We start from the raw sequence: 72,089 nt of genomic DNA on the forward strand, positions 1-72,089 counted from the left end.
TCAGGTTCAGAGATATGTGCCCTTTTCCAAATACCAACCTGATAGTTGACCCTTCGTATATGCTGCTCCAGACATTTTCTGCATGGTGGCAAACTTCCAATGCCAACATTGTATGATGGGTTAAGTGATGCTGTGTCAGTGCATTTTTCAGATAAAATCACTAGTCTGAGTTCGTCAACACTGTTAAATCGCGTTCGTCCATACATGGCACATGTAAATTCTTCGGTTTCATCAATAAGATTTGCCGACACATCCCAAGAGTCACCCAACTTCTTAAGAACTGGTACAAACTTGGGAAGCTTTTGCATTGTCTTTATTGGTTTGACTTTCCCCATTCCTTTAAATGCACTAGTACTGTCACAACCAGTAAAGGCATGGAGGACCATCAATGCAGTGCACATTTGTTGGGTGTAACCATTAGCGAGTTCACTGATGTTTATCAGCCTCGGTTTATTACCAGTACTGGTGTCAAAGAGAATAATGATGTCTGGGAGGGTTAGGGCATAGTACAAGAGGATGAAGAAGATATCAGTGTCTGGAGATTTAATTCTAACCCATTTATAGCCTTTATCATGTGCATACTGGCAGTAGAGAATGACTCTTGTATCAGTCTCTTCCTGTGTTGAATGGAGTCCTGTGATTTCTGTCTGCTCAGTTGTATTGCCATCTTCTGACATTAAATGATATGCATTTCCTTCACAAATCAAAATGTATATGACCTGTCTTCCAATTAGCCTTTCTACAAAGGAGTGCTTACTCCATACATCCAGCAATACCTGTATGAACTGTTTCATGTTTTCATCATTAGTGAGGAACACTTTCCAATCTGCTGGGTTTTCTGTGCTGTCACCTTTGATGATGAGTTTTTCACCACAACCTCTCCTCTTTCTTTCAATAGATTTCACTGATTCAGCTTTGTATGTATCAGTGCTAAAACGACATCAACATTCTTTGGCATCATGTCAAATACTTTAGAACAAATCTGTCGAAAATTAGCGAGAATCTCCTTCATGAAATAGAAATAAGCATTCCCATCCAAGACAAAAAAAGTTGTGTCACATGGGGGTTGAGCAGAATTTTCAATGTCTTTGGTCAAAAAGTGGAAACCTATTGATTTGTCAGTTTTTGCCAAGAAACCATTAGCTGTTCCAATACTATAGGGAACAGGTGTGAGTGGGTATGTCATGAGTTCATTCATATCCAATTGAAGACCTTGATTTTGAGCCTTCAAAAGCAGCTGGAAAGCTATGTGTCCCTGTTGTCTATACTCAACTACTTTGCCTTTCTCTCTGGACAGCTTCAGCTTTTTGTTCATATCACCAATGGTCTTCAATTTTAATCTCTTCACAGGTTCAAAGAAGCCTTCCTTCTTTTCAAGACGATCTTTTATAAATGTCTCTTTCGCTTCCTTTCCAGCTATCTCTGCTCTTAGAACATCATGTGTTATATCAGATGGTGCAATTGCACCTGATGAAATGCTAAGCAGCCAGTCTTTGTCATCAACAGAGAAAGGGTTCATGAAACTATTGAAAGCATCATGGACTTTTACAACACACTTTTCACTTTGCAGTATTTCTGCAGGCCTTACATCACGGTTTCCTTTACCATTCATTGACTCTGACAACATATCTGTTATACTGAATGTTGCGTTCGCACCCACCTTTGGTAAGAATCACAGTTACCTTCTCTAACTTGGTTTTCAAATCCCCCCCCCCCCCCCCCCGTAATTTGGATTGGGAAATTTTATATTCTTGAGGCTGGATATGTAGATATGACTAAGCTTTAGTATCTTTTTTACACTTAATATGTCAGCATCAATCACCTGACATACTTTTGAAAAAGCATCAGCATGAGCTATTTCAAGGTCAATTTGCTGTTGTTTTTCTTTGTCATCTTGACTTCTCCACCTGATGGGATCGGAGAAGTATTTCGCAAGACAGCTCTTATGGTACTGAGCCTCCAATGCAAAAAAGTCATATCCTCTTATTCTGGTTAGTAGTTTTTCATCCATTTTCATTTCAGCAACTTCCATAACTTTCTTCCCACCACCAAACTGAAACTTTGAAATGCCTTCTGTAGTCCATATCCCCTTGTCTTTCACTTTTTTCCGACCTTCTTTGTTACAAAATATGCAATCAGGCTTAAATATAATACTCTCTGCTCCAAGCAATGATGAACGTGATGCATGAGATGGACCAGGTTGTTCAGCTAAGTGCTCTGTTTGTATCAGACGATTGAGGTTCATTGTAAACCTTTGGTAACAATCACAATGGTAACCATGCTCTGCTGTGAATTGTTCAGGCATGTTCATACAAACATTAACCATTCTTTGACCAGAGCCAATAGGTTGAGCCAGCCTTTTTGTGCGTATTTGTTTTAATTTATCGTCTCTGGCAACCGGATCTTTGGTTTCAGAAAAAAGAGTAAACGATTCACCACTAGAGTCAGGAAAGTGAACTACACAATTGTGTTTCCCCTTACACTTTGACTCATCCCCTTTCAACATTCTTCATTTTTTCTGATTGGATCCATTATACCCCACTACTACAATTTCCAAAATATGAAAGTCAAACAGTTGTGCTTTTTTACTATTTAGGCAATAATATAACTGGTCACAAACAGTAAGAGTGTTGTCCCTAGGTGAACTTACAAATAGTGTCAATCATTCATATTGTTTTCATTCATAAGAAATGTGTAGCTCCTAACAGTAAAAACCACAAGGAAACTGTAGTTAGTGAAAAGCTTTAAGATATAGTAATTATTTCTGTATTAAAGACTACTTTAGGCTCTGATCAAAACAGAGACCTGTATTTCTACTGATGATAACTGACTGCTAATGTCGAAATGTTTCTGTTTTAGAAGAGACCAGCGAAAGAAAAACCCTTGAAAAGCTGTAAAAAGGAAATATTCAAAGCACCAACTATTGCAATTACATACCCAAACAACGGCAGTATTCTAATACTTAGAAGTTGGAAATGGCATTTAACACCAATCCAATAAATAACACTGTCTAATGGTGAAAAAGGACTGTTAATGCAAGAATTCAATCAACCAGATAGAAAAATCCTGGAAGAAAAGTCTCAGTAAAACGCCTTCAGATAAAAACATTCAACAATTCAAACACTAGGAAAACTCTTGAAGAATGATGAAGACTGCTTTGAAAATCCAAAGTATCAGGAAAAACTGATGTTTGCTTGTTGTGTACTTTACCAATCAACAGGCCATGTGACTGTAGATGTTGCGCACGGTCACCCATAGTTAAACTAGGTGAATAGCTAATCAGGATTTCCACTACACCATAACAAAGATGAATGCAGTGTAGATGAATTTGATGTTTTCAATTCTCTAAATAACCATTTTCCAATGAAAAATTCTTGCTAGAAATATTGATAACCAACCGTTAATCAGTGATTCTTACTCTCCGACTAAATTTGTTTTAACTCAGACCACTATATATTCTTTATAGTGTTCTGAGTTTAAAAAAAATCAAATGAAGAATTTAAATGGACATGTGAAGCATTTCATGGAGAAATATTCCCAATACCTATACTTAAAGTTGATATTCACAATGATCGTACATTCTTTAGAATGATTTAGTACCATATACACGCGTACGCCAGACAAGAAAATACGCTATAGCTATCCTAACTTTAACCTTTGCAATCTTCATTAGTGTTTCAATGTCCCCTTTAACCAAATATGTTTGGCGTTTTTTCACATAATTTGCTAGATTTTCAAAGTGAAACATTTTGTTTTGTTTAAAAACATTCTAACAATCAGAAAACCATGCTACTGTATTGATCAGGTGGTGTGTACTGAGCAAATAGGACGACATCTTACCCCATACCCCGTTGACATTTTTGTCAACATTACAGGCTATTTTATCAAAGAAAAAATATTTCCTGTAAAGAAATATGTTCTAGCAATCAGAAAAAAGTATTAGTATGCCCCTAAGATGCTGAATAAAAACTATAGAGGAAGATATTTTACCCCTACCCCCTGCTTTTGATATTTCAAAATGATAGCTTATTTTGATTTAATGGGTGAGAATCATTAATAACCCTCAAATATTCAATGTTAACCTACTTTTTCTTGTTCAGCTCATTCAACTGAATAAAAAACACCCCTTATGTGTATCAGATCATGTTATTTAAAAAAAAGAATGGAAAGTTTATCTGTTATTTTGCGGGAAAATTGTTGATTTTTCAGAAATCGGCAATTTAAAGCCTCAAAAAATATTTCTTGGCATATGTATGGCAAACATTATATCATTAGAAAGGAATTTCCTAACCTTTCCAAATATATATTGGATAATAAATTCCGTACTTGCATGTGTTGTATGGAAGACAATGTGTTACCCCTAACCTCAACCTTTCGATGCCATTCCGTGACGCACATGTAATTTGAAATCGAGGCCAAACAGGTAGTGCATCCCAAAATTTTCACTATTAACATTTTGTTTCTTATTCAGTAGATTCCAATGAACAAAAAAATACCTAGGATGGAGATTTGTGGGGGGGGGGTGCACGGTAACCCCCTCTGGCCCATGGACTATTGTTATTGCCGTTGGGCTGTTATTAGTCCCACAAAACAATTCAAAGAATCATTACTTTAATATATGTCAGAGATAATCAACGTTTGAAAAAATAGACATAGCAGTATAAAAAAGTAAGACCTACATTAGTCAGCATGTTGTGTCATCAACTCCTGTGGAACTGTCTCCACTTCGAATTGCTGTTTCTTTGGCACCAGTACTCTGTTCAATTTGGTATTTGTCAAGAACGAAGTAGACGTCGATGAGAGTGACCGTTTTCTTCGTTCCCGCCTAGACGATGTAAAGTATACTTGCTTTTCAGGTCGTTTGCACCGGCAGATACTATAAGTATACATGTACTTCAGGTCTGCCTGGTAATAAATATAAATGAGACGACTAAATCATTTTACAGGGGCACACACTCGCTTTTGTTTTGGGTTGGGGGGGGGTCTGTTGCATATTAAAGGTACCTGTAGCGTACGAGTACTTATTGCTTGCTGCGCTCAAATCGGTATTTAGGCATAATACATGGTGGGTTCAATGCTGTAAAAATTAAAAAGTTGAAGAAACCCTCCTCACGCCATCAATCATACTAAATGGGAGAATGTAGTGTTGATGGTAATGAAGGCATGTGATGTAACGTGATTGATACCTTATGTTACATTATCATTCAGTAACCTTATCATTCTATGTATTTGCTTTGAGTGTACTTGGTGTTGAGGTTAGGTATAGTAGGTAGCAGGGAACTTTTACAATATACCAAAACCATGAAAACAGATAGGTTATAGCATTACTGAGGCTACAAGACTAACATCAACACGAGAATTATCAAAACTGTAAATGACACACAACATCTCCCTCTAATAAAGAAATACATTTTCAATTACGAAAAACAAATTAAACCTAGACTGTTTTTGAGCAGTAAAAGACGGCTATTCAGTAGAATCTCATTTGTATCCACTGTCATTCATAATATAACTTGTTTTAATTAATTGAACTAAAATGCTTGTTTCAGAAGTTGGGAATTAACTTTATCTTGCTGATTAAAGGCAATACAGTACGATGTTAGCAACATTTGAAATATTGTTGTTAAAAGTGACATCTAAGGGTATATATATTAGACATAGGAGACATCCTAAGTCATAAGAAGACATTGTAGGATTAAGCAATTATATATCTAATGAATTTTAAACAGAGCTAGAGACAAACAAGTGGCTACTGATATTATTGGAGATAGTTTTGTTTGGTAAATCAAGTGTTCGTTAAGTGAACAAACCGTTTTCACATTCAAATCAAGGTAGGACCCTATCTACTATATCTCTTGCTGTGGTGATAAACGATACTCTGCAAATAGAAGGTCGGCCAAGATAAAAAGGATCACATGCAATAATCTTAACCAGATCTAGTTCCAACAAGAATATAGTAGAAGACATGAAAGTGGGTAAAGTGGGGTAGCGACACAAAGGACATTGACGTTTTTGTCTGAACCTTTACTCGTGAGGTCAAGTCTGTTTCCGAAGCATATACATACATACATACATACATACATACATACATACATACATACATACATATATATATATATATATATATATATATATATATATATATATATATATGAGCGTTCCTTTGTAAAGTTAGCCTCCTTTTCGGAATTTACTAAACCCAATAAGAAATATTAACATCAATCAAGTCTGCGAGAAAGCCTGCATCTACCACGGAATTATTGCTGCATAAACAAAGTGTACTCGGTACTTATTGAAGCATACTTAATGGGGAACGGCACTTCAGGAAAAGGGGTATTTTCAAAAACTGTGGGTTTTGAAGAGTAATTTCATTATTTTACATCACATAATTGTTGCTTGACTGCAAAGAAACATCAAAATGAAATTCCTGTTCTTGTCCTTACAGTCATGAATATTCAGTTAGTATATAATGTTATGATCCACAAGGCAATGGTGTTCCACTAAAATGTCGAAGGATGTCATAGGGTGCAATCGACTCTTCCAGTTTGTCTGAAAACAATTGTAATGTCATAGTAGGTATACATTGACACTACCACAATATACAAACTAGGTTTTATGTAAGTATTTCACTGAGTAAAAAGTTTACAAACTCAGCTTGTGCTACTTTCGTCATGTACTATACTTATATATGAACCCGAATCACCATAACCTATACAATAGCATGATGATGATAAAAGAGAAATGCTTACTCTGAAGCCGTCATTCATGAAGCTATAAATAATAGGATTCATGAAACTATTGGACATCGCCAACCACAGCACACATGCATTTATCTTCCGTATTCTGTCTTGTGCCTCCAAGTCTTCCACATGGTAAACAATAGGGTTAAATTTCGCCACCAGATTGAATATATGAAGGGGTAACCAGCAAACAGCAAACATCACTACCACAACAATCAACATCTTTATAACCTGTGAAATGATATGTGAATTAGAACATTGTTAGAATATATTCCTTGTATAGGGGTAGACAATTATAGTGTAAAATGTCACCACCAGATTTAATTAGCGATGGGTAACCAGTAAATAATGAACAGTACTACCACAACAAGTAAAATATTTCCCGTGTGAAGTTAGAAAATATTCACTGAATGGGCATGCACTGTATGGTTACAGCTAAAAACAGGCAGTGTTCACCAGAAGACTATTTATGACAAGGATTTACGATCAAAGTTGATAATTTCACAAGTTTAGATTGGTGTTTGACAAATGACAGCACATTTACTGTTGGACACACCATGGTTGTTATCAAGGGGAGTCCAAAAGACTATATCAATGTAAACAATACTGTCTTAGATAACATTCACGCAGTGTTCATAAGTAAATTTAAAGTACTCAAGAACAATAACCCCCAACTTGTCAATTGATTGACTTCAATATATATGTTATGATGTCTCCTGGCAAACACTTCCTGTTTTAGCTGTATCAATGTAAATGTTATGTGCAGTCTTCTGTTGAATACTCCCTGCTTTAGCTGTAATGTATATGTCATGATGTCTTCTGGCAAACACTCCCTGTTTTAGCTGTATCAATGTAAATGTTATGTACAGTCTTCCTTTGAATACTCCCTGCTTTAGCTGTAATGTATATGTTATGATGTCTTCTGGCAAACACTCCCTGTTTTAGCTGTATCAATGTAAATGTTATGTAAAGTCTTCTGGCAAACACTCCTTCTTTTGGCTGTAAATGTTGTTATGTACTGTCTTCTGGCAAACACTCCCAGTTTTAGTGTATATGTACATGTCACGTACAGTCTTCTGGTGAAGACTCCCTGTTTTAGCTGTAAGTGGATATGTTATGTACAGTCTTCTGGTGAAGACTCCCTGTTTTAGCTGTAAATGTATATGTTATGTACAGTCTTCTGGCGAACACGCCCCTTTTAGCTGTAAATGTTTATGTTATGTACAAGGACTATTCTGGCAAACACTCCATTTTAGGTCTAAACAGTGCCGCCGTGCTGAATATATGCAAGGGAAATTAGCAAACTAGGGACATCACTGCCATCATTGTGATCTGTAAGAAGATATGTACGGTAGGACATTGTTTAAGTGATGTACAGAAGAAACCCGATTTGGAATCAGTGAAATATCAGAGTGACATATTACATATCATAGTTTTTTTATTTGTTAGTATCGCTCTGGTTGTTTTTGAACATGTCCTCTCACGAAAACGTTTTCAAACCAAACTTTAGCGGAGGTCCACCAGAAAAGGAGCACAAATTCTTGATGTGGATATTAATGACTCGGCAAAGGTTGACAGAGTCTGGCAATCACTGATGAGGAAAACATTTTCTAACATGTATTGCAAAACAACACGTTAGTATCTACGTGGGTTGAAACTTTGCTATATGTCAAATAGTAATTCATATTAAGATTTGAATACTGGACAGTTTATCGTTTTCTTAATCGTGTGTTGAGAGGACCTAGTCAAAATCGTAAAGTATGGTTTTTGGACGGAAATTACTAAATTGACTAAAACTAAATTAACGTCTGTCATATCTGAATAAATCCAATAGGGCGATATGAATTTTGTCAGACAGACAGACAGACAGACAGACAGACAGACAGACAGACAGACAGACAGAATGATTCAAAGCATTTCTAGCCATGCTTCAGATGTGCTTCAAACCAAAGCAACTAAGAAAAGGAGGATTTCACCTATAAATATCACATGGTTAAGTCTTTTAAGCGTTTAATTAATCATTTTAATCATTTATTTAGTGTGTCTAGACATTCAACACTAAACATTGGTGTGTGTGAAAAAAGTACTTTTTAGCAAAGGGTATTTATTTCCTTGAAGATGAATGTATTCAATTCGCCCTATTAGAATTTATGTTCATGTCTTAATTACTTTCAAGCTAGATTACAAGAGACAGGTGTGTTGCTGATCGATGAAAACTATCATTCACTAAGATACTGAAGGTCTGATAAGCAAATACCTAATCAGAAAGAAATTCGTATTGCTTCAAGTAAATAATATTCACCATTGTGCTTTCTCCATTATATTAAATAATTCACTCCGTTTTATAAACGTGTATTGTAAGATTAAAAACAGAAACCTGAATGTTACCAAAAACTATTAGTACAGCCCTCACCTATCAGACTTATATGTGATTACCTTCTAGGAAATTGTTAAGAAGTGAGAACATTTGATTTCAATTAAAGATCAAAGGTCATCAGTCATATATCAAACCACACCACATCAATTTTGACGTAATTAGGATACAGACCTATATCATGTAGATGAAACGCCGTGAATATACAAATATTCCATCGACAAATACACACATTGTGTCTACTCAGATCAAGGGCATGAGGCAACAATTCTGGTGTCTATCAACAATTGAATAACATGAATAAAGACAATATCAAAAAGTTCCGTCAAGTTTATAATTACTTCATTATCTTGAATCAATAATTATAATATCTAATTAAAATACACTGAAAAATACATACAGTAACTTGAAACGCGCTGAAATATAAATAGAATACGGCGGACTGGGACGTAACATGCGTAAAATGCATGTCTAGTCTAACGTGTGTGGAGTGTACCGATTGTGTAGCGCCCCCAACGGTCATATAAATTATCTGTCTTGTCGCGAGCTCGCGATCGCGAGCTCGAATGATTCGAATCTTTGCAACCGTCCATAAAAGTACTGGATTTTGAAAATTCCATATGCACGAGCTCGACATTTGCTCAATTTGCTCAATTGCTAAAAAAGGAAGGGTAGGACACTCCGGTGTTCTTTTTCGTCGTAACATTGAAACCACATCGCCCTCGTTCACGGACGCTTTCTGTTTCGGGCAAACTTACACGTTACTCAGTCAAATGATGTTGTTACGTTTTCTCTTTCATTCAAAGGTATATTTTGAAGAGACACAGATATGACGAGTAATGTTTAATGATTATTTTAACGTAATTTTATGAAAATAATATAGACCGGAATCGACTGTGTGTTCGAGCCTACCGTAACTCTACGGCATCAAATATTGATTTAAACCAAGATATTATCAATTGTGTTTTTGTTTATATCCCTCGCAAAAGACGCACCGTTTCGGAGCTTCAGTTCATATAATATGCTGTTTCGGCAATCTGTTTTACTGTCCCGCAAACGCCACAATGTACTGAAACAGAGGAGGCTGGAAGGGGTCTCACGTGACACCCATGTGACAGTTTCGCGATAGCGCATACGCTGATGACCTCGGTGAGTACCTCATTCTTTTATCCGTTTTATTCCCATTTGCGTCATTAGTCTTTCGTTCAGACGATCACTATTTTTTAAAATGACCATTACAAGTGTTATGCAACATGGAAATCGTGTTTTCAGTATGATTAGTGTATCTAAAACGAACACAAACTTTGGTACTCGACAAGTCAATGTTATCGATATCTACATTTCCGGGGTTTTCACCTCGGTCGTCTTAGCACAAAATTATGTTTCTATGTATGCTTTTGTCACTTTTCTATTAATTACCGTCATGAATTTCATGGTTCTGCAGGGATCTTCCCAATACCCCAATTTATAATGTGCGTAAATTGTCACTACTTTTTGTTGAATTTCGATGTTTTCAAGATGGCGACCCATTGTGCGTGCATACTGTATAACACGCAAAGTGGCTTGGCCATTGACGGCTGTCCTACACTTGCTGGCCGGACGTGTTTATTGACACTCTCGTGTCGTGCATTGATCGTTACACGTAACACTAATCCAATTGTCAGCATTTCCTCTTGTATCCTTAAAATTTTGTCCTTTTCACTCTTATCAAGACATTTTTCTGTTTATTTTCAGATTCGTCGCTATCGCTAGTCGATTTGCTGTGCCAAATCTGGACTTTCTTCTGTTCTTCATGTTACATTTTGTCTCGTATTAAACCATCTCTGTGTTGACTTCTATAAATTTGTCTTGCGTGAGAAAAAGACCTGAATGTAATTTAACGTAAACCCCTTTCCTACCCCCTGATGATAGCTAAGAAATAATTTAGCTTACATCTTACAAACTAATTGTTAAAAAAATTGATGTACAACAACGTCATGTATTACAAATTTGTATGATAAACAATTGAGACCTCCAAGGCCTATTTTATGTCAAAGCTTTAATATCTTCAGAAAGCACTCGCATTACGGATCCACATAGTGAATATTTTCCTCTTCACATGGCTTTCATGCCAGTCACTCAAAATATCAAATCTCGCCATTCCAGCTCAAAATTACATATATTACATCTACCTTGCTAGTTATATAATATTTCGCAATGCTTATATGATCAAAAATACTAGTACTCATCATACGTTACCACAATTTGCGTAGCCTGAGCACATTTTGCTACATGTATGTTGCCAGACGAGCAAAACCATGTCGGATTAAAATATGCGAAACTGAGAGACTCGCACAATGTGTGGCAATATATAACTTTATAATACAAAGGCCGAACTCTTGTTGTAGTTGTATTTATTTATTTATTTATTTATTTATTTATTTATTTATTTTATTTTTTTGAGCAAATGTTTGTATTTTGGAAGGTAGACATCTAACGTTTTAGTCAGCTTCTGAGCTAGACTGAATAAAGTTGAGGAGCTGTACTTGGGACACTGCACTCAAAAATACGACCTGTTTACCCGAGTCGCCTTCATTCTGGTGTCACTATTACACACGATTGCAGGGTGATATCGAATTTGCAAGTTACATGTTACTTGAAAATATCTCAAACATGTGCGAAATCATATACCCTTTCGTGTAGGGTCAATGATGAAATTGGGTGTGCACGGTGATTTAAATTACTACTAGTAGTAGTGGAGCAAGTTGTGAGAAACTCGCCTGGTTGCATTGTCACGTCACATCACTTGTCAATGGAGGTCACCTTCGATTCCGGGGCGGATCACCCACTTTCTACCGCAAATCTTGAGTAGACCTTGTCTATTTCTAACTATAGCAATTTAAAAGTACACAAGAATCCATCTCTTTTGCAAAATTTTGTAAATTTTGGGCGAAACTACAAACGGGCGAAAAACCGGACCGAAATTTACGACCTCGGCGGGGTCAAGTATTCTTCACGAAAAATCACAGTATTCCTATCAATAATTCCAAAATCGATTCTACTAGCACGGAGGGAGAAATATCAGTCGAAATGTTCGCTTTTATAGTATCCAATATGATGAATTATTGTGAAAGTTACGGCGAGTTGATGCCCCAAACTACGCGTACGGCTGGTGACCACTGAGCCAGCCACCATTGTAAACGTACGTTCACAAGCGTACACAATGGAGGCTCACTGCGTAATGAGCTTTCGCAGTTATTTTTACCCATCATGCTCTGCACCCCTTCCAGCCTCCTCTGGTACTGAAACATGCGAAATATATACCTCACCACAAGAGGGCAGCAGGTGGTATCGAGCTTCGAGCGAAAATTCATGGGTCACATGTTCGAATTGAAGCATCCTGGTTGGTTAATTCGATGCCTTGTCCTACCCCTCTGTATTACAAGTTTAAGCAAGGAATGCGTTTGAGCTCGAGCTCGAGCACGGCAAGCAGCGCGTCACGCATCGAAGCGTCAGCTGTCGCGAGCGAACTAAGCGTCGATTTTGCATGCACCATGATCATGTTCCATTAAATCATTACAGACAAAATCTATCCATATAGTTTCTTTTCCTTTATTCTTTTTTGGAGTCTTCCATATTTATATAAACTTTTTCTGCGATTTTTAAAAATGTTTCATTTTTTAAAAGACCGGAAAGTGTACAAATACATACCCAAAATAACAAATATGTGTAGACGTGTATAATGAGTTTATTAAAATAAACTACAAATAAAGAAGTAAGTATGTAAATGTGACTCATAGCTAACTTGGGCCTTTTATTACCTGGATATCATTATAATTTTTGGGTTTCACCAGAATTGTTGCCTCATGCCCCTGCTCAGATAAACGGCGACATTTATCGTGAATAGAGACGGCAAGGGTGGTTTTATTCATCATAGGTATTACGGTCCATTAGGTTTCAGAAACCCACATTGAAGTGATAAAACTGTTGTGACAGCATTGGAAGTGTTGATCACGATTTATTCCCTTGTGTGAAATCAATAACGTATACTCTGCTATCAAGTTAAGATTAATAACTGACGTTTCATTCCCTGTTTTTGACCTCAGAAAACAGGACGGATTATGTCTGGAAATGCACGACATTCATTGAAAGTTAACGAATGTCAAATACATAATGGCACAGCTGCTAAAGGACTGGTTTTATAATCTAAAGTTTGATTACGTAAAAATACTGACATAAGGCGCTGATTCACTGACATAATGTTGGTGTCAATGCATACCTGCTATGACATTACAATTTGTGTTCTGACATTATTAGAAATGTTGACTGCATATTTTGTTGGGAGTTCTTGTACATATTTTATACATATAATAAAATACCTCATCAACTCATTTATAAGTTATATCCTCGTATCAGATTTGAGTTGTCAATTGCAAGTGATGGTTAAGTATACAACTATACATCAGTAAGTTGAATACCGTGAATAACATTCAACATGTGGAAAAAATTAAACCACAACAACATATAACTCAGCTTGTACCTTTAAAGCAAGGCCAACTTCTAGTACGATGTTAGCAATGTAGTACATACAAATTACACCAAGTGTATATCACATGCATGTTTTAGTAATTCTCCTCCCTATACAATATTACCCATACGTTTGACGTTAATGTTATACAAAACATTAGCATTCGAATTCACTGGGACGTCCTGAGGGATGGCGCCAATACAATGTTACCAAGGCATATGAGATTAACCTTAGGCAAATGTCAGTAACATCGGTTAGGCGGTTTGTTCATTATTAACCATTTACCTGTTTGATTTAATATGTAGTACATTTTCAAGCTTGTTAACTGCAAGATGTCTATAATTTAGTATTTTTCGTAATTATATGTATAGTCACGACAACTGCTTAATTCTCCAAACCCGCTGAACGTCCTTAGCTATTTAGTATATTTAGGAACAATCACACAATGTCACACACGCTCAATAAGAGAACTAAGTTGAGGGGGCGGGGGGGAGGGGTCTGTCGTCAATGTGCTTGTTGAACTCCGTTTTCGCACTTCTAACCAAATTTCGATGGAAAACGTTCACGCCTTCAATGATAACAGGTTTTTTATTTACTCCTGAGATGTTGAAAGTTCATAACAATTTACTTCTAATGTTAGATATTATGGTGCTGGGTTTACGGTAGTGTTTTAAACTGTTTACAATTATGTTTTTACATTACATTGATTGTAGTGGTGTGACCACCACAGTTTTAATCATTATAATTTACATCATATATAAATGTTCGATGTCGCCCTTGTGAACGTTAGTTCAGGGGGAGGTGCAGAGGGGTTTTTGACCTAAATGATCTGTGTTCGTTTGTTGAACTTGTCCGGCATTGTGCGATCGTCCCTTAGTATATTTAGTATATTTTCTGGGGCCCTGATTAAAGAGGCACAGGCCGTGTGCATACGTTCCTTGTTGTAATTTTGGCTGCATATCAAAACACGTACTTGTTTGCTACTTGGTGAAGCATAATTAAAGGGGCATAAGCTTAGTTAAGACGTTTTTGTTACATATTCAAAAGCTATTTGCAGCATTCTACTTACTAAAGCATACTTAACAATCACTAGTCTTGTGATTGCCTTAACTCAAACCCAGTGCAACGAGATTCCTTATAAATGATCTGATGACGTAATTTGTATACCTATAAAAATTGTTGAGTAAATCCCTAACTTGCATTCAATTGTTCTAATAATGCCAAACGACAAGAATAATGTCATAGAAGCCATGCATCGACATTTACATTATACTAGAATAGTGTAATCAATAGTTTGTCACTTGAGTAGACAAGTTAATTAATTCAGTTTGTGCCACCTTAACCATCACTTGCAATTGACAGAACTCAACACTGATATTCAGATAAAACTTACAAAACAATCCGATGACGTAATTTATTATCGTATACAGATGTCGAGGGATTCCTACTATACAATCAACTGATCAACTAACTGCAGCAGTCAACTGTACTGTCATAGAATGTATGCATTGACATCAACATTATACAACAATAATTAATTTTATCGAGTTTTAATGTAAGTACTTTCACAAGTTCACAAAGCTTATAAAAGCAGCATCTGTGACTTTAACATCAGTAGAAGTTTTGTGTTTTAAATGTCTTGGACTCCGTTTGCTAGAATGTAATATTCCATGTCTTCAAGGGAGTGCCTGTCGTTACATGTGTGTATTTACTCCACCTTACCAGGGGAGATAGCCTTCTACATGACATGTTATCGAGACGATGACGTCCTGTTGACGCATTATCTAATACACCATGTACATCCTATAATTTTGACTATTAACCCATGTTATTTCAAAGCTTAGAGTTACTATAAGGAGACCCAATCAATTCAAAAGTAACCAAGTGCAAAAACGACAACATATAAGTATCATTGCTTCATGCCAAGTATTAAAGATAATGTGGGATCACTAGATCATACTTCTTCATTTATGATGTATAGTTGAAGCCAAGTCATTGACAACGACATGCTGTGATTTCGTGTCATTATCATGTGACATACATCATCAGTCGATATAGGTCAATAGAGAATAAATCACAGAATTATAGACGTAATTATAACAACTATATCTTGCCATGCAGAGAGATGTGCACTGATATCATTCAGTCAATGTATGGATATATGTCAAAGGTCACCACTAAAGCACAATTGATCATTATGTGACATGACAGTAATATCGAACATATCATAACTAAAATCAGATGTAGATGTCGGCTAATCATTCATTGCTATTTTACCTTCGTTATTTTGCTTGAATTAACCTTCGTAGTACATGTTTACGTTTTTTGCCATGGTTTTATGTACCCGACGATAAAAATATTTCACCACATTCCCAACTGCAAAACCTTCTTAGAAATGAAATAGAGTGAACACCTTATATTATATAAGTAAATGATTGTGCAATGAATTTTTATGGTAAATCAGATCTCAGTGACAAAATGAAAGATAGAAGATCTTCATTTTAACATAAGGTTATAAATTGGGATTTAACTTCTAAATAGGTTTTGTAGTTGGGAATGTGATATTTTCATTATGAAAATACGATATACGTGAAGTTATAATGTCGGGTTTTCTATTTCCAAAGCGAATTTGTTTTGTCAGGTATGATTTGGCTTTGTACCCTAAAATTCGTTGAACAATCATTTTGCATTTATTTATGAGGTTGTGTTAAGTGATAAAATTGAAGGCTATTAGATTTTGCATGTATAGAAAGTTTCAGTGAGTATAGATGTCTTCCATCTTCGATCTTCGTTTTCGAGATTTGATAGGGTAATTTCTAAAGCGAAGATCGAAGATAGAAGATCGTTCATTTCCGATCCCTCTTCAGTATTTGGTTTTGAATGAACATACATAAGGTTATAAATTGAGATTTAACTTCTAGAACTGGAGACCAATTTCACTCCTCAACATTGACTATAAAGTTGCTAGTAAAGCAATTGCTAAGAGAATGAGCAGTGTCGTTTCTTCAGTAATTCACCCTGACCAAAGGGCTTTTATTAAGGGTAGGAATATTGCAGAAAACATTCACCTTATTCGCGATTGTCTTGAGTACACAAAATGACAAATATCCCAGGTGTCGTACTACTTGTAGATTTAGAGAAGGCATACGATAGCCTCGAGTGGCCGCTTATGTTCAAGTCTTTGAATCTGTTTGGGTTTGGTCCCTCGATTATTAAATGGGTTAAGGTTTTTTACACCAATATAAAAAGTTGTGTTTTAAATAATGGTCACTCCACCGGTTGGTTCAGTCCTTCTAGAGGTATTAGGCAAGGGTGCCCCCTGTCTACGATCCTTTTTATTATGTCAATAGAGCTCCTCGCCATTGCTGTCAGAAATACCGAGGAGATAAAAGGGGTAAAACTCCCTGAAAACAATAGCACAAAATTGGCTTTATTTGCAGACGATATGTCAATCCTTCTCAGTGACAAAGATTCTGTTATTGCATGTTTATCAGTTATTCAGCTGTTTTCTATTTGTTCAGGTCTTAAAATCAACAAGGCAAAAACAGAACTTGTTTATATGGGCTCCCTGCGTAAGTGAAAAGATAAAATATGCAGCTTGACCCCCACTTCAGAATCAGTTAAACTTCTTGGAATCTATTTATCATACAATATTACGGCAAACTTAGAGAATAATTTTGGTAAAACTGATTCTACTCTGAGGACAAAGCTAAATGTTTGGTCTAGCAGGGATATTGGGTTTAGGGGTAAAATCCTTCTTTCAAAGACTTTTGGGATTTCCCAGTTTATTTACCAAATGTCTTCTTTAGTTATTCCTCAGGATATCAAATTTGCAGCTCAGAAACTTATTAATTCTTTCATTTGGAATAATAAAAGTCCTAAAGTGAAATGGAGTACTATGATTGGTCAAATTTCAGAAGGGGGTCTTAAATTACCATCAATAGCCATTACTGATCAGGCAATAAAAGTAATGTGGCTAAAACGCCTTTTAGAATCTACTGCTTCATGGTCAATAATTCCTAAATTTTATTTTAATAAAATTGGTGGTCTTAGATTTCTTCTTTGCTGCAACTTTGATCCCTCTTGTTTAGGCTTAGGTCACTTGCCTTTGTTTTACAAAGAGGCGTTAAACAGTTGGTTTACTCTTTCAAAAGTATATAGGAAGAAACCGACAACCAGTCTTGATATAGCTCAGGAGATTATTTGAAATAATTCACATATTAGGATTGGAGGAAAATCAGTGTTTTATAGAAGGCTGTATGATCGGGGTATATTATACATTAGGGATCTGTTTGATCCTTATGGTAATATTCTCTCTTGGAATGATTTCAAACAGAAATTCCATGTTGAAATTGACTTTTTATCTTATGCTGGTTTACTAGATGCAATCCCACGTAAATGGAAGACAGAGATGAGATCACATAGTCCCAATATTATTCAAACACCTAATGTGAATCGCTTTGTTCCGAAAGTTGGAGGAAAACTACTTGATAAGGTTACTACAAAGGAAGTATATGATTTGTTATTACACTCCCCAACGGTATTGGGGAAATGGGATTCCTCCTTTGATTGTTCACAGTTTGACTGGAAAACTATATGGAATCTTTCATTTAGGGTAACCACGGAGGAAAAAATCAGAAATTTTCAGTTTAAAATCTTGCATAACAATCTCGCCACAAACCAGAAATTAAATACATGGGGAATGAAAGACACCAGTTGTTGCAACTGGTGCCCTGAAAATGAAGATTTACATCACCTCCTTTGGGAGTGTTCTGCAGCTAAAGTATTTTGGGACAAGTTTATTTTACTCCTTAATTTTGTTCCTGATATTCATTTGTCTATGTCAGATGTGATTTTTGGTAAGTTTGACATTTGCGACAAAATCTTCAATTTAGTTAATCACCTTATCATCTTGGGCAAATTTTTTTTGTATAAAGCTCGGTTAATTGAAAGGCGTCCAGACTCCAATTTTGATTCATTTATTAGTTATCTCAAAAGTGTTAAGGATATGGAAATTAAATTTGCTCGCAGAGGAGCCCTGGAGCACAAATGGGAATCATTAGTTTTGTAATTATTACGTTACTGTAAGTCATGCAACTGGTTTTTCAACTGAGTAGGGATTGGGTGTTTTCCTGTGATTAAGTTAGGATTCTGTGCTTAGTCCTTTCATTACAGACAGATATTTCTGTTCAAGATATTGTTACATTATTCTTTATCAATTGTAATTATTTCCAATCCCATGTATTAATCTATTTAATTAAGTTAACTAACCCTCCCCCCTCTCCGTTTGTACGTCCTGTGTTTTCTCTGTAATGTATTGTTTGCCTTTGTATTGTCTTGCAGTTGTTTTGGAAATTAAAAAAAAAAAAAAAAAAAAAAAAACTTCTAAATAAGTTTCGTAGTTGGGAATGTGATATTTTCGTTATGAAAATAAAATAATCATGAAGCATAATGTAGGGTTGTCTATTTCCAAAGAGAATTTGTTTTGTCTGGTATGATTTGACTTTCTACCCTAAAAATTCGTTGAACAATCATTTTGCATTTATTTATGAGGTCGTGTTAAGTGATAAAATTGAGGGCTATTTGATTTTGCATGTACAGAAAGTTTCAGTGAGTATAGATGTCTTCCATCTTCGATCTTTAATTTCTCATAAAATATTGTCTGATTGAGAGAAGAGTTCACTATCAGTATCACGGCGGACTACAACTCAATGCTCGTAGAGGAACAAAATTTGGACGCGTGCCAACCGTGCATTATCGCTCGTTTAAGACATGCTAGTTCGATGTCTAGACCAATCAGATCTCTCGATTTGCGCCATCAATATACTGGTATAATATAATATTATATTAACAGTTAAGGGTCACTTTTAAAGCACGTTTAGCCATCATTATCAATAGTGATTTCTATGGGGTTGTTTTTAGGTAAACTATAGGAATGGTGTTAAGACGTATATTAATATCAGAATTTCAAGTTTAGATTAATGTTTTCACGGGTTGCATATGAGCATAGTAAAATTACGTTGTTATCCACGATCAATAAAGTCTATTAGAGTGTAGGTTATGGTAGGTTTCCAAAGTACCAATTAGATTCTAACTTATAGAAGAGTTACTCCTTAAACATCAGCTATTTATTGCACTGTGTACATTTATCTCTACATGTTTTATAATAATCGGTATATAGTATTTTCATAATATAAAAAAAACCACGTAAAATAATAACAATTTACTTCTAATTCAGTGTACACCTTCATGCCTTTGCCTCAGTTGAGGTCATTTTTTAAAACATAGCATTCCAGAGAGAACCCAGACTTTTTAGACTACATTGTATAACTGTACAGTCTACATAACATGTTCGTCTACTTAACTGTAATTGTCTCATTTACATCTTTTACACCTCATCAAACTCTCACGGAAGTGTTGTGACCGACGAGTCTCTTATTTGGGCTCGAAATATTCTATTTTTAAAATTCACAGTAAAATAAAATAAAAAATTTGACCTACATTTTCTGAAATAATGTGTTTTATTTTGCATAATAAGGAGCGGTCGTGAATAGTCAAATTCCAATATTGTAATTACACGTGTGGCAATAAAGTATGTGAATCTACACGCACTATCTGAATTCTACGATATACCATACATGTTATTACCTGAATTGGTAAATTCCATTAATTCTATTATAACAACACCTGATAAAAACCCTATTAAGTAACTTTTATTGGGCATATGTGTGTACAAATTTGAAGTATGCAATCTCATTATCGATTATGCAAATGACTCATGCTGAAAGCTAAAAAAAAAATATTTTTTATCGACAATGTGCCCTTTGTTGTAATTAATGGTGTACCAAATTATTTGAAGGTGGAATAATGAATTCTGCTTTGTCGTAAACAACTAACCTACGCCCTCTTTGATAGAATCGAGCACAATGCAGTATATTTGGACATCCGTTTTAGGCTAATGGGTAGAGCATAGGCACTTGTTTCCCGCGATATGTATCAGAATGTTTCTATCAGAATACAAAGAAATGTCGATAATATCGATGGTATTGACGTGTTTTAACCAACTGTATATGGAAGGGGTAAAATAACACTTGTTTCTGTAATCACACAAGTCAACTCACCAGGAGATAGGTTTGCAACAGAACACAATGGTCAGATTGTAACAACGACACGATTTATGCAAGTTTATTAAACTTGGGAACTAGGGAGTAACAGTAGGTTACATTTTCGAAATGTTTGCCGAGAAAAACGGCCGGTTGAAAGTTCATGTTGCCGTACGGTAATGCTACCAAAGATATCAACCGATTTCTGAAGCTAAGTAGAATTGGAGCGAATACATTTTTTCTAACTACCTTCCGTTAATCTGATTGGATATCGATGTTTATGGAGAACGCTGCTATTGGCGATATTGGTGGTTAGAAACAATTATTGATTGTGTAATTGTGTGCTGTTGCAAAACCCTGTCTATATCTCGGGGTGATATGAGTGGACTTGTGCGATCACAGTAGCAAGTGTTATGTACAATTGGCTACGACACGTGAATATTATCGACATTTTATTGTCACAGTATTCTGATGGAAGCATTCTGATACAAATCTCGGGAAACAAGTTCCAATGGGGTAGAGTCAATTAAAGAGCCTGTTTTATTTTAATAGCATGATCAGCTGGGAGAATATACTCTGGTTTGCGACAACACGAAATGTGATGCAGTTAGAGGTACACAATCATATGTCAGTTCTCTGGAATAACTCATACAGAGAAGATTGACTGTTGTTCAGTATTAAATGTAAAGGCTTGAGACACTTGAATGATTCATATAAAAGAACACTATCATATTCTATAGCTAGAGTACAAAAGGGCTCTGTGTGAGACGCCAGTCTATCCATGTAGCAATCCCCTGTCAGTCGCAATCATTTAAGTCTCACATTGTACAGTTATCATGACTATCCAAACAATCTATCATTCTTGGACATGTCTATCCTTTGTTCAGATTAGAACCTAAATCTAAGGACGTGCTGTGACCCTATCAATGATATCATCACAAGGAGCAGCGATCATATCAACTTACATTAGCAGATCTTCAAATTTTAGAATGCTGACTGGCTGCTTTCTGTACGTGATGCACGTATCACAACTTCAGATGAAAACATAAAGTTGATGAATCGCTACAGTGACATGATATATTGTGCAATTAAGGAAAGCTAAACAAAAGATACATGTATATGGGAATTTAATACGTGCTGGTAGCAATGCAAATAGTTATTTCGATATCAGCCAATATATACACGCTAGCCCTGCATTTGTACAACTAGTATATCTCATGTACTTGACAAGTGTACCGTAATGAAGATGATATGCTGACCTTTAATTTGTTACAAAACACTTGGTTCTACATCAGAGTTAATTCGTCTGTTAGGCGACACCAGAATACTAATGGTATACTTTTATACAGGTACAAACCTCTTACATGTAACTTGAACAAGACTGGTACCGGTGAATGTATGCATTGACATCAACATTATACAACTATAATTAATTTTATCGAGTTTTAATGTAAGTACTTTCACAAGTTCACAAAGCTTATAAAAGCAGCATCTGTGACTTTAACATCAGTAGAAGTTTTGTGTTTTAAATGTCTTGGACTCCGTTTGCTAGAATGTAATATTCCATGTCTTCAAGGGAGTGCCTATCGTTACATGTGTGTATTTACTCCACCTTACCAGGGGAGATAGCCTTCTACATGACATGTTATCGAGACGATGACGTCCTGTTGACGCATTATCTAATACACCATGTACATCCTATAATTTTGACTATTAGCCCATGTTATTTCAATGCTTAGAGTTACTATAAGGAGACCCAATCAATTCAAAAGTAACCAAGTGCAAAAACGACAACATATAAGTATCATTGCTTCATGCCAAGTATTAAAGATAATGTGGGATCACTAGATCATACTTCTTCATTTATGATGTATAGTTGAAGCCAAGTCATTGACAACGACATTCTGTGATTTCGTGTCATTATCATGTGACATACATCATCAGTCGATATAGGTCAATAGAGAATAAATCACAGAATTATAGACGTAATTATAACAACTATATCTTGCCATGCAGAGAGATGTGCACTGATATCATACAGTCGATGTATGGATATATGTCAAAGGTCACCACTAAAGCACAATTGATCACTATGTGACAGTAATATCGAACATATCATAACTAAAATCAGATGTAGATGTCGGCTAATCATTCATTGCTATTTTACCTTCGTTATTTTGCTTGAATTAACCTTCGTAGTACATGTTTACGTTTTTTGCCATGGTTTTATGTACCCGACGATAAAAATATTTCACCACATTCCCAACTGCAAAACCTACTTTGAAATGAAATAGAGTGAAAACCTTATATTATATAAGTAAATGATTGTGCAATGAATTTTTATGGTAAATCAGATCTCAGTGACAAAATGAAAGATAGAAGATCGTTCATTTCAACATAATCTACATTGGGATTTAACTTCTAAATTGGTTTTGTAGTTGGGAATGTGATATTTTCATTATGAAAATACGATATACGTGAAGTAGTAATGTCGGGTTTTCTATTTCCAAAGCGAATTTGTTTTGTCAGGTATGATTTGGCTTTGTACCCTAAAATTCGTTGAACAATCATTTTGCATTTATTTATGAGGTTGTGTTAAGTGATAAAATTGAGGGCTATTAGATTTTGCATGTATAGAAAGTTTCAGTGATGAGTATAGATGTCTTCCATCTTCGATCTTCGTTTTCGAGATTTGATAGGGTAATTTCTAAAGCGAAGATCGAAGATAGAAGATCGTTCATTTCCGATCCCTCTTCAGTATTCGGTTTTGAATGAACATACATAAGGTTATAAATTGAGATTTAACTTCTGGAACTGGAGACCAATTTCACTCCTCAACATTGACTATAAAATTGCTAGTAAAGCAATTGCTAAGAGAATGAGCAGTGTCGTTTCTTCAGTAATTCACCCTGACCAAAGGGCTTTCATTAAGGGTAGGAATATTGCAGAAAACATTCACCTTATTCGCGATTGTCTTGAGTACACAAAAATGACAAATATCCCAGGTGTCGTACTATTTGTAGATTTAGAGAAGGCATACGGTAGCCTCGAGTGGCCGCTTATGTTCAAGTCTTTGAATCTGTTTGGGTTTGGTCCCTCGATTATTAAATGGGTTAAGGTTTTTTACACCAATATAAAAAGTTGTGTTTTAAATAATGGTCACTCCACCGGTTGGTTCAGTCCTTCTAGAGGTATTAGGCAAGGGTGCCCCCTGTCTACGATCCTTTTTATTATGTCAATAGAGCTCCTTGCCATTGCTGTCAGAAATACCGAGGAGATAAAAGGGGTAAAACTCCCTGAAAACAATAGCACAAAATTGGCTTTATTTGCAGACGATATGTCAATCCTTCTCAATGACAAAGATTCTGTTATTGCATTTTTATCAGTTATTCAGCTGTTTTCTATTTGTTCAGGTCTTAAAATCAACAAGGCAAAAACAGAACTTGTTTATATGGGCTCCCTGCGTAAGTGAAAAGATAAAATATGCAGCTTGACCCCCACTTCAGAATCAGTTAAACTTCTTGGAATATATTTATCATATAATAGTACGGCAAACTTAGAGAATAATTTTGGTAAAACTGATTCTACTCTGAGGACAAAGCTAAATATTTGTTCTAGCAGGGATATTGGGTTTAGGGGTAAAATCCTCCTTTCAAAGACTTTTGGGATTTCCCAGTTTATTTACCAAATGTCTTCTTTAGTTATTCCTCATTATATCAAATTTGCAGCTCAGAAACTTATTAATTCTTTCATTTGGAATAATAAAAGACCTAAAGTGAAATGGAGTACTATGATTGGTCAAATTTCAGAAGGGGGTCTTAAATTACCATCAATAGCCATAACTGACCAGGCAATAACAGTAATGTGGCTAAAACGCCTTTTAGAATCTACTGCTTCATGGTCAATAATTCCTAAATTTTATTTTAATAAAATTGGTGGTCTTAGATTTCTTCTTTGCTGCAACTTTGATCCCTCTTGTTTAGGCTTAGGTGACTTGCCTTTGTTTTACAAAGAGGCGTTAAACAGTTGGTTTACTCTTTCAAAAGTATATAGGAAGAAACCGACAACCAGTCTTGATATAGCTCAGGAGATTATTTGGAATAATTCACATATTAGGATTGGAGGAAAATCAGTGTTTTATAGAAGGCTGTATGATCGGGGTATATTATACATTAGGGATCTGTTTGATCCTTATGGTAATATTCTCTCGGAATGATTTCAAACAGAAATTCCATGTTGAAATTGACTTTTTATCTTATGCTGGTTTACTAGATGCAATCCCACGTAAATGGAAGACAGAGATGAGATCACATAGTCCCAATATTATTCAAACACCTAATGTGAATCGCTTTGTTCCGAAAGTTGGAGGAAAACTACTTGATAAGGTTACTACAAAGGAAGTATATGATTTGTTATTACACTATGTTTTTCAAGCCCCAACGGTATTGGGGAAATGGGATTCCTCCTTTGATTGTTCACAGTTTGACTGGAAAACTATATGGAATCTTTCATTTAGGGTAACCACGGAGGAAAAAAATCAGAAATTCTCAGTTTAAAATCTTGCATAACAATCTCGCCACAAACCAGAAATTAAATACATGGGGAATTAAAGACACCAGTTGTTGCAACTGGTGCCCTGAAAATGAAGATTTACATCACCTCCTTTGGGAGTGTTCTGCAGCTAAAGTATTTTGGGACAAGTTTATTTTACTCCTTAATTTTGTTCCTGATATTCATTTGTCTATGTCAGATGTGATTTTTGGTATGTTTGACATTTGCGACAAAATCTTCAATCTCCAATTTTGATTCATTTATTAGTTATCTCAAAAGTGTTAAGGATATGGAAATTAAATTTGCTCGCAGAGGAGCCCTGGAGCACAAATGGGAATCATTACTTTTGTAATTATTACGTTACTGTAAGTCATGCAACTGGTTTTTCAACTGAGTAGGGATTGGGTGTTTTCCTGTGATTAAGTTAGGATTCTGTGCTTAGTCCTTTCATTACAGACAGATATTTCTGTTCAAGATATTGTTACATTATTCTTTATCAATTGTAATTATTTCCAATGCCATGTATTAATCTATTTAATTAAGTTAACTAACCCTCCCCCCTCTCCGTTTGTACGTCCTGTGTTTTCTCTGTAATGTAGTGTTTGCCTTTGTATTGTCTTGCAGTTGTTTTGGAAATTAAAACAAAATATATATAAAAAAAATTAAAAAACAAACAAAAAACTTCTAAATAGGTTTTGTAGTTGGGAATGTGATATTTTCGTTATGAAAATAAAATAATCATGAAGCATAATGTCGGGTTGTCTATTTCCAAAGAGAATTTGTTTTGTCTGGTATGATTTGGCTTTCTACCCTAAAAATTCGTTGAACAATCATTTTGCATTTATTTATGAGGTCGTGTTAAGTGATAAAATTGAGGGCTATTTGATTTTGCATGTACAGAAAGTTTCAGTGAGTATAGATGTCTTCCATCTTCGATCTTTAATTTCTCATAAAATATTGTCTGATTGAGAGAAGAGTTCACTATCGGTATCACGGCGGACTACAACTCAATGCTCGTAGAGGAACAAAATTTGGACGCGTGCCAACCGTGCATTATCGCTCGTTTAAGACATGCTAGTTCGATGTCCAGACCAATCAGATCTCTCGATTTGCGCCATCAATATACTGGTATAATATAATATTATATTAACAGTTAAGGGTCACTTTTAAAGCACGTTTAGCCATCATTATCAATAGAGATTTCTATGGGGTTGTTTTTAGGTAAACTATAGGAATGGTGTTAAGACGTATATTAATATCAGAATTTCAAGTTTAGATTAATGTTTTCACGGGTTGCATATGAGCATAGTAAAATTACGTTGTTATCCACGATCAATAAAGTCTATTAGAGTGTAGGTTATGGTAGGTTTCCAAAGTACCAATTAGATTCTAACTTATAGAAGAGTTACTCCTTAAACATCAGCTATTTATTGCACTGTGTACATTTATCTCTACATGTTTTATAATAATCGGTATATAGTATTTTCATAATATAAAAAACCACGTAAAATAATAACAATTTACTTCTAATTCAGTGTACACCTTCATGCCTTTGCCTCAGTTGAGGTCATTTTTTAAAACATAGCATTCCAGAGAGAACCCAGACTCTTTAGACTACATTGTATAACTGTACAGTCTACATAACATGTTCGTCTACTTAACTGTAATTGTCTCATTCACATCTTTTACACCTCATCAAACTCTCACGGAAGTGTTGTGACCGACGAGTCTCTTATTTGGGCTCGAAGTATTCTATTTTTAAAATTCACAGTAAAATAAAATAAAAAATTTGACCTACATTTTCTGAAGTAATGTGTTTTATTTTGCATAATAAGGAGCGGTCGTGAATAATCAAATTCCAATATTGTAATTACACGTGTGGCAATAAAGTATGTGAATCTACACGCACTATCTGAATTCTACGATATACCATACATGTTATTACCTGAATTGGTAAATTCCATTAATTCTATTATAACAACACCTGATAAAAACCCTATCAAGTAACTTTTATTGGGCATATGTGTATACAAATTTATATCATATTTGAAGTATGCAATCTCATTATCGATTATGCAAATGACTCATGCTGAAAGCTAAAAAAAATATATTTTTTATCGACAATGTGCCCTTTGTTGTAATTAATGGTGTACCAAATTATTTGAAGTTGGAATAATGAATTCTGCTTTGTCGTAAACAACTAACCTACGCCCTCTAGGATAGAATCGAGCACAATGCAGTATATTTGGACATCCGTTTTAGGCTAATGGGTAGAGCATAGGCACTTGTTTCCCGCGATATGTATCAGAATGTTTCTATCAGAATACAAAGAAATGTCGATAATATCGACGGTATTGACGTGTTTTAACCAACTGTATATGGAAGGGGTAAAATAACACTTGTTTCTGTAATCACACAAGTCAACTCACCAGGAGATAGGTTTGCAACAGAACACAGTGGTCAGATTACAACGATATGATTTATGCAAGTTTATTAAACTTGGGAACTAGGGAGTAACAGTAGGTTACATTTTCGAAATGTTTGCCGAGAAAAACGGCCGGTTGAAAGTTCATGTTGCCGTACGGTAATGCTACCAAAGATATCAACCGATTTCTGAAGCCAAGTAGAATTGGAGCGAATACATTTTTTCTAACTACCTTCCGTTAATCTGATTGGATATCGATGTTTATGGAGAACGCTGCTATTGGCGATATTGGTGGTTAGAAACAATTATTGATTGTGTAATTGTGTGCTGTTGCAAAACCCTGTCTATATCTCGGGGTGATATGAGTGGACTTGTGCGATCACAGAAGCAAGTGTTATGTACAATTGGCTACGAGACGTGAATAGTATCGACATTTTATTGTCACAGTATTCTGATGGAAGCATTCTGATACAAATCTCGGGAAACAAGTTCCTATGGGGTAGAGTCAATTAAAGAGCCTGTTTTATTTTAATAGCATGATCAGCTGGGAGAATACATATACTCTGGCTTGCGACAACACGGAATGTGATGCAGTTAGAGGTACACAATCATATGTCAGTTCTCTGAAATAACTCATACAGAGAAGATGGACCGTTGTTCAGTATTAAATGTAAAGGCTTGAGACACTTGAATGATTCATATAAAAGAACACTATCATATTCTATAGCTAGAGTACAAAAGGGCTCTGTGTGAGACGCCAGTCTATCCATGTAGCAATCCCCAGTCAATCGCAATCATTTAAGTCTCACATTGTACAGTTACCATGACTATCCAAACAATCTATCATTCTTGGACATGTCTATCCTTTGTTCAGATTAGAACCTAAATCTAAGGACGTGCTGTGACCCTATCAATGATATCATCACAAGGAGCAGCGATCATATCAACTTACATTAGCAGATCTTCAAATTTTAGAATGCTGACTGGCTGCTTTCTGTACGTGATGCACGTATCACAACTTCAGATGAAAACATAAAGTTGATGAATCGCTATAGTGACATGATATATTGTGCAATTAAGGAAAGCTAAACAAAAGATACATGTATATGGGAATTTAATACGTGCTGGTAGCAATGCAAATAGTTATTTCGATATCAGCCAATATATACACGCTAGCCCTGCATTTGTACAACTAGTATATCTCATGTACTTGACAAGTGTACCGTAATGACGATGATATGCTGACCTTTAATTTGTTACAAAACACATGGTTGTACAACAGAGTTAATTCGTCTGTTAGGTGACACCAGAATACTAATGGTATACTTTTATACAGGTACAAACCTCTCACATGTAACTTGAACAAGACTGGTACCGGTGTTCTCTTATTTTACTTACGATCTAATTGCCCTTCCATGTATGTATATAAAGAGGTGCATAAATCTTACATGTGTACCATACCTTAAGGCTTCAAGAAGTCTAGTCAGAATATGACGTCAACTGAGTAAGCTTACTTCTCAATGATTTTCGAGTGGTACATTGAATGCAAATCGCGGCATATCAAATTCAAGTTTTAATGGCATCTTCGGAATATATACACTCAAGAAGTAAAATCTTGACCAGAGATAGTTTATTGTATATATTCAAATGAACTGCTTAAATAAATATATATACTAGTATTACATTTACTATTATTACTACACAGATATTTGCTAGGATTTCTAATACCTGTAGACTTGCATGTTGCCTTAATACTTTGTAAATAAATATTAATTCGAAACGTTTTATACTTATTGACCAGGACTGGTTTATTTATTACTTTTGCCCCATATATATATATATATATATATATATATATATATATATATATATATATATATATTAGTTATTAAGTGTTTTGGACCAAGGCGTTAAAATAGAAAATCTTTGATTTTTTTTTATTCGATTCAAATAAAATTGTGTACAATTTTCAAGGGTAGTTATGACTAGTTTTTGAGTGACCTCCATGAATACTAATTAGACATATATGCATATAAATGATGTATACAATATGTTGCCAGTCTCTGATTGCAACCCCGTGTGATTTACTTGAGATATTGATTTCACTATACCACATCTATTGTAAACATCTGGTAGACATGACTTGCATATTAATCAGTTTGATTGGCATAAGTAATTACTTTCAGTCATTAGGTAATTCCTTATATAGTAGCGTTTTCAGAGTCGATATACTTGGTACATACGATGATGATGCACCAATACCATTTATATACATTTATACAATTGGTGGCTTGCTTTTCAATTAGTATAATTCACATACATCTATACATTTATAGCATATGTTTTCAACCAGTTGAATAGTTAATACTCGAGTTGTAATGTTTCTTACTAATTTGCATAATCAATTAATTTGCATCAATTAAAAAGCATTGTAATTGTCTAAGACACTTTGCAATCTGTATTTTGATGTTTAAAAGTTTTGGAATTTAGGTAAATACCCCACTGCCCGTCCTCATCTCTTAACACGGGAGGAAATGATAGTTTTCTTCATTTCACCAACGACCTGTTTAATGCGAGAGCCTTACCCTTTTCTTTGATGACGCATGTGATTGATCCCTGCTTCTGTCTGCGTTGCCAGGGATACTTCTTCCCCAAAGTTTTCTCCCTATCCTTACATATGTAAATGCTAACACGACCAATGGGGTGAAGTACGTTGTCATGACGATGAACACTTCGTAAGCTTCCAAGAAATTGTTGTTTGGCGACCATTCTTGGCAAAAGTATATATCCTGTCCGTCATGTGATGACTGACGAATGTGGGTGAAAGCTGTCTGGACCACGGCTAACGAGACAGCAAGTACAATGATGCTTCCCAGTAGTATCTTGGTGCGGTGTTTAGTCACCCTTATCTTGAGTGGATAAATCACGGCAAAGTAGCGGTCGATACCGATAGCTGTCAATGTATATATACTGATTATAACAGATACCTGGAGAATACATAAAAGACAAACGTTAGTATTTTCAAATATAAAAGAAACCACCTCTCTACTACAGTAACTGTAAATATTCACATAATTATTCATCGTCATATCAAATACACTTCTTAAGCATCAATATTGCTTTTCCATTATAAGTAATTACTCATTCGGAATGCATTAGAAAGCATTATGATGTACATGTAATGCGAAAGATTAGTTCCACTTGTAACACGTCACATCACTACAAAGATATGTAATCTAAATTGTTATGCATACTTTACCGTATATTAGAACTTACAGTGTATCATTCGTTTCCATTTACTAGTATTACTACACAGATATTTGCTAGGCTGTCTAATACCTGCAGGCTTACATGTTGCCTTTATACTTTGTAAATAAATATTAATTCGAAACGTTTTATACTTATTGACCAGGACTGGTTTATTCATTATTTTTGCCCCATATATATATATATATATATATATATATATATATATATATATATATATATATATATATATATATATATATATATATATATATATATATATATAACTCGGTGAGTATCAATCTGCTAAGACAGTGCTCTATACCGCAGTGGCAGAGCGTAATAGTTTCTTGCGACTTATTCAGAATTGCCGTATGTAATTGCAGTAACTGAGAAATATGAACAAGTCTATCCGAGGCGGGTCATCGTCTAATCAGCAATCGCTGTATAACATACATAATAACATTAACCCAAACTCCCTTGATGCTACAACTTGTCATCGCAAATTGTAGATACACACAAGACTATCAATGAAGACCTTTCCTCTTTATGTACAATATTCTATGAATAAAATCATAGCCATATGATAGTAAAGTGAAACAATAACGACGTAATCGAAAAGAAAAGTATCCTGTTTCGTTGTTATTTGACATGGGTTACATATAGCGATGATGTAATTCGAATGATCCTATGATTTCAAGGTATACGTTCAATAAAAATATATCTATATGCCGTGATTAATTGATACACGAATTATTAATTTCCTCGAAATCAGTATCAAGTTTCCTTGTGACACGGTAGTTGCACCAAGACTGCAGAACTTGTAGATGATCATACCTTTATTCTCCACATGTGATTATACACATATAAATGTTACACTAGTCTAATGTATCCGTATTGGCCACGTCTACACTTCTGCCTTAACTAGCCTATACTACTGCGTATACCTTTTAAGGAAAAGATCATGTAATGAAAGATGTGTAGAAGGAATGAAGTGATTGGTCGATAGAATGTGAAGATGGATGGTATTGGACAAAGAGAAGTTAGCACATGAGTCCAGGTGATATGATGAATATACGTAGAAATCAAAATGAATATTTTATGAACACAACAAAGGAACACCGTAGATAAATCCACACAGCGAAACACAAACGGACGTCTAAAATATGTAAACCAGACAGCCACAGTAACGTGATTTAAGCTAAATACAACGGTAACGATAATTTAAAGAATAAAACTGGGCTGAATATTTATTTTGATTTTGATTGGGACACATTGCCATGTCTATTACATTTGTAACTTTCGTTGTGAAAACAAGTGCCTCGTTATTCTTGATGAATGATTTGCCAAATAACGTTATATAAGAAGACAGTATGAAAGATCGACTTATTTTTGCAGGGATGAATGCACAATGAGAACAACACAACAAAGAAATCCTCTGAATCCATACAAGTTAACACGATAAATAATGATGATGATAACGTTGATTATTATGAAGCGCTTTTCCACTCTGCATCCCACTTTACAATTACTTTCTTAACTCCCTGGAGAGCATACAATCCACTGCAGCCTTTATAATCACATAGCATTAAAGCAATCACATTACAACCTCTATCCTGCAAATCCCCAATTATACAGCTGGATGTGGACAATCGTGATTCTAATCTTACCCAAGGACTTTAGCTACTCAGAAACAAACTGCATGGTGGGGCTCGTACATGAAACTTGCAGATTCAAAGCCGGGTGATCCTATCAGTGATATGCAAATAAGGTCTAAAAATGTGTCCCCAACTTGAACATTTAATTCCAAAATTACAATAAAATTCGGATGACCAGTGTGAATAGAATAGAACGTGGCACAAAAGTGAATTCCAATGTAAACTCAATTGATAACACCCCTGTATTTAAATAATTACTCACTTTGGAAAATCCTATTCAAATTAAAGCTTCAAGCAGCGTTTATGGGGCCCAAGTGGTTTGCCCAGCAGGCAATGATGTACTGCATGGGGGTTAGAGTAGTCTTCTTTCTACAGGCCAAGTTGTAATGTTATCTATACACTGGTTTCAGAGAAGAACATTTTAAAAATGATTTGGAGAAAAATCCAACATGGCCACGACTAGATTTCTTAAATCAATGATTACCATGAAACTATGCATTGAATTTTTTTCTTGTTTAAAACCTTTAAAGTCGTCAAGTAGTTGATTCTTTTTGCCAATATGCAAGCCTATCAGTGCAGTGCTTTTGGAGAAGTTATCGTTTTTAAATTTTTGTAAATGTTAATAAGATTGTACATTTGAAACATCTATGCATCTATTACTAAAGGGATAGCTCTAATCTGTTATCACAACCATTATATGTCAGTCTTATGACGTATTTTTCTATGATTAAAAGTTAAAAGATAAGGTATCAGTTTAGAGGGCGAAGGGATATAGGTTATGAACAAACGAAGTCTAAAGGAACTAATTTCCATTGCTCTGATACTAAAATATACTTTTCGATTGTCAAATCATAACCAGTGTGTATTAGAGGTATTGAAACATTTTGCACATCTCGCCATTAAATGAGCTGAAATTGTTTAGGTGAGCGATGATGCTGTGTATATTACGTCACGGATGCCTTGCAATTGGTTCCAGTTCAAAGTGTTCACTGTGTTGTTCTAATTATGACACATTCGCATTGTTTCAACTGATATACTTTGTATTCAACTGATTATGTATCAACCGATAATTGTACGTGATATGAATTAACGAATAATGCAACAAAATCAGTTGATAGTAAATCAAATGTTTACCATAACATTAGTTTAACTATGTTATCAGTTGATAGTACATCAAATGTTTAACATAGCATTAGTTTAACTATGTTATCAGATGATAGTATATCAAATGTTTAACAAAACATTAGTTTAACTATGTTATCAGATGATAGTATATCAAATGTTTAACATAACATTAGTTTAACTATGTTATCAGATGATAGTATATCAAATGTTTAACATAACATTAGTTTAACTATGTTATCAGATGATAGTATATCAAATGTTTAACATAACATTAGTTTAACTATGTTATCAGATGATAGTATATCAAATGTTTAACATAACATTAGTTTAACTATAGCCATGTTCTCACTAGTGCAACGACATCGAAATGCAACGTTGTTTGATCGGTAAACACCGACGGATTAACTCTTAATCCGTACTGGCTTCCACACGCAGTCATTTAGGTCGTTGTTTTGGGAGAATCGCCGGCGTAACGCGCCCTCTATGGATCAATATATGTATATGTTACAACGCATGGTAAACAAGAATGGCGGATGTGCAGCATGTAAGGGGCCGTGTCATTTTAAAACTGACGCACAGGAAACGTAATTTCTTCGTTTTAATTTAACCCCCCCCCCCCTCCCCCCTCAAAACGAAATTTCTTAATGCGAAATGGGAAAATGAACGACCTGTCCTACATGTACAAATGTATGTTTATTCAACTTGTAAAACATTTTGCTATCTCTGCAAAACACAGTTTCAACTGGAAATTGTATTTACCAGTTCTCATGCTTTTTAGCCTTCAAGTTGTATCTGTCGAGTCGTTTATATTCGCACGTTTCGTAATTTTATACGAGTTGATTTTGACTGACATCGCACCATGACAGTGATGAACACGTTGACGCGGCGGCGGCTTTCAGGTGCATGTTTCAAAATATCACGTGAAAACATCTATAAATCTGTTTGGAATCACTAAACTATTACTGTATAATTATTTCAGGCGATTGAACTTTTCATTTTCACGTTAATAGAAGGATTGAATCAACATCAGTCGAACGATCAACCTGTTACTAGTGCCGAAATAAACGTTCGCAATACCACGCTATCTACGATAATTTAGTCCAAGTTTAGAGGTCACGACAAACACGTGACATCTCATCGGCAATTTCCGGATTTACATTCGTATTAGTTTCACCATGGAAATATAACCCGTGGGTTATACTTCCATGGTTTCACGTTATACCCCAACCTGGCCTAACTTAGAACCTTCGCGTAGGTGGATTTTGGCAACGTCCTCTCCACATAGTCTATTCAAATCAATTATCGTGAAGGTCCTTTAAAAGTTGCCACTACGATTGAACGATTGGCTCTTATCACGCACCCACTTCGTTAACTTTCGTTGACAAGATCACATGGCGTTACCTACGTAGTGGCGTGCAGTGTTGTTTATATTTGGGTACGATAAATATCCTCATGTCTAAACAGCTAACCTGTCTAGAATTTGGAATTAGGTAATCCTAAAACGTAAAGCTATGTCGGATCCGGACGTTTTAAAAACCGAGAGTTGCAGGTACAAGTATTAAATGAGGTAATGTCTACAAACAATAAGTGTAATGCCTTGCTTGGGCTGTACGCTTATCATCCTAGTCGCAAGAAATTGGTTGACATGTTCGTTCGTCACGTACCATCATTTATAGTTGTGATATGACCCAACAACGGAAAAAAAATCTCTTGAATTCAGGAACTTCTGTTTAGGTGTTGGTGAATAATAAAACCATGTTTTCGCAGCATTCAAGAGGTTGTTTTTGTGATTCATTTATTGTACATCACTCCCTGACTAGGTGGGTTACTTGGCCATAGTTATTTTTAGAACAACATGCATCTCTCTTCGTGTATGTCGGCAAAGTTTCTGACTGTCATTTTTCAAGAAAAATAGCATTGCCTCGTTTGATTCCATTTACAGCAGCGTGCCTCTTGTTGCTTCACCTTCGTATGCGATCAAGACGTGTCCAACGCTTTATAATTAGTCGTCGACTTCTGGATCATGTTCATGAACAAGAGTTGCTTCCTTTGGTCACTAATGGGTATACAAGGAATTTTGAACGACGCCGTAGGCGATCGACCATGCGTTTCATGTTCATGCTGTTTGGCTTTCTGAACAATGCTTTAACGCCAGTGAATAGAGCGTATATGATAATGATAGGAGTCGCACGTTGTTCTGCCATCCCATCTGTATCAGTCGTTGGCCTTGTGAACACTGATCAGAAGTAAAGGTCAGAGGTGGTTATATAGACGAATGTCGTCGCGAGAGAGCGTTCACACGCTACGTTTGGAGGAATTTGCGTCGGCGCACCATTGCAGGTCCAGCTGTTTACGCCGGCGTTAATCTCCGCCGTTGTAGCAACGTTGTCAACTGTTCTGACACGTTTTTTCCGACGGTGTTGACATACATTGATATAAACAACGTTGTCGACACCGTCGAAAAGGCTCTAGTGAGAACGACCCTTATGTTATCAGATGATAGTATATCAAATGTTTAACATAACATTAGTTTAACTATGTTATCAGATGATAGTACATCAAATGTTTAACATAACATTAGTTTAACTATGTTATCAGTTGATAGTACATCAAATTTTTAACATAACATTAGTTTAACTATGTTATCAGATGATAGTCTATCAAATGTTTAACATAACATTAGTTTAACTGTTATCAGATGATAGTACATCAAATGTTTAACATAACATTAGTTTAACTATGTTATCAGATGATAGTATATCAAATGTTTAACATAACATTAGTTTAACTATGTTATCAGATGATAGTATATCAAATGTTTACCATAACATTAGTTTAACTATGTTATCAGATGATAGTGTATCAAATGTTTAACATAGCATTAGTTCAAGTTAACTATGTTATCAGATGATAGTATATCAAATGTTTAACATAACATTAGTTTAACTATGTTATCAGTTGTAACACACCTGAGGTACAATCACGATCGTGTTTTAATAAATCATTAAAAAATTTGTGTTCAGTGTCGAATAATTATAGTGGCATGTCATGAACAATCCTCTATCTACACATTGCACTGAACATCCAAACTATATTTCAGGCAATCTGCCCAGTAGTTTTGGACTTTAAATTTTTTTATCCAAAACACAGACCTCTGTTGCAATCTTTTTCATTTGAACAATTTTTCATCTACACCATAAATAATGTTCCCACCAAATAGCAATCGGTCTGGCGGTTTTTGACATAAAGTTGTTTGCACAGAAACACACATACAAAGACGCACAGACACAGACACACAGACAGTTCGCCATTCCATAAGCACTACTCAACCTCAGTTCAGCTGTGCTAACAAAATCACAAATTCGAAAACGCTTTTTTGACCCTTTTTTTAGGTTTAGCTTTATTTGCTTAACGTGAATCTCATTATTATATAATTTTACACAATAAACACTATAATTATTCAATATAAGTGTTTTGGCTAGATTAATTGACCTACATATGCCATCCTGTCGCTTTTTAATGGGAGTGGATTTATTTATAACGAATATCCTCTGTTCTGTATTTTTGTGTGTTTGCTGTATAGTGATTATTATCACTATAGTGATCCGTATAACGCCTAAGAGACTAAATAGATCAGACAGTGTGTGTTCCAATGTGCATCGATCGCTGTCATTTCTTCTAGTATCATAAAAGCTTCTACACAAAAACAAGGACACTCTCACAATGAAAGATGAAACAATATGTACAATAATCCTTAAGAAGTGATATTAGAGAAATTGCAAGATTTGAGCACTGAGCAATATTTAACCAGTATTCTCTCTCTGATCTGTATGCTTTGATGTTTTTTATTTTATAACTGCCTTTCTCAGCTAGATTAATTTATAATAGAATAATTTAATGATCTAAATAGTGTTTGATTTACATGTATAAAAAATACCTTGTAAAATCGCTATCTTCTTCCACCGAAAATAACTGATATCTGAACCAATGAAAATGAGTAGAGTATTGAGAACCCTACCTATGGCAATTCTACATTACGAAATGCCATAAATACTTCGGCAAAGCACAATGGGAGAGAGAGAGAGAGAGAGAGAGAGAGAGAGAGAGAGAGAGAGAGAGAGAGAGAGAGAGAGAGAGAGAGAGAGAGAGAGCGAGCGAGCGAGCGAGCGAGCGAGAGAGAGAGAGAGAGAGAGAGAGAGAGAGAGAGAGAGAGAGAGAGAGAGAGAGAGAGAGAGAGAGAGAGAGAGAGAGAGAGAGAGAGAGAGAGGGGTATTGTACTGTGCAAACACCTTTTTGCATAAAAGTCATCTGTATTTTGCAAGTAAATTGTTATCTTGTGCTCTTCTAAAATTTTATTCTGTCGTCAGAGTTTGGCATTTCAATAGTATGCCTGGAGATAGTTCAAAATGTGTCTAACTTAGATGTGTATATATCTAGTGAGGTCAATAGTGTCACTTTTATAGTGGAGTTCATTATATGAGGACATACACTTGATTAAAATACTGTAGTGATCATATACTGTTGTTTGTAAATGCTGGTCATAGCTAATGCCTAAAAATAATTGTTTGGTTCCGATTACCCGACCCCACCTAGTTTTATACTGCCGATCCTAAACGTAATGGCTATGTGCATCTGATAGGAAGAAATAAATAACACAGGGACCATTAGGAAAACAATGGAAAACTTGAAATAGACTATCACACATGAAATAACAAATCTACCTACCCCAGTGGGCCACCTATTCCAAACCTGAGCCTAATCGGAACAACACAGTTCTCTTATTATGCCTAAATAAAAACTCCATATAGCAAGATAGAATTTCATGTGTGCATTTACACATATACATTTCAAACAGATCATAGTATACACGCACGGACAGATGTAAACGTATGTACGTAATTTAAATAAATGAATATACAAGTAAGTACATAAATAAACAAATAAACAAACAAACAAACAAACAAATAAATAATCAGTCAGTCAGTCACTCACTCACTCACTCACTCACTCACTCACTCACTCACTCACTCACTCACTCACTCACTCACTCACTCACTCACTCACTCACTCACTCACTCACTCACTCAATCAATCAATCAATCAATCAAGATGTTTATGTAACACCCAAACAGTAGTCAAAAAATATCATACAAAATCATATATATACATAGCTATCGTGCCTCATTTTAAGCAGCAGACCGAGTTGACAAGGCTGCAGTTTAATCACATTATCATTGATAGATTGATAACACCTTTTATATCTAGTTTGATTTGTACTGTGCATGTATTTCTATTTCTATCTTTTCTTCCCTAGGGAGTTGCAGTTACTAGTAACTGAATGCTGTTTTCTGTTGTTTGTCAGAGTTTGACATTTAGACATTGTGCCAGTGGACAGTAAACTATACTTACTTTGAAACCAAATTATATGGCATGGTGTTTTAAATGCTACACGTCACCATTATCACGACATGAAACCAACTAGACTACAGAATGTATGTATTAATATATCGAGTGTATATAGGTATAGATTTGCATAAAATTACACATTACAATTTTTTATATTTTTTTTGATGCTGGGGCTGAAAATTTGGTTCGGCAGGGTAACGAGAAAGAAAAAAAACTAGGATCACGCTAATATACAGCATAGTAATCAAGCAAAACATAAAATATAATAATTAAATTTTTACCTGTTGTAGGAATATAACTGTTGGACACATACCAGCCCCAAATATCCAATGACCATACATGATGGTAGTGAAAGTAAACGGCATACAGAAAATAGCCATAGTCAAGTCCGCCAATGCCAAGTTTATCAGAAAAATGTTCAAGTCTGACTTTGATCGTCCAAACACAAGGACAAGTAGGACAACCAGGTTACCAATGATTGAAATCGCAATGTTGAAACTAAAAGCACACGTCAATGCTGCTCTCCAATCTTCATGAAGTCCTAAGTTTTCTGTAGAGGGTTCGATACTAACGCTTTGTTCGGGTTGGGTTTGAGATTCCCAGTAGCGGCCTTCTGTTGCAGAACGATTCAGCATGTACGCAATTATCTGAGCATGTATGCGCTTTAACAGCCAAGTTGGGGGTGTAGTTAGATTTGTATAGTTGAAGTCGTTAAATATATCAATCATCTTGTAAAAATGGTTTTGCTATTTAGTATTAAGATAACGTTCATACAGTCATATGAACTTCCGTCCAAAAAAAGATATAGTGAATCCAGTCAGTTGATCTGAAGTGTTATACTGTACCCTTGATTTCAAACCATAAGTTGATAACAAATTTCTAAATCTGGATTCGTGCAGTCGATAATGTATAATGCTTCCACAAACCTTGCCACGTCAAATATATACTTGTTGTGTGAAGTACAGAGCATTCATCAAATGTTGCCATGGTATTCGTCATACGTCGGTGCGCTCACTTGTTTATATCATGTGGATTTGTAGGGATCATGCAGGTATCAACAGGCCAGATGGCTACTTATGCATTTAGTATAATGCATGAATAAATCATGTACAGCGAATGCAGAACCTTCTTCAAAGATATCCTGTTAATTTGTAATTGTACGAGTGTGTATTTTCGAGATTACCAAAAATTTGTGTAATCAACTTCACTGTAAATTGATAAACTATATACAAATGTAGAGGGTTACTATAATTATAATTGCCACTCCTCCACGCTATAACTGTAAAGGTACGCTTCCGTATTTGTACTTATTTCCATTTTATTCTGCAATGCACGAAGTCGTATGTATATAATGAACTACGGTAACGGTAAATAAATAAATAAATAAATAAATAAATAAATAAATAAATAAATGAACATATAGAGCAATGAATAAACAAACACACAAATGTATGACCAGCATCTGACATCTGGACGTCAGACAAATCTTGTCCATTCGATACCCTTGTCCATTTTCCGACATAGGTTATTATTTATTTTGAAAAAAAGATAAAGGAGACAAACAAGTTTGAATTAAAATTTTCAAATGTATCAAGTCATTCTTTATTCCAATAACGGAACATACCACCGTTTATATATATATATTTATGTATATATATTTACATATATATATATATAAGTAGTAATAAATATGGGGGTACGAGACCACTACACATAAATTAAGCATTTTAACTTTAAAAAAATTGTCTAATCTATATTAAATTTTAGTAAATACAAAACATGACTTTGTTGTTCACTGTCGTTTTATAGTTAAGAATATCTGGAATGATAGTGAACGAGAACCTATTACAACTACCGGCCATTGTTTAAATAGGCGCATCATCGGAGGGTTCAAAGGTCAATATATATACATATCAAATAGCTGTGTAATTACGTCATCGTCATTCACCTCTAATGACCTTTAAGACAACCATTTGAATAAATGTTGTATATATATTTATAGTAGTATATACCATGATGTGTTACTTGCGATAGGTCAGTGCCTGAATTCAAATGTGAAAATTGCAACAAGCGTTTTAAACATGGACATAATCTTATCAAACATGGAAATATAAAATACTCTTGTGAGAATAAAAAATATGAATATCCTGATGCATGTCCAACATGTGATCGTGTTTTTACCGAGTTCACATGTGATAAATGCGGGTTTGCATATAAATATGAGTGTCATTTCAAGAAACATTTTAAGATTTACACAACAGTGAATTAGGAATAAGTTTCAATTCAGTTTCTTCAGAGATCGTGCATAACATAACCGGTGTAAAGTCAATGTACTTTTGCCAAAGTGATCATAGCAAACCCCATTCTTCTGCCTACAATAAAAAAATATCAAAAACTTGGTAATGTCTGCATATGCAAATTTACTTACTTACATTTGTGTGAAACTGTTCATTTCTTATCTTCGAACAAACGTTAATCAAATTTACAGTACACCAGAAACAATTTCATTAAATGCTGATGCAGTGAATATGGCTGGATTACTTGAATTATCTGTTATTCCTTTGTTATGCACATTTTTTTTTCATTGTGTAGTTCCGTGGGCGAGTCCCTCCTTCCTTCATCTCACACAGTCCCATACATGTTCATTTTCAAATAGTATGTGCACGTGCAGTTAATCAAAATCCACCTTACAGTATAACACTCGTGTTGAAAATAAAGAAATCCATGCAAATAATCATGTCTGCGCTCAATATCTGTTTGAAGAGAGTGCTATGAGGTACCATACCAGGGCCGTAGCCTGACCAAATTGCCAGGGGGGGGGGGGCAGAACTTTGTCTTGGTGCAACCATGCTAATTTACATAAATTTGCATATAATTTACATAATATGTATTTTAGCATACGCAATTAAATATCATATGTAAGGTCAGAAAAAATAAAAAATGATTGTCAACGGGTAACCTAACCCATCACATTGGGTAAGTAGGTCGATTTCATTTTTTCACAATGCTTGACAAGGATAAAACAAACCATATATAATGACAGCAAAATATTTCAGGTCGAGTTTAGATAGAACTTATTCAGTCATCTTGATACTATCTCATGCAATTTGTCTGCATAGCTACAGTTAGGAAATGTACACAATTTACGGTTAAACAGATGGTGTAGTTCCTCGCACCCTCTCTTCTCAAAAAATGTTAAGCCCCGCCAATTGAGACTCAAGCATTATTTTAGCCACCCTTTTCAGGCTTCTGTCACCTACACTAGAGTGGAGATATAATATCATATGGTACAATGATGCATTGGAAGGAGACAACTCCAAGGGTGAAAAAATGAAAATAAGACAGTGTAGGAGGCATTTAGAAGCATAAAATATCAGACCATAGACATAATGAAATAACAGAATTGAAACCATTATGCTATGTATTATTTGGAAGTGTATTTTGTTGTGGCAAAGCTGAAAGATATTATGCGGATGTGCACATGGTAAATGACTTCTCCTTAAGTTTAATTTCGTTCCAAAAAATCCCGAATAAAGAGCAAAATATTTCAAGACTTTCAGACTTTTGATAGCCCAATGGTCGTAAACTTTTGTTCGATTCTTTTTAGTGCACATTGGATATTTAATCTCAATTCATGCTTGTGTGCAACATCAGAGCCAAGAAAACCACTGTATAAGATATTATATAATTTGGAATAGACTCAAGTGTATATTGCGTGTTACATGTACTATTCAGAAAATATAAAGAAATATCCTTAATTTTGAAAAAAAAATGCGAAACCCGCATGAGGATATATTGCTCATCACCAGAAAAAAATATATGGGTAGGTTGAACAGCTTTTTCATTTCAAATAAGTAACACAACAAAATAATCATTTTCTTTACCCAACTCCCAAAACTGTTATGGCCTCGTTTATGTCGGAATCCAAGGTGAACTCAGTGAATTCTCCTTGTCATTATCATTATAATGGATATTGAAGTTTGGATTTGTTTGGAAGGTACAGCTCTGTTTACAAATTCAGGCCATTCTTTCCATAGCAAGTCGTCGCTTCAAAATGAATTGCGGAATAATGGTAGTGTCAGTGTGCAATGAGATAATTATATCAAACATTTTAACGAAAGACAACGTCGAACACAGTTTTTGAAAGGCATATCTTCAAATAGTGGATCTTAAACTGCGTACTTAGTTTAATAGTTTTTCAGGGCCACCAAATATTCCAAAAAGAGATCTGCCATGTTATCAGTATGAAATGTTTGAATATAAGGAACAAGATGTAAATGAGATCGAGCGCATCTTCGGAATCACTGCATGCAGCTTATTAATTAGCAGACCACCTCACGTTGAACGACTTTTTCCGTCTTTTTTTTTAGTTTCACTCGCTGACATTATCATTACAACTTAATGACATGGTCTGATCAATGGCAATTGAAGTTCAATGCTTCTAAATGTAAAACCATGCATATGGGCCATAACAACACAAGCTTCCAGTACACCATGGACAGTGGAAACACACAGACTGCACTTGAGACAACTTTATTAGAAAAGGACCTTGGTGTCTTCGTTGATACAGAACTGAAATTTTCTCCTCATGTACAGAAACAAGCAAATAAGGCAAATCAGATACTCGATCATTCACATATCTAGACAAAGAATCACTGAAAAGACTGCCCTTGTGCGTCCACATTTAGAGTACGCCAATGTTGTGTGGTCACCACGTTTTGTTAAAGACTGCAATTTAATTGAAAATGTGTTACGGAGAGCAACAAAATTAATTGGAGGAATGAGAGACCTGAGCTACAGTGAACGTTTGACACGCTTAGATATTCCCAGTATGTCGTACAGAAGGATGCGGGGCGATATGATAGAAGTATGGAAGTATCTTCATGGTAAATACTCTGCGAACCAGCATTTTTTCCAATGCGAAACACATAGTGCCACGAGAGGCCACCCACTGAAACTTCGGAAGTCTTTGTGTCAGAAGTCAACTCGCGCCAACTTTTTTCCAAACCGGATCATCAATGCATGGAATAAACTGCCAACAAAAATTGTTACAGCGAATACTATCAACTCATTCAAAAACACTCTAGACAGTCACTGGGCTGAATACAAATACATCATTAACATAAACTTGGATAGTGTTTGATTTATATACATGTTACTATTCGTGGAACTTTGGACTATGGACTGTTGAACATTTGATTTTTTTTTTACGTTTGATCGGCTCATAGGCTTTTAGCCTTCAAAGCTGTACATAATATGATATGATTATACTTGCGACTTGCTATCTTCAAATGAAGGCTAGGGGTCTTTCAAGACTACTGTTACTCGCGGAAAATGCACAGTGCATGTGCGCACTTCGTTTGTACATTCCCGCACAAAGAATGTTTAATTTGCTGCACAAAGTTACAATTTTTAACTGGACACATTTTATTTCAAAGTTAAGCCAGCGTACAATAGTGATATAAGATACATATTATCCAGGAGTCAGTGTACAGTCACTTTAGTGAACTATTCATTTAAATCGCGCATGCTAGGAATCGTCATGTAAATAACGATTTTACTAGCATCGCTATGTATTCAAAAAGTAGCTTTTTTCTTTCTTTCCCCAAAAAATCTCAGGGGGGGAAGCTGCCCCCCTTGCCCCCCCCCCCCCCGCAGGCTACGGTACTGCATACTGTTTTTGACATAACACAAGTTCTCATTTAATTTATTGAGTATATAGGCTACTGAATGCACAAGCTTTGAACATGAACTGCTATGGTATTGTACAGACGTATTTGTTCGGTAAACGACCTCTTCTGAGGTTTAACTTGATTTAAATCATGAGCAAAATATACCACCTGAGAATTTTCATGAACCCTAAGAACCTCCAATTGTCATGGTATTTCTAATTGCGATGCCGCCCTGCAACCCCCCCTCCCCCCGCGACGTGAATTCTGACCGCGATTAAGCCCCCCTCCCTGGCATGAATTGTGATCGCAGCCTCAGCCGCTCTTATATTGATCAATTCAGCTCTTGATAGCATGATTGTAAATCATCAATACATGTTAAAGTGAATAATACTATTTTGCAAATCATACGCCCTTTCCGAGAATTTTGCGTAGTAAAAACAAAGTCACAACATAGTTGTCCACAAGAGGCACTGTTGTCGCCGGTCGATCCGATCCGATCCGATCCATATATCTGATCCGATACAACTGTTAACATCTTGTTCTGTAATTACATCCTTCCGATAATAAAGTAGTACCTTAGCTAGTATCACCCCCCCCCCTCCAAATGTAATTATTTACACCAGTTGTATCTTTCCAATGATGATTTACAGTTATGTCACTGACATACACAAAAGACTAACCAGTATTTATTTTACATCCAATGCTAACGTTCTATGGCCCTGCGCGTAGTCTTACATATTCAATGTAAAGTGGTTATCGAACAAGAGCACACCTTCCCTCTCCTGAGAGCGTCGCGGAGGGCTCCCTACTGTCGCCGCAGATAAATTTTTTCTAACTACCTATTTTTGCATATTGTCCTATCCCATTATGTAACAGCAGCACATGTTGCGGCCGATAGTGGCTCTCCATTTACCATGTAAACATCGATATCCAATCACGTTCTCGGAAGGTAGTTAGAAAAAAATTATCTGCTCCAATTCCCCTACATGGCGTCAGAAATCGGTTGATATCTTTGGTAAGCGTGGTCCGATTGTAACAACAACGCGATTTATCAGAAGATTATTAAATTTGGGAACTAGGAAGGGATGGAAGGTAAAATCTTCGAAATGTTTGCCCAGTACAACGGCCGGTTGAATGTTCATGTTTATGTACGGTAATGGTGGCTGCCTTTCATACCTTGTGTTTTCTTTCGCAGTGAGTGAACCTGCGCGATCACAGAAACAAGTGTAATTTTATCCCTTTCGTATATAGTTGGTTATGTACGTCAATATTAACGATATTATCGACATTATATTGTAATCTGATAGAAATATTCTGAGACATAACTCGGGAAACAAATGCCTGTGGATAAATCTTTCAATCCTGGGATCAATTTTGTAGCTGCTCTTTGTACTGATTCGATGGTGTTTCTTTGACTTGATTTATATGATGTCCAGACTGAGGTCCGATTAGTCTACGATACAGAAAAATGAAAGTGTCCTGGTCGAGAAACTTTAAAGTCCTCCATACTATTCCCAATAGGCAGTTTGTACAATCTTAAGCTTGTTTATGTGTTGGTCAAAAATTAGTTTAGATTTCAACTCGCCCCAGTTTCAACTCGCCCCAATCTCAGTGCATCAGATTTGTGGGCTGATTGCTTGTTTTTATTTTTCATCACGTGTTTCACATAAAAAATCTGGTTTTCTTACGAAAACAATGGATGGATAAACCAAGTAGAAAGTCAAAACATAGTGGACACATGATGTTCTATACCGTAACGTATTTTACATGTATAACTAATGATTATAACCATATGCATAGACCCACCCACCCACTATGCCGTATGTGACCTTTACTGTTGTGCTGTTGATTTTTTTACATTCACCATCACAAACATGTTTTTTGTTAATTCCATGAAAGATTCTATGAGAAAATGTGATTTGACATCAGAATGTGGAGTCATAATGTGAAAGTTTTAGATTCATCAGAATGTGAACATAAATTCAAAAAAAATTCCATGTTCCTATCACCTGTCTTTTACAATATTATGAAGTGAAAGTGAAGTACTGTGATTTAAGAGTTTAGATTTATAGTACCTCTCTTTCACTTTCTTTTTTCAATAGGAACAAGGCATGATAGGCGCATAGAATTTTGTTGACTTTATGTTTGAAATGTGAAGAATCTAAAACACTCCGAAACATCATGACTCTGTAGTTTATTGTCAAGTTACACATTTTCATTGACTAATTAACAGAATTAATGAAAAATTGTGTTGTCACCCCCAAAACACACTCACTTTGGGTCAGTATAAAATAATCAACACCATGAAAAAATGTATACATAGTCACATTTCTGAAAATATATAGTTTCAGATAGTTACCATCATTATGTACTGAGCATCTTTCATTTTAATGTAGGTAATCATTGTGTCTAGAAACACAGTATGCGTGGTCTTGGTTGATACTACTCGAATGAATCTCAGTAGAGTCATTACCAGTAGGTACTCTTTATGTTGTTGTGTCAGGTATTATGAAGTCATCAACAAATTTACCAATGACTGTGTTTATGTACTCTTTCTTACAGATGGTCTTGCTGATGTGTATATGAGGGATGTGATGGTTTGGTTTGCTGGTAGTTGATGCCATCTCAAAGACTTTCAGCACACCCTCTATGACAAAATATTTGACAACTAGTGTCAGGAATTGTTTTACTGCATCAAAGTTCTTGTTCATATCAGCAGGTATGTTATTACATTGTAGTTCTCTGTAAAATTTCAGAGAATTTTTGTCTCGTAATGATTCCTGTTTATACATCTGTTGCCACAGTACAACAAGATACACCCTCCAGGCATGCCAGTTTTCAATGACATTTGATTTTCATGTTCAAATCATTCAGCATTAGGATGATAATCCCAATGAATGTACTTGCTCTTCTGTGCTCTTATGGTCAATTCAGCACCACCAAAGTGTATCTCACCACATTGTTGATCAACCTCATTGGAGACAGTGGCTACAAATTCTTTACTAATTGGGATAAATCACATTGACTTAAAGCAATTGATGGGGAGAATGGGTGCCATCTGTTCATCCATCTGTTTGCCTGTCCATCCGTAATATGTCATTTCTCAGACATGCAATATGCTGCTTCATTCATATAGGTGACCATATATCATGTGGTACATATGCACCTCACAGACAGACAGATGCCGGGCGATCCCTATAGCACTACTGAACCTCAGTTCAGTTGTGCTGAAAACTGTAATACCCAGACAGTCCATTCAAGGCATGTATGCTGGTAACTAAAACCCGATTTTTGTTCTTCTTTAAATACAGATAATGAGAAGAACATTTAGCTAGGGATGGGAAAAAACATTGTGCAACTACAAGTAAACATCCATCTAGATTCTACATGTATGTAAATCAAAGATGATACCATGTCTGCTCATATTGAGAAAGAAGACACAAACCCACATGGATGTGATGAAGGAAGGACTTCAGTGATAGTCAAGGTCAACAGGAACATGAATAAAATTTCTTTTCAAGACTGATGTGAATTAGCTGAAATAAACAATCTTGAATTTTGACACCTATGATCATTTAATTTTCACTGGGAAATGATAACCACGCTATTTGGATGTTTTACCAGTGTTGGCAAGAAATAGATGTATTATGGACAATTAAGTTTCCACAGAGATTTCATTTATGAGAAGATACATGATTGAGTGTCACAGTGAATTGATTGTGACAATAAGGAATATTTCATCAGTATGGTACTCTGTAATATACACACTGCATCTAAGTACTCTATAGTGTGTGATATCATAGTGTATGGTACTCTATGGTGTGTGATATCATAGTGTACTATACTGAATTGAATCACTCCAAAATGTATCTATTTCATTCAGACTAATTTTTTTTTAGGTCAAGGTTTATTTTACTGATACATGTACTTCATGTTACTGTATATTAAGTTGTTATATATTTCATAGGCTTCTCCACTGTCTATGGATGTTCAATGTTTTCATGGTCATTATAGTTGCGCACACACACACACACACACACAACTCAGTCATCCAGTTCCCTGCAGAAAGTTGTCACGTTTTCGCAGGACTTTAATGAAACATTCTTTGTAGTCCATGGCCATACCCTAGTACAAATATTTTTTAATGATTCAAGTTGTAGAAGTGAGTATTTTGCTCATCACTGCCCAATTTGAAGAATGATACTTAAAGGTGCATCTCATCGCAATAAAACTTGTTATTAGTCGCCCGTAGGGAATTTTACATTGGGTTCAGTATATCTGTCTGTGAGTGCATGTGTGTATTCACCCTCATGTCTCTGGCATGCACCAAAAAACAAACCAAAAAAAAAAAATTAAACCACACCTGGCACAAAGGTAACATACCATACGAGACATATGCACGTCTATTTGTTTTATGACTGAATCAAATATGGCCAAATATGGCAGCCATATTTGTTGAAAAATTTCACAATATGTATCGGATGTATAAATCACAGTGACTCCATTCAAGTGCCTACCCTCATATTATCAATGATGAACTTTCTAATGAGACATTCATATTTGAATCTCAAGAAGTTGAATACACAAAAGACACCTTTTAAATTTCTATTCCCAAAGGTAAGCTTCCGTTTTATATCTGATCTTTGACTTTGATCTCCACATTCAAGGTCAAATAGCAGTTGGTCAAAAAATGATGCAGTTTTGTATCTAGAGAAACCGTAAAAATTTGCACAATAACTTTGCCATATAACACAACAGTTGGGATGATGTCTTTGAGTGAAAGCTTGTTTGAGTACTTGTTTTACATGCAGTTTTACATGATATTTGAGTGCTTGTCTGTCTTTGTAATAAATTGTACCGTGTCTTGAACTCGTTTTCAGTAAGTCCGACATACGTTTCGCGGATATTGGTGTCTTTACGCTGAACTGTTGCCTGGTATACCACGCTCTTTTGTAAACATTTCCCGTCCACAGCTTCATTCCGCAACAATTTGTCAAGAAACTCAACAGAACTAAGTAAGTATGTATGGTTTCTTAAGGATAAAGAAATTGATTACGACATCACATGGAAAATTATCGCACGCGCGCGACCGTACAACAGCTCCAGTCAGAGATGTAATCTCTGCATAACTGAAAAGTATATTATAATTTGTCAACCACATCGTTGCACTCTAAATAAACGGAATGAACTTGTGTCGTCGTGTAGGCATAGACATAAATCATTATTGCAGAAAAATTAACTATGCTAATACGCTATGTTACTAGGTAGATATTCCCTGTTAGGAACATTAGAATAATAGAATTTAACGGTAAGGAAACGCAGATACTATATTCCATTCTACCCCTGATGAGTGAGGACTACGCACCTCACGAAACAGTTCTGTAGGGTCTATAGCATATAATTTGGTTCAAATTTTCAAAACCTGTATTTAATTCGCTCTACTACCCGTATTGAGCACTTTTATGTGGTTTTATCTACATCCAGTCAATTATATATATATATATATAATTATATTAATTATATATATATATATATATATATATATATATATACGACATATGAAAGTCATTGTTTTGCCACATATGCAAATTTGACGGAATGACAGCCATATGTATTTTAAAAATCAATCTTTACTATGTACTAGCTGAATAATTGTAAATCACGGAGATTCAAAGTGTCTAATCCCAGGATACTTGGTGCAAGTTTTTGTATAAGACAATCTATATTGACCAGTAATCACCATCTGTTTCCACATAATTTGATTTGCAAAAGTTAGTTATGAAAGCTAATGTCACAATTTATATATTTGACACATTTTTATTAAGTTACCTTTTAAATGGCCACGACTTGAATAATGAAACTACACACATGATTACATTGTTATACAAATACAAAATATCTCGATTGATTACGTCATTTTGCACATTAACTAGTTATATTAAGAGAGAATTCACACCGTTTTCTCAACGGAAAGTTCTAAAACTCTTTGACTTAAGAAAAGAGGTGAATGTTCTATTATGTTAATGCTTAAATGTACATTATAGACTATTTCACTAGTAGTATAATAGCACATGAAAAATCTTCATATAATAATACCCTGTAAAATACGTTATGTCGCTCCGCCGTCAATGGTGTTGATCTTGAAGAGGGCTGTCCGATCTATGAGGGCGCCCCAGCATGGCATACCTTACAGGTTCATGAAAATGATAAGTAAAAAAAAAATACTGCACACAAAGAGGATCCGAGTAACATGAATATTCTAAGTCGGAAATAAACATGTAAAATAATTTGATATATTATCAAGCTCTGTTTATATTTAATTTCCTGCTCAGTAATGGCTTGCATTTGCAATGTATCTATCAAAGTTCTGCGAACTGTATTGTTGATGTGTGACTACCATGGCAACGGATGACAAAAAGTAGCATTCGAACATTCTTTTCTTTATCCTAAGACACATGTATATCTCTTCTTTTAAATCTGATGATTGACAAAAAACACATAATTACATATATTATATAATTTTGAATGTGACGTCACTTCACTCTGATACAGACGTTGTCGACTTTGTACAAAACTCTGACACACACTTGAAAAGAACAAACTAGTATCCTGTTATTTGGAATCTTTGATAGAAAGCTAATTTGGAACTTTAGAAACTCAAAATACTACAATACTTATATTCTCATGAACTTGTCTCTAACACCATAAATACTTGGTGTTAATACTCACAATTTTGATATAAAACAGGATTTCTTGATGTCTCTGTAAAATTAAAATTGAGAGACAATGAATTACATAGACCATTACTAAGAGTTAGGCATCATATTATCATATAGATTTTACCCATTTGTTCAACTACGAATGAAAAGTACAAGGTTTTTGTAAGCATATAAGAGTTGATTACCCTTTTGGTGCTAACTACATCTATGACGTGTGATCACTGTACAGGATGGGAAGCAATTTACGACATATACCAGCATAGAAATTGTCAAGGTTAATTGAAAGGCAGGTTATGCACCACTATTGCCAATAATTTGAATAAATACTTAGGAAACAGGTGTACAACAAAATGTGCATTCAGGAAATATACAGGCAACATATCGACTCATTCTACTGGCAAGTCATGAATGCTGTTATTGCCGTTGGGCTGTTATTAGTCCCACAAAACAATTCAAAGAATCATTACTTAAATGTCAGAGATAATCAACGTTTGGAAAAATAGACATAGCTGTATAAAAAAGTAAGACCTACATTAGTCAGCATGTTGTGTCATCAACTCCTGTGGAACTGTTTCCACTTCGACTTGTTGTTTCTTAGGCGCCAGTACTCTGTTCAATTTGGTATTTGTCAAGAACGAAGTAGACGTCGAATAGAGTGACCGTGTTCTTCGTTCCCGCCTAGACGATGTAAAGTATACTTGCTTTTGAGGTCGTTTGCACTGACAGATACTATAAGTATACATGTACTTCAGGTCTGCCTGGTAAAAAAAGTAAATGAGACGACTAAATCATTCACAGGGGTACACACTCACTTTTGTTTTGGGTTGGGGGGGGGGGGGGTCTGTTGCATAATAAAGGGACCTGTAGCGTTCTTAACCATATTTACGAGTACGTATTGCTTGCTTCGCTCAGATGTGGTATTTAGGCATAATATATATAGGGTACAATGATATAAATACTAAAAAGGTGAAGAAAACCTCCTCATGCCATCAATCATACTTAACAGCAGAATGTGATGTTGATGGTAATGAAGGTATGTGATGTGACGCCATTGATACCTTATGTCTCATTATCATTCAGTAACCTTATCACTCTATGTATTTGCTTTGAGTGCAATCGGTGTTGAGCGTAGGTATATAGTAGGTAGCAGGGAACTTTTACAATATACCAAAACCATGGAAACAGCTAGGTTATAGCATGACTGAGGCTACAAGACTAATATCAACACAAGATTAACAAAACCGTAAATGACACACATCATCTCCCTCTAATAAAGGAATACACTTTCAATTACGAAAAACAAATTAAATTAAACGTGGACTGTTTTTGAGCAGTAAAAGATGGCCGTTCTGTAGAATCTCATTTGTATCCACTGTCATACATAATATAACTTATTTTAATTAATTGAACTAAAATGCATGTTTCAGAAGTCGGGAAATAACTTTATATTACTGAGGCAATGCAGTACGATGTTAGCAACATTTGAAATATTGTTGTTAAAAGTGACATCATAAACGATACTCTGCAATAGAAGGTCGGCCAAGATAAAAAGGGTCGCATGCAATAATCTTAACCATATCTAGTTCCAACAAGAATCTAGTACAAGACATGAAAGTGGGTAAAGTGGGGTAGCGACACAAAGGACATTGACGTTTTTGTCTGAACCTTTACTAGTGAAGTCATGCCTGATTCCGAAGCATATATATATATAATATATAATACATACATACACACATACGCGCGCGCGCGCACACACACACACACACACACACACACACACACACACACACACACATATATATATATATATATATATATATATATATATATATATATATATATATATATATATATATATATATATATGCGTTGTTTTGTAAATTTGTCTCCTTTTAGGAATTTACAAAACCCAATAAAAATATTAACATCGATCAAGTCTGACAGAAAGCCTGCATCTACCACGTAATTATTGCTGCATAAACAAAGTGTACTCAGTACTTATTGAAGCATACTTAATGGGGAACAGCATTCCAGGAAAGTGGGTATTTTCAAAAACTGTGGGTTTTGAAGAGTAATTTCTTTATTTTACATCACATAATTGTTGCTTGATTGCAAAGAAACATCAAAATGAAATTCTTGTTCTTGTCCTTAGAGTCATGAATATTCAGTTTGTATCTAATGTTAAGATCCACAAGGCAATGGTGTTCCACTAAAATGTCGAAGGATGTCATGGGGTGCAATCGACTGTTCCAGCATTGACATTACCACAATATACAAACTAGGTTTTATGTAAGTATTTCACTGAGTAAAAAGTTTACAAACTCAGCTTGTGCTACTTTCATCATGTACTATACTTATATATGAACTCGAATCACCATAAACCTATACAATATGATGATGATAAAAGAGAAATGCTTACTCTGAAGCCGTCATTCATGAAGCTATAAATAATAGGATTCATGAAACTATTGGACATGGCCAACCACAGCACACATGCATTTATCTTCCGTATTCTATCTTGTGCCTCCAAGTCTTCCACATGGTAAACAATAGGGTTAAATTTCGCCACCAGATTGAATATGTGAAGGGGTAACCAGCAAACAGCGAACATCACTACCACAACAATCAACATCTTTATAACCTGTGAAATGATATGTGAATTAGAACATTGTTAGAATATATTCCTTGAATAAGGGTAGATGTACAATGTCGCCATCAGATTTAATTAGCAATGGATAACCAACAAATAATGAACAGTACTACCACAACAAGTAAAATATCACCTATGTGAAGTTAGAAAATATTCACTGAATGGGAATGCAGTATATGGTTACAGCTGCACACAGAGTGTTCACCAGAAGACTATTTATGACATGGATTTACGCACCTGTCCTGAAAATATTACTAATGTAGCTTTTAGTTTTAATAAGTTATTGGCATATTTTTGATTGGCCACAAAAAAGAAAAAAATAGTTTCTCGTCAGGAAATGTCGTCTAAAGTGGTGCGACTTTATCACCATTTTCTAAAACACGACTGGCTCAATTCAAACGAAATGTATTGCATGTGTTCTGTAGGGTAGTGACAAGAACTGATTAAGTTTCGGTAAACATCCCAAGAATGTTAACGAGAAATTTACATAATTAATGGTTTTCGGTAATTAGGCTATATCTCAAGAATGAACCCTTCAAATTCAATATAATTTGATACATACATTTGCAATACCAGAGCGCACTTATCCTGAAAATATTATTGATGTAGCTTTTAGTTTTAATAAATTATTGGCATATTTTTGTAGGCCACTAAAAAGGAAAAAATAGTTTCTCATCAGGAAATGTTGTCTAAAGTGGTACGACGATGCACTTATTTTTTTTACATTCTCAACAAATGTCACAGTACATGTTGTGATGGCCAGGAGATCACTAACAGCAATGAGAAAATAACAATCAATGAGAAAAAATAACTAACTTATTACATATTTTCTGTTGTATTCCAACAATTGTCTGTAGGAACGACAATCTCAAAACTGTGCCCTTATTGAAGACATTCAGTTTACATCTGGTCTTAATCGTGTGTTGAAAGTCAAAATCGTTAAGAATGGTTTTTGGCCGACAATAACTAAATTGACTAAAAATAAACGCCTACGTCATATCTAAATAAATCCAAGAGGTCGATATGAATTTTGTGAAAATGTAGTGAATTCTCGCTAGTAGAATGTAATTTCATGCCTTAATTACTTTCAAGCCCGATTACAAGAGACAGGTGTGTTGCTGATCGATGAAAACTATCATTCAGTAGGATACTGAAGGTCTGATAAGCCGCAAATACCTAATCAGAAAGAAATTCGTGTTGCTTGAAGTAAATAGCTTTTACCATTGTGCTGTTTCCATCATTTTTGTGAAAATGTAGTGAATTCTCGCTAGTAGAATGTAATTTCATGCCTTAATTACTTTCAAGCCAGATTACAAGAGACAGGTGTGTTGCTGATCGATGAAAACTATCCCAATCAGAAAGAAATTCGTGTTGCTTGAAGTAAATAGCTTTTACCATTGTGCTGTTTCCATCATATTAAATAATTCACTCCGCTTTATAAACGTGTATTATAAGATTAAAAACAGAAATCCTGAATGTTGATAAGAGCTATTAGTTCAGCCCTCACCTATCAGACCTATATGTGATTACCCTCTAGCAAATTGTTAAGAAGTGAGAACATTTGATTTCACTTTAGATCTAAGGTTATCAGTCATATATCATATATCAAACCACACCACATCAAGCTTGACGTAGATACAGGATAAAGGCCTATATCATTTGATGAAATGCCGTGAATATACAAACATTTCATCAACAAATACAATCTACACACATTGTATATTCTCAGGGAAAGAGCGACATTTGTCGTGAATAGAGACGGCAAGGGTGGTTTTATTCATTATAGGTATTACGTTCCATTAGGTTTCAGAAACCCACATTGAAGTGTTAAACCTGTTGTGACAGCATTGAGAGTATTGATCACGATTTATAACAATGTATCCCATAGTGTGAAATCAATAACGTATACTCTGCTATCAAGTTAAGATTAATAAGTGACGTTTCATTTCCGGTTTTTGACCTCAGAAAATAGGACGGGTTACGTCTGAAAATGCATGACATTCATTGAAAGTTAATGTGTGTGTCAAATACATAATACTGCTAAAGTAACACAAACTGGTTTAATAAGCTAAACTTTGATGACGTGAAAATACTGACAGAAGACGTTGATTCACTGGCATAATGTTAGTGTCAATGCATATCTTCTATGACATTACAGTGCCAATGCATACCTTCTATGATATTACAATTTGTGTTTTGGCATTATTAGAACTGTTGACTGCATATTTAGTTGGGAGTTATTGTATATTTTTATACGTATAATAAAATACGTCATCAACTCATTTAGAAGTTATATCCTAGTACCAAGTTTGAGTTGTCAATTGCACGTACGTTAAGTATACAACTATAAATCAGTAAGTTGAATACCGTGAATAACATTTATTAATAGCAGAAAAAAATACACAACAACAAGATAAAAGTCAGCTTCTGCCTTTGAAGCATGGCTTTCTTCTAGTATGCTGTTAGCAATGTAGTACATACAAATTACACCAAGTGTATATCACATGCATGTTTTAGTAATTCTCCTCCCTATACAATATTACCAATGCGTTTGACGTTAATGTTATTCAAAACTTTAGCATTCGAATTCACTGAGACGTCCTGAGGGATGGCGTCAATACAATGCTATCAAAGCATATGAAATTTACCTTAGGAAAATGTCAGTAACATCGGTTAGGTGGTTTGTTCATTGTTAACCATTTACCTGTTTGATTTAATATATGTAGTACATTTTCAAGCTTGTTAACTGCAAGATGTCTATAATTTAGTATTTTTCGTAATTATATGTATAGTCACGGCATCTGCGTAATTCTCCAAACCCGCTGAACGTCCTTAGCTATTTAGTATATTAAGGAACAATCACACAGTGTCACACACGCTCAATAAGCGAACTTCGTTGAGGGGGCGGGGGGAGGGGGAGGGGTCTGTCGTTGTTGAACTCCGTTTTCGCACTTCTAACCAGATTTCGATGGAAAACGTTCACGCCTTCAACGATAACAGGTTTTGTATTTACTCCTGAGATGTTGAAAGTTCATAACAATTTACTTCTAATGTTAGATATTATGGTGCTGGGTTTACGGTAGTGTTTTAAAATGTTTACAATTATGTTTTTACATTACATTGATTGTAGTGGTGTGACCTCTACATTTTTAATCATTATAGTTTACATCTTATGTAAATGTTCGATGTCGCCCTTGTGAACGTTAGTTCAGCGGGAGGTGGGGAGGGGTTTTTGACCTAACTGATCTATGTTCGTTTGTTGAACTTGTCCGGCATTGTGCGATCGTCCCTTTGTATATTTAGTATATTTTCTGAGGCCCTGACTAAAGAGGCACAAACCGTGTACATACGTTCTTTGTTGTAAGTTTGGCTGTATATCAAAACACGTAGTTGTTGTTTGCTACTTGGTGAAGCATAATTAAAGGGGCATAAATTATAAGCTGAGTTTAGACGTGTTGGGAGGGGGGGGGGTGAGTTTAGACGTGTTGGAAGGGGGTACCTTTAGATATTTGCAACATTCTACTTTATACTAAAGCTAGTCTTAACTCAAACTTAGTGTAAATATAGATTCCTTATAAATCATCTGATGACGTAATTTGTATACCAATAAAAAATGTCAAGTAAATCCCTAACTTGCTATCAATTGTTCTAATAATTCCAAACGAAAAAGAATAATGTCATAGAAGGCATACATCGACATTTACATTATACTAGAATAGTGTAATCGATGGTTTGTCACTCGAGTAGACAAGTTTATAAACTCAGTTTGTCCCACTTTAACCACTACTTGCAATTAACAGAACTCAACACTGATATTAAGATAAAACTTACAAAACAATCCGATGACGTAATTTATTATACCTTATATAGATGTCGAGGGATTCCTACTATGCAATCAACTGATCAACTAACTGCAGCAGCCAACTGTACTGTCATAGAATGTATGCATTGACATCAACATTATACAACAATAATTAATTTAATTGAGTTTTTATGTAAGTACTTTCACAAGTTCAAAAAAGCTTATAAAGTCAGCATCTGCGACTTTAACATCAGAGTAAGGTTTGTGTTTTAAATGTCTCGGACTCCATTTGATAGAATTTAATATTTCATGTCTTCAAGGGAGTGCCTATCGTTACATGTGTGTATTTACTCCACCTTACCAGGGGAGATAGCCTTCTACATGACATGTTATCGAGACGATGACGTCCTGTTGACGCATTATCTAATACACCATGTACATCCTATAATTTTGACTATTAGCCCATGTTATTTCAAAGCTTAGAGTTACTATAAGGAGACCCAATCAATTCAATATTAATCCAGTGCAAAAACGACAACATATAAATATCAATGCTTCATGCCAAGTATTAAAGATAATGTGAGACCACTAGATCATACTTCTTCATTTATGATGTATAGTTGAAGCCAAGTCATTGACAAGGACATGTTGTGATTTGAGCTGTACAGATTTCAGTATTATTTAGTTTGGTCAAAATAATTCCATGGTATACTAGTATATTAATAGTTAAGGGTCACTATTAAAGCACGTTTAACCATCATTATCAATAGTGTCTTCTATGGGGTTCTTTTTAGGTAAACTATAGGAATGGTGTTAAGACGTATATTGACGTCAGAATGTCGAATTTAGATATATTTTTCACGGGTTGTATGAGCGTAGTAGGATTATGTGGTTATCCACGATCAATAGTTAAAGTCTATTAGAGTATAGGTTATGGTAGGTTTCCAAAGTACCAATTAGGTTCTAACTTATAGAAGGGATACTCCTTAAACTAAACATCACCTATTTATTGTACTGTGTACATTTATCTCCATGATCTTTTAGTAAATCGGTATATAGTATTTTCATAGTATGTCACATATCGATGATTCTGATTGATTTACACAGTCGATATTTCCTTTCAATGGATTTGTCTTGGTCTGAATCCTAAACATCTGATGTATTTATTATAAATTGGAGAACTGTAGTGATTTCCATGTGGAGACATGAATTAAGTATTACTGAGTACCAATTTGCAAATATTATCATCTGGTGCATGTACTATAATGATACTGTTCTCACTTTGTTCTATAATGCAGGCATTAAATAGACAAATAACGTTTTAATCTTGCTTTCTCTCAAAATATAATTTCAAATCGAAGAAATTCAAAAGCTGTATTCATGTATTATGGCTAACCAGATGTACACTGAATGCCTTCCACAAGGAAAACTTGCAATTGTTCTGTTGTTGATCATTTTTATCTTGTCTTTTTATCTGTAACTTAGTAAGGCCAAATAAAAATGTGTTTCCGACATCCCAACCGACCGTATTTCTTGTGAAGTTTAAAAGTATTCAATTTCCAACACAATCAACTCTTTTAAAGTTGTACCTGAAACTTTCGTCCTCTCACTAAGGACTTCATCAACAGACTGAAGTAATTAACATGAACTGGGAACACAGGTGTTAATTACTATGATTCACTGACTTAGTGAGTGATGTTAACACCTGGTCCCTGTATGTGAAATATTAAAACGGCCCCCACCCTTGTTCAAAGTAGGCCTGTATCCTATTATATTGCTTCCTTTACCCCCCCCCCCCCCCTTCAAACCAAGAGGGTTCACATTCATAAATGGTCACTGACTCCATTGATATTTCCGGGGCAAATTTGGTGCATGTGTTTGGACACTTCAAACGTTACGTACTACTGCTCGGACGCCTATGTTCTAGAAACCTCGTCTTCAAAGATCGTTCCGTTACCCCTATATAGTCCTGATTACACTGACTGTCACTACAACCCTCACATTTAATATGATAGATGGGTCCACTGATATCCTTCTTGTCCGTTTTGTTCTTTGATTTTACCAACAATTGCTTGATGGTTTTATGCCGTGTAAAACACACATTGATATTTTCATACATGGGACTAGGTGTTAACATCACTCACTAAGCCAGTGAGTATTTTCTTTTTTAAAATTCACAGTAAAATGAAATAAAAATCTGACCTACCTACTCTATTTTCTGAAGTTATGTTATCGGAAACAAACATTGTTTTATTTTGCCTAATAATGAACGCTCGTGAATACTCACATTCCAATATTTTAATTTCACATATGTAGTATAAAATATCTGAATCGGAACCTACAGGCACTAATTGAATGCTACGATATACCGTACAATACATGTTATATACCCGAACTAGTAAATTCCATTAATTAATTGTGCAGTAATAAGGGGTAAAGTAACACTTGATTCCATCTGTGATCGCGCAATTCGCAAGTCCACTCACCGCGAGATATCGACAAGGTTTGCAATAGAAAACCGTTTTACTCAGCAAACATTTCGAAAATGTAACCTTGTCACTTCCTAGTTCCCAAATTTAATAAACTTCCTATAAATCGTGCCGTTGTTACAATCGGACCATGCCTACCAAAGATATCAACCGATTTCTGACGGCCATGTAGGAGAATTAGAGCGAATAAATTTTTTTCTAACTGCCTTCCGTGAACGTGATTGGATATCGATGTTTATGGATCGACGATATTCAATCACATTCATTCAAAATGTATTATTTGTATAATTGTGTTCTGTTGCAAACCATTTCTATATCTTGCGGTGAGTGAAATTGTGCGATCACAGAAACAAGTGTTATGTTACCCCTTTCATGTACAATTGGCTAAAACACGTCAATATCATCGACATTTTATTGTATTCTGATAGAAACATTCTGATACATATCTCGGGAAACAAGTGCCTGTGGGGTGAGTCAATCAGAGAGCCCGTTTTATTTAGCATTATCAGCTGAAAAATATACTCAGGCTTGTGAGAACACAACATGTGATGTCAGTTCACTGGAATTACTCATACTGAGAAGAGGTGTGATGTGCCGTTGTTCAGTAACTGTATTAAATGTAAAGGTTTGAGACACTTTAATGATTCACATAAAAGAACACTATCATATTCTATAGCTAGAGTACAAAGGGCTCTATGTGAGGCGCCAGTCTATCCATGTAGCACTCCCCAGTCAATCGCAATCACCAAAGACTCACATTGTACAGTCACCATGACTATCCAAACAACCTATCATTCTTGGACATGTCTGTCCTTTGTTCCGACTAGAACCAACATCGAAGGACGTGCTATGACCCTATCAAAGATATCATCATAAGGAGCGAGCATATCAACTTACATTAGAAGATTTTAGAATGGTGACTGGTTTCTTTCTTTACGTGATGCACGTATCACAAGTTTAGATGAAACATAAAGTTGATGAATCGCTACTGTGACATGATATATTGTGCAATTAAGGAAAGCTAAACAAAAGATATATGGGAATTTAATAAGTGCTGGTACCAAATGCAAATATATATTTTGATATCAGCCAAAAGAAACACGCTACCCCTGTATTTCCACTCCTAGTATATCTCGTGTACTTAACAAGTGTACCGTAATGACGACGACATGCTGACCTTTCTTCTACATCAGAGTTAATTCGTCTGTTAGATGACACCAGAATACTAATGGTATACTTTTATACAGGTGCAAACCTCTTACATGTAACTTGAACAAGACTATACCAGTGTTCTCTTACTTTACTTACGATCTAATTGCCATTCCACGTATGTACATACAGAAGTGTATAAATGATACATGTGTACCATACCTTAAGGCTAGTCAGAATATGACGTCAGGTGAGTAATCTTACTTTTCGAGTGGTAAATGTACATTGAATGCGAAACGCGGCATAGCAAATTCAAGTTTTAATGGCATCTTAGGAATATATACACTCAAGAAGAAACGTCTTGACCAGAGATACTCTACTCTGTTTATTGTATATGTTCAAATAAACTGCTTAATATATATATATATATATATATATATATATATATATATATATATATATATATATATATATATATATATATATATATATATATATATATATATATATATAGACAGTAGCAGGTACAACATTTGGGGAATAGAACATCAGTAAATACTTCGCCTGTATTTATGAAAATAGTTATTAAGTGTTTTGGACCAAGGCGTTCAAATAGAAAGTCTCTGTTATTTGTTGATTCGATTCAAATAAAATTGTATACAATTTTAAGGGTAGTTATGATTAGGTTTTGGGCGACATTCATGAATACTAATTATACATATTTGCATATAAATGACGTATACAATATGTTGTCAGTGGCTGATTACAACCCGTGTAAATTACTTGAGATAACACTATACCACATCTATTGTATACATCTGGTAGACATGACTTGCATATTAATCAGTTTGATTGGCATAAGTAATTACTTTCAGTCATTAGGCAATTCCTTATATAGTAGCGTCTTCAGAGTCGATATACTTGGTACATACGATGATGATGCACCGATACCATTTATATACATTTATACAATTGGTGGCTTGCTTTTCAATTAGTATAATTCACATACATCTATACATTTATAGCATATGTTTTCAACCAGTTGAATAGTTAATACTTCATTTGTAATGTTTCATACTAATTTGCATCAAATAAATAGTATTGTAATTGTCTAAGACTTGTATTAAGACTTAACAGTTTTGGGATTTAGGTAAATACCGCCCTGCCCGCCCGAGTCTCTTTACACGGGAGGAAATGATAGTTGACTTAATTTCACCGATGAATTGTTCAACACAAGAGCGTTACCTTTTTCTTTGATGACGCATGTGATTTATCCCTGCTCCTATCTGCGTTGCCAGGTATAATTCTTCCCCAAAGTTTTCTCCCTATCCTTACATACGTAAACATTAACACGACCAATGGGATGAAGTACGTTGTCATGACGATGAACACTTCGTAAGCTTCCAAGAAATTGTTGCTTGGCGACCATTCTTGGCAAAAGTATATACCCTGTCCGTCATGTGATGATCGACGAATGTGGGTGAAAGCTGTCTGGACCACAGCTAATGTGACAGCAAGTACAATGATGCTTCCCAGTAGTATCTTGCTGCGGTGTTTAGTCACCCTTATCTTGAGTGGATAAATCACGGCAAAGTAGCGGTCGATACCGATAGCTGTCAGTGTATATATACTGACTATAACAGAGACCTAGATAATACATAAAAAACAAACGTTAGTATTTTCAAATAAAAAAGAAACAATTTATCTACGACAGTAACTGTAAATATTCACATTATTCATCGTCATATCAAATACACTTCTCATGCATCAATATTGCTTTTCCATTAAGTAATTACTCATTCGAAATGCATTAGAAAGGATTATGACGTAATGTGAAAGGTTAGTTCCACTTGCAACACGACACATCACTACAAAGATATCTACTCTAAATTGTTATGCATACTTTACCATATATTAGAACTTGCAGTTTATCACTCGTTTCTATTTACTACACAGATATATGTGAGGCTGTCTAATACCTGTAGACTTATATGTTGCCTTTATACTTTGTAAATAAATATTAATTCGAAACGTCTGATTATACTTATTGATCAGGACTGGTTTATTCATTACTTCTGGTTTATTCATTACTTTTGCACCCCCCCCATATATATATATATATATATATATATATATATATATATATATATATATATATATATATATATATATATATATATATATATATATATATATATATATAATATAAAATATGTGTGTGTGTGTGTACATTGCTAAAATAAATATAATTATATATGTGCTAATAAATAAATAAATAAATAACAGTATCAAGCAAAATACAGTGTTTCACGCCGTTGCAATCATCACATGATTATGTTATGTTATATATATATATATATATATATATATATATATATATATATATATATATATATATATATATATATATATATGTGTGTGTGTGTGTGTAGTTTTGGTGGTACTGGAACTCTTTCTTGGTTGTAACTCGGAGTTTCACGCATTGTGCGATCGTCAGACAACGCATTATCTATATGCCGTGATTAAGTTGTCTTATGATCGCACAATGCGTGAAACTCTAAGTTTTACATTTGTTTGTTTTTTCTGAACAGTTTAACAAAATATGCACATTCACAACTCCCCGGGAGAACACAATCCAGTGCAGCCTTAATAATCACGTAGGATTATAGCATTCACATTACAACCTCTATCCTAACAGGTCCCAAATTATACAGTTGGGTGTGGACTGGGGCACAATCGTGATTCCAATCTTACCCAAGGACTTTAGCTAGTCAGAAACAAACTGCAGTGATGGGGCTCATACATGAAACTTGCAGATTCGAAGCCGGCCACTATAATTATTCGACACTGAACACAAATGATTAATTAAAACACGATCGTGATTGTACGTGCAGGTGTGTTACAACTGATAACATAGTTAAACTAATGTTATGTTAAACATTTGATATACTATCATCTGATAACATAGTTAAACTAATGTTATGTTAAACATTTGATATACTATCATCTGATAACATAGTTAAACTAATGTTATGTTAAACATTTGATTTACTATCATCTGATAACATAGTTAAACTAATGTTATGTTAAACATTTGATATACTATCATCTGATAACATAGTTAAACTAATGTTATGTTAAACATTTGATATACTATCATCTGATAACATAGTTAAACTAACGTTATGGTAAACATTTGATATACTATCATCTGATAACATAGTTAAACTAATGTTATGTTAAACATTTGATATACTATCATCTGATAACATAGTTAAACTAACGTTATGGTAAACATTTGATATACTATCATCTGATAACATAGTTAAACTAATGTTATGTTAAACATTTGATATACTATCATCTGATAACATAGTTAAACTAACGTTATGGTAAACATTTGATATACTATCATCTGATAACATAGTTAAACTAATGTTATGTTAAACATTTGATATACTATCATCTGATAACATAGTTAAACTAACGTTATGGTAAACATTTGATATACTATCTTCTGATTTTGTTGCATTATCCGTTAAATCATATCACGTACAATTATCGGTTGATACATAATCAGTTGAATACAAAGTTAGATCAGTTGAAACAATAATGCGAACGTGTCATTAGAACAACACAATGAACACTTTGAACGGGAACCAAGGCAACAGTGACGTAATATTTACAGCATCATTGCTCATCTAAACAATTTCAGCTCATTGATTGCGAGATGTGCAAAATGTTTCAAAACTTCTAATACACTTGATTACGATTTGACACTCCAAAACTGTATTTTAGTATCGGAACGATGGAAATTAGTTCCTTCGGACTTCGCGCTCGTTTGGCCCCTGTGAATGTTTGTTTACGCCTATAGCCTTTATCCTTTTGCTCTCCAAATAGAAACCTTATCTTTTGACTTTTGATCATAGAAAATATGTGAGAAGACTGTAACATATAATGGTTGTGATAACAGATTAGAGCTATCCCTTTAGTAATTGCATAGCTGTTTCAAATATATGATGTAATTAACATTTAAGGCATGCAGGTGATCGACGCACACCATTTAAAATAACAAAACATGAGTTAGTTTTAGCTGTTCAACTCGTTGTTCAATAGGAAGCCATCCTAGTTGTGTAGGATATATGAGTTCTTGGATACAAGTTTAACACAAATCTGATCAGTTTGTTTTGAGAGATTTGTAGTTTAGATTTTGTACGTCGGGTTAGGCTTTTGTACCAGTAGGAGCATGCATAGTCATAATGGCATTGAATCAGGGCTGAAGCCAACAAATTCCTAGTGTTAAAATCCAAAACATTAGATTTTCGATGTAGAAATTTCAGTCTGGCATATACCTTTTTGAGAACCTTTTCAGCTATACCCTCACCACCAAGCGATTGGTCTAATTCTGCTCACAATAATTGACTGATGTTTTGTGAGTAATTTGGGTATCATTACATACAACATTAAGTTTAGTGTTGGAATTAAGTTTACGATTTGAGCCAAACAGAATTGATTCGGTTTTTCCTAGATGTAATGATAATTTGTTGTCAACTAACCATTCACTAACTGACATGAGTTCCTTACCTAAAAGCTGCTCAATCTCTACAAGCTTATTACCAGAAACTAACAAGGCGGAGTCATCAGCATACAGGAAAAGTTTACAGCTGACAGCAATTTCCATATCATTAACATAAATTAAAAACAACAGTGGCCCCAAAATGGAACCTTGTGGAACACCACAATAAATATTTTCAACATCAGATGAAATACCTGACACATCTACAAGTTGCTTTCTGTCGGTCAAGTAAGATGAAAACCAATTTACAGCCGAGTCATCCATACCTATGGCTTTTAATTTACCTAACAAGATCTCATGGTTCACCGTGTTAAAAGATTTCTGTACGTTTGAAAGGAAACTAAAGAGAGAGAGAGAGAGAGAGAGAGAGAGAGAGAGAGAGAGAGAGAGAGAGAGAGAGAGAGAGAGAGAGAGAGAGAGAGAGAGAGAGAGAGAGAGAGAGAGAGAGAGAGAGAAGAGAGAACGAACTAGTAGGTGGGGAAACTGACATCAACTTAAAAAGACAATATGAAACTATTCTTCTAATCTGTAATGGCTGTACATCTGATGGGAAGAAATAAACAACAAAGAGACCACTTGGAAAATGATAGAAAACCTGAACTAAACACTCACACATGAAAAGAAAATATAATAAAATAAAATTAAAAAAATCTTCCAACCCCACCTATTTTAAAATTGAATGTAATCGGAAGAACACAAATTGTTTATGCCTTAGTAATATATATAGTTATATATATTATAGTAGCAATTTTTGGACAATTTTTTTTATTATTTTGATGCTGGGGCTGAAAATTTGGGTCGGCAGGGTAATGAGAAAGAAAGAACTAGGATCACGCTAATATACAGCATAATAATCAAGTAAAGCTTAAAATGTCATAATTTTAATTTACCTGTTGTAGGAATATAACTGTTGGACACATACCAGCCCCAAATATCCAATGACCATACATGATGGTAGTGAAAGTAAACGGCATACAAAAAATAGCCATAGTCAAGTCCGCCAATGCCAAGTTTATCAGAAAAATGTTCAAGTCTGACTTTGATCGTCCAAAAACAAGGACAAGTAGGACAACCAGGTTACCAATGATTGAAATCGCAATGTTGAAACTAAAAGCACTCGTCAATGCTGCTCTCCAGTCTTCATGAAGTCCTAGGTTTTCTGTAGGGGGTTCGATACTAACGCTTTCTTCGAGTCGGGTTTGAGTCTCCCAGTAGCGGCCTTCAGTTGCAGAACGATTCAGCATGTACGCAATGATTTGAGCGTGTATGCGCTTTAACAGCCAAGTCGGAGGTGTAGTTAGATTTGTATAGTTGAAATCGTTAAATATATCGATCATCTTGTAGAAATAGCTTTGCTATTTAGTATTAAGATAATGTTCATACAGTCATATGAACTTCCGTCCAAAAAAAGATATGGTGAATCCAGTCCGTTGATCTGAAGTGTTATACGGTACCCTTGATTTCAAACCATAAGTTGATAACAAATTTCTAAATCTGAATCCGTGCAGTCGATAATGTATAATGCTTCCACAAACCATGCCACGTCAACTATATACTTGTTGTGTGAAGTACAGAGCATTCATCAAATGTTGCCATGGTATTCGTCAGACGTCGGTGCGCTCACTTGTTTATATCACGTGGATTTGTAGGGATCATATAACTACTAAACCGCCAGATGGCTACTTATGCATTTAATATAATGTATGAATAAATCATGTACAGCGAATGCAGAACCTTCTTCAAAGATATCCTGTTAATTTGTAATTGTACGATTATGTATTTTCGAGATTACCAAAAATTTGTGTAATCAACTTCAATATAAATTGATAAACTATATACAAATGTTGAGGGTTACTATGATTATAATTGCCACTCCTCCGCGCTGTATCTGTAAAGGTACGCTTCCGTTTTGTACTTATTTCCATTTTAAGCCGCAATGCACGAAGTCGTATGTATATAATGAACTACGGTAACGGTAAATAAAAAAATAAATAAATGCATGCATGCATGAACATATAGAGCAATGAATGAATAAACAAACAAAGTATGATCAGTATCTGACATCTGGACGTCAGACAAATCGTGTCCATTGGATACCCTTATCGATTTTCCGACATCGATTATAATTAATTTTGAAAAAAAAGATAAAGGAGATAAACAAGTATGAATTCATTTTTTCAAATGTATCATGTCATTCTTTATTCCAATAACGGAACATGCCTCCGTTTATATATATATATGTTGTCCATGGTTAAGATTTACACACTAGTGAATTAGGAATAAGTTTCAATTCAGTTTCTTCAGAGATCGTGCATAACATAATTGATGTAAAGTCACTGTACTTTTGCCAAAGTGATCATAGCAAACCCCATTCTTCTGCCTACAATAAAAAATATCAAAAACTTGGTAATGTCTGCATATGCAAATTTACTCACTTGCATTTGTGTGAAACTATTTATTTCTTATCCTCGAACAAACGTCAATCAAATTTACAGTACACCAGAAACAATTTCATAAAATGCTGATGCAGTGAATATGGCTGGATTTCTTGAATTATCTCTGTTGTTCCTGTCATGCATTTTTTTTCATTGTGTAGTTCCGTGGGCGGGTTCCTTCTTCCTACATCTCACACAGTCCCAAATCCGTGCAAATAATCATGTCTGCGCTCAATATCTGTTTGAAGCTCAGACCACTAACGAAGAGAGTGTTATGAGGTACCATACTGTTTTCGACACAAGTTCTCATTTATTGAGTATATAGGCTACTGAATGCACAAGCTTTGAACATGAACTGCTATGATATTGTACAGACGTATTTGTTAGGTAAACGACCTCTTCTGAGGTTTAACTTGGTTTAAAACATGAGCAAAATATTTCGTGCCCCCCCCCCCTTTCAGACCACCTGAGAATTTTCATGAACCCTAAGAACCTCCAATTTGTCATGGTATTTCTAATTGCGATGCCGCCCTGCAACCCCCCCCCCCCCCCCCCACCCGCGACGTGAATTCTGACCGCGATTAAGCCCCCCACCCTCCCTGGCATGAATTGTGACCGAACCGAAGCCTTAGCCGCTCTTATATTAATCAATTCAGCTCTTGATAGCATGATCGTAAATCATCAATACATGTTAACGTGAATAATACTATTTTGCAAATCATACGCCCTTTCCGAGAATTTTGCGTAGTAAAAACAAAGTCACAGCATAGTTGTCCACAAGAGGCGCTGTTGTCGCCGGTCGATCCGATCCATATATCTGATCCGACACAACTGTTAACATCTTGTTCTGTAATTACATCCTTCCGATAATACAGTAGTACCTTAGCTCGTATCACCCCCCCCCCTCCAAATGTAATTATTTACACCAGTTGTATCTTTCCCATGTCAAATGATGATTTACAGTTATGTCACTGACATACACAAAAGACTAACCAGTATTTATTTTACATCCAATGCTAACGTTTATGGCCCTGCGCGTAGTCTTACATATTCAATGTAAAGTGGTTATCGAACAAGAACACGCCATGAGCGCATCTGCAGGGTCATGAGTTAGATGATGGCGTTTTACTGAAAACACGTCTACAGCGACAAATGAACCCCGTTTGAAGGATATGGGAAGATGCTACTTGTTACTCATTATTGCAAGAACGTAGGGAATGAATACACCACCATATTTCTCGCAGGAAACAACGAGAGACTGTTGATTTACACGTTCTGTATTTTTGGACTGCAGATTTGAATGCCCACACAGGAAGGGATGATGTGATGTGTTGCCACGCCGTTCGGTCGTGGCATGAAGTTAACACTTTACTCAATAGTTAAACTCTAATGTAATATCTCGAGATCATTACTCTGGGCACCGTACTCCTCACGGGGTCTGATTTATTCAGATCAGTATATGATCTCGTGTTTTGCAACCGTATATGTCACGTTTGCTAGAGCTGTCGTAGCGTGTATGTGTGGCAGAAAGGAATGCGGAAGTGAATGTAACACTTCGGTTTGTTATATAACGCCAGTGATAGTCTGTACACAGTAGCGTAACTGAACTAGTTTTAGTATGGTGTAATATGTCTGTCTGTCTTGTTAACTGTGTTGGAATAATACTAATTAATGAGTAATATTTTGTGTAATTTTTAGTGCATTTGAGCTACATAGTTTTATAGGCATGGTGCATGGTGTAAAATGTCTGTCTGTCTTGGTAACTTTGTGTTGGAATAATACTAATTAATGAGTAATATTTTGTGTAATTTTTAGTGCATTTGAACTACATAGTTTTATAGGCATGGTGTAAAATGTCTGTCTTGGTAACTTTGTGTTGGAATAATACTAGTAATATTTTGTGTAATTTTTAGTGCATTTGAACTGCATAGTTTTATAGGCATGGTGTAAAATGTCTGTCTGTCTTGGTAACTTTGTGTTGGAATAATACTAATTAATGTGTAATATTTTGTGTAATTTTTAGTGCATTTGAACTACATAGTTTTATAGGCATGGTGTAAAATGTCTGTCTGTCTCGGTAACTTTGTGTTGGAATAATACTAATTAATGTGTAATATTTTGTGTCATTTTTAGTGCAATTGAACTACTTATAATAAGTAGTTTTATAGGCATGGTGTAAAATGGCTGTCTGTCTTGGTAACTGTCAGAATATCGCTAATTAATGAGTAATATTTTGTGTAATTTTTAGTGCATTTGAACTACATAGTTTTATAGGCATGGTGTAAAATGTCTGTCTGTCTTGGTAACTTTGTGTTGGAATAATACTAATTAATGAGTAATATTTTGTGTAATTTTTAGTGCATACGAACTAATAGTTTTATAGGCATGGTGTAAAATGTCTGTCTTGGTAACTGTGTGTTGGAATAACACTAATTAATAAGGCATATTTTGTGTCATTTTTAGTGCATTTGAACTACTTAAATAGTTTTATAGGCATGGTGTAAAATGTCTGTCTGTCTTGGTAACTGTGTTGGAATAACACTAACTAGTGAGTAATATTTTGTGTAATTTTTAGTGCATACGAACTAATAGTTTTATAGGCATGGTGTAAAATGTCTGTCTTGGTAACTGTGTGTTGGAATAACACTAATTAATAAGGCATATTTTGTGTCATTTTTAGTGCATTTAAACTACTTAAATAGTTTTATAGGCATGGTGTAAAATGTCTGTCTGTCTTGGTAACTGTGTTGGAATAACACTAACTAGTGAGTAATATTTTATATAACTTGCTATTTCTGCATGGTGTAAAGTGTTAATGGTCTGTCAGTGGGAATTATAGCATCAGAATAAGTCGTTATCACTTAGCTTTACTGTTGAGTATTGCTATATTTGGCAAGTGTCTGTGGTAACATGGTGTCAGAATAAGTCGTAATCACTTAGCTCTACTGAACTTGTTTAGTATTGCTATATTTGGCAAGTGTCTGTGGTAATATGGTGTCAGAATAAGTCGTAATCACTTAGCGCTACTGTTTAGTGTGGCTATATTTGACAAGTGTCTGTCTGTTGTAACATGGTGTCGGAATCAGTCATATTCACTTAGCAGGGGTCACCCTGGCTCCAGAGCTGCATGAGCCAATGTCCCATTTGGAGAAAATGAGTGAAGACAATTTGAAAACTATGTGGGACGGAAGTAAAAATATGGCAACTGTATATGTGCGTCATGTGTATATTATACTGATATACACTGTAACACACACATACATATAATTGTAATCATACCTATGGTTCTCATATCAACTTTCATACTATTTGCTACTGTACAGTGTACAAATAAATACTGTACACATCAACATATTAACTTCATGAAACATTTATTTCACAGGAAAATACCACGTCTATAACTACTGTACTTGTCTTGCATTGTACATGGTTGTAATTACATTTGTAGTATATGGTATTACT

General features: G+C 35.1%; 2 protein-coding genes across 2 annotated transcripts; both read right to left on the minus strand.

The window, feature by feature from the left end:
• Nucleotides 1-4,680: 4,680 nt before the first annotated feature.
• On the minus strand, nucleotides 4,681-39,863 carry LOC144445399 (prolactin-releasing peptide receptor-like). The gene is made up of 4 exons (XM_078134938.1): nucleotides 39,417-39,863; nucleotides 30,286-30,687; nucleotides 6,750-6,971; nucleotides 4,681-4,905 (listed from the first exon to the last, which is right to left on the minus strand). The coding sequence occupies exons 1-4, from the start codon at nucleotides 39,861-39,863 to the stop codon at nucleotides 4,681-4,683; spliced, it is 1,296 nt and encodes a 431-aa protein (XP_077991064.1).
• A 12,196-nt stretch (nucleotides 39,864-52,059) lies between these two features.
• Nucleotides 52,060-67,529, minus strand: LOC144445400 (prolactin-releasing peptide receptor-like). Its single transcript, XM_078134939.1, has 4 exons — nucleotides 67,083-67,529; nucleotides 62,862-63,263; nucleotides 53,946-54,167; nucleotides 52,060-52,284 (listed from the first exon to the last, which is right to left on the minus strand). Exons 1-4 carry the CDS (start codon nucleotides 67,527-67,529, stop codon nucleotides 52,060-52,062), a joined length of 1,296 nt encoding a protein of 431 aa, XP_077991065.1.
• Between the last annotated feature and the right edge of the window lie 4,560 nt (nucleotides 67,530-72,089).

Source organism: Glandiceps talaboti, chromosome 14 (genome assembly GCF_964340395.1).
Source record: "Glandiceps talaboti chromosome 14, keGlaTala1.1, whole genome shotgun sequence".
Lineage (NCBI taxonomy): Eukaryota > Metazoa > Hemichordata > Enteropneusta > Spengelidae > Glandiceps > Glandiceps talaboti.

Bases quoted from the DNA above. Each gene is read 5' to 3' on its own strand.
- LOC144445400 (XM_078134939.1), bottom strand. From the start codon at position 67,529: ATGATCGATATATTTAACGATTTCAACTATACAAATCTAACTACACCT. The intron at 54,168-62,861 runs GTAACGCTCTTG...ATCATTTCACAG, and splicing joins ATGCGTCATCAAAGAAAAAG to GTTATAAAGATGTTGATTGT. The intron at 52,285-53,945 runs GTAAGCATTTCT...TTTTTTTACCAG, and splicing joins TCATGAATGACGGCTTCAGA to GCAGACCTGAAGTACATGTA.
- LOC144445399 (XM_078134938.1), bottom strand. From the start codon at position 39,863: ATGATTGATATATTTAACGACTTCAACTATACAAATCTAACTACACCC. The intron at 30,688-39,416 runs GTAAAAATTTAA...TGTATTCTCCAG, and splicing joins CAGTTATATTCCTACAACAG to GTATCTGTTATAATCAGTAT. The intron at 4,906-6,749 runs GTAAGCATTTCT...ATTTATTACCAG, and splicing joins TCATGAATGACGGCTTCAGA to GCAGACCTGAAGTACATGTA.